This window comes from Homo sapiens, chromosome 18, assembly GCF_000001405.40.
Source record: "Homo sapiens chromosome 18, GRCh38.p14 Primary Assembly".
NCBI classification, from domain to species: Eukaryota; Metazoa; Chordata; class Mammalia; order Primates; family Hominidae; genus Homo; species Homo sapiens.
Genome location: NC_000018.10, coordinates 37,641,587 through 37,713,675, shown reverse-complemented (window position 1 = coordinate 37,713,675; position 72,089 = coordinate 37,641,587). Strand labels below are relative to the sequence as shown.

Sequence of the window (72,089 nt, the reverse complement as noted above, 5' to 3'; positions counted from 1 at the left end):
TGGCTGATTCTAAGGGGAGGGAGACCACCAGCACCATTGTAAGGAAGGTCACAGTGAGGGGAAGCAGAAGGCAGAATGCTGGGGAAGAACTTCTGGGTTCATCCCTGAATGCACCCCAGGGAAGGTGAGCCATGCCAGAAAAGAGGTCACAGGAAGTTGTTCCACAAAACCAGGAATGGAGAAATTGACCCTCAGTTCCAACAAAAGAAACTTAGTATGCATATAAAGAAGAACCTTCTGGCAAGGTACTGCTCAGTCACTATCCCCAAAGCCACCTGAATGCAAAATGCCCCTCGTGGAGGCTTGGTGAGAGTTTTAAAACAGAGATAGCAATTTGCCTCCAGAGGGAGAGAGGCTGTAAAACAAATTCCCCAAGGGAGACATCAAGCCAATATGTGCAAAATGGATAGGAAGGTGGGGAGAAAAGCCCAGAAAACAAAGGTCCTCAAGGGGCATCTCTGTCTTGTTAGGAGCACCCTCACAGTCTTGGCCTTTTCTTCCCCAACAAAGCCTCCTGGACCCCATCTTTGTCAGAGTCAAAGCCAGAGGTACCTTGCATCAGCATGACCCCAGAAGTTCCTTCTCAAGTTCCCATTCAATCAACCCACAAATCCCTAGGGAAGACTTACTTTGTTCCAGGAAGTGTGCTAGATACTTACCAAGCATAGCATAAAAATTCTCAGAGTGCTGGACTCCTCCAATGTAGGGGATGGTGACTCAGAGGCCCTGTCAGACTTGCCAGCACTCAATACAATCAGTACCTGTGCATTGTGAGAGCCCAGAGGCCATGACTGAGCCTAGAAGAGAAACCAGCACTTGGAGAAGTGGTGAAGTCCAGGTGAGACACAGTTGGTTGCAATCCTCTTGAAAAATTTTCCTGGATAATGACAGGAAGAAGGCATCTCTTCTTTTGCTGAGTTGAACCAGGTACTCTCTGTTCTCACATTCAGATATACTGTCCTCAGCAGTGAGTATAGCTATTTGCTGTGTGTCTCTCATCTCTTGAGCTACCTGGGAGACTTTAACTGTCTCTCACAATGCCTGGAATAGAGTCTTGAGCAAAGTGGTGCATGACGTGTGTGTGAGGGAGGGGAGGGGGGAGAGAGAATATATGTATATATTGAATGAACAATGATCAATGGGACATCCAAGTGCTTCTGCAAAATGAATATTGTTGATCTCAGTTTACCTCTTCTCCCATGTACTGAGTATCTAAGGAGGCTTCTGGAATTGGCCAAAAATGCACGTAGGCCGATAAGACAAGGTTCACATGCACGTGGTGCTTAATATAAGTGCTGTATTTCATCATCTTCAGCTCCTCACTCTAGGAGTTGCCTGGACCCTGGATGCATTTTCTCAGCCAGTCATTTCCAGCCAGAAGAATCCTTGAAGCTTGGCTCATCATCTCAGAGTGTTTGAATCTTGAATTTCAAGTAGGAAAGCAGTAGACTGCAACAAGACTAAAACTGAAAGCTTTGAACACACACTTCTGACTCCATCTCATTTCCCCCTTCCTACCACCCGCCCAAACCCTAACCTGAACCACAGAACTCATTGTCTGTATAACTGGGACTTGGGGCTACTTGACTTGTAACATCTTCTTTATAGATTTTAAATCTTTTCCTGTTTTTTTAAGCCCCTCCTGTAGACTGTAAGGCCCTTGTAAAAGAGAAACATGTGCAGCAAGACAGAATGAGACACATCCTGCTTCATTTCAACATCACTTCTTTATGCAGAATTTACAAAGGAAAACAAATGAACATAGTTTCTCAATTTTTGGACCTCCTCAGCTCAGTCAGGTATTTAGGGAGAGTAGAAATACAGCATATAGATTTCCCCAGGCCTAAGGAGGGATTATCCAATGGGACCACTTGCAGAAATTGGAAATGTATTTCTATACTTCAAAGACACAGAGGAACGCCCCCTGACACATCTGTGAAGGTCAAGGAGACTGGAACCTGATCTGACCCCTTCCTGAAAATCTACAGGGTGAAGGGGGAATTGACCAACTGCCCCACTGGTGAGGGCTGCTTCACCAGGATTGGCTTTCACTTCTAGAATAGAGGAAGAAATGCATGAATGTTTCTCATGAACTGGATGTGGATCAGATTGGGAGAAGCTGCCTGGGGCCTTCTTGGGTCCTAACTAATTGAGCTGCCTGGAGGAAGGCAGGACATCAGCAGAAAGAAGCTGGAGTTATACCATCAGATGCCCATGGCAAAGGAAGATGTCACAAGTGTCTACCTGAATTAGGTGGATTAGGGAATCACTCACTGGTCACAAAAACCTTAGGTCACAAGATCCAGCAGGAAACCTCTTAAGATCCCATGAAAGTGCTTTCAAGAGAATGAAATCAACTCTATCCCTTGGCCACTACCAGAGACCATGATGCCCTTAGCAAAGCAGATACTATCTCATCTGCTCACTTCTCCTCCTTCCCATGCCTCCACCCTTGTGAGATTCACTACAGCAGCTGGTGACCAAGTCGAGGAGAAGGTGAGCCAAGAATCAGGAAACAGGAGAGCGCCAAAGAACCATCCCCCATCTCCCACCCCAGACTTCCAGCCCGAAGCAGTCCAAGTCAGGGCAGGAAAGAAAATGTAATGTTAATTCCAATTCAGAGTTTTGATCATCACATGAGACTAGATATACTATTTATTAGCTCTAGCCTGTGTTTGTGGGCTATGATAATGGCCATAGGTCTCTCTAGTGTCTACAAATGAGCTGAAAAGCCTGGAGACCTGCCAAGTTTCTTGTTGAGCATAGGGAAAATTATTCCCACTAAACAAGTTTAAACAAATGTCAGGAAACAAAAATAAAGTTGCATTTTGATGATGTCTAAATCACTCACATTCATAGTTCCATGGAACAATGCCATGTTTCAAAGTTCTGGACAAAAGTCCAGATTTTTAAAAAAATAAAAATCATAGTCCTAATAGTAGGAGAAATTAGGCACCAAAGAACAAATTTAATAGGGAAAACTCAGGAAATGGTCACCAAGGCCCATTCCAAGCCTCCAATCCACCCAAGAGACCACAACACCCATCTCATGTGCAGTCAGAGAGGAGTGGCACGGACAGAGACCAAAATTTGCTGTATCATTTAAAGAGATGAACAAACAAGCCAAGATGTGTGTTGACTAGGAAAGTTTACAAAAGACAAACAAACAAATACACAAACAAAAAATCCTCTACTTTAAATACATAAAAAATGTAAAATCTCTCCATGTTCCTTAATCCAACTGAATCCTTTTGGTGCCAGCAACTCATTAAAGGCTTTAACAGGCCGCTTAAGAGTTACAAACATGGTATCTCTAAGTACCAGAGTCTCCTTGGAAGGTTATCTGAATGCAAGGCTCCACTGAATAACATGGTCCTTCTGAAAAGTCAGGAAAGATTATGCCAAACTAATAAGAATTATAAAGTGTCCAGGAAGAATATGGTGTTCAGATATTTGTACCTGCTGATCACCATTCAAATCACTCCAAAGTTGCTCTGCCCCAGCAACGGGGTTCATAATTTTCAAACCCTGAGGGTGGATGGCAACAGAAAAGAATGCTCATGGTCTATAGTGGGAAACTTCTTGTCCAGCAGGCTCTGGAAAAGTGAAAAAGTGAATTACAATGAGAAGCATGTTGATGGAAGCAGGAAGTTAGAGCCTGGGAGTTGCCCAAACGCTGGCTCCCCAAGCCTACTGCGGTGAGTGCCACACAGCTGCTCCCTCATGCTAGACTGTTCTTGGAAACACTGCCCCTCCAGCCACAGGGTCTCTCCAGGATCACTGCTTTCAAAGCCCCAGGCAGTCCTCTCAGCTCTCCTATTTGCATCTCAGTTTACCATTCCAAGGATCTCAGCTTGCTTAAGTTTATCTAAAAGGCTTGCATAAAGAATATTTTCTGGGCCAGGTAAGGTGGCTCAAGCCTGTAATCCCAGCACATTGGGAAGCCGAGGCAGGCAGATCACCTGAGGTCAGGAGTTTGAGACCAGCCTGGCCAACATGGTGAAACCCCATCTCTACTAAAAATACAAAAATTAGCCAGGCTTGGTGGCAGTTGCCTATAATCCCAGCTACTAGGGAGGCTAAGGCAGAAGAATTGCTTGAATCGGGGAGGCGGAGGTTGCAGTGAGCCGAGATCATGCATGCACAATCATGCACTTCAGCCGGGGAGACAAGAGAAAACTCCTTCTCAAAAAAAAAAAAAAAATACACACACACACACACACACACACACACACACACACACACACACACAGATATATACATATATATGAAAGAAAGAAAATATATATTTTATATATATTTTCTTTCTTTCTCTCTCTCTCTCTCTCTCTCTCTGTATATATATACATATATATATTTTTTTCTTTTTTCTCTGATAAAAACCATTCTGCCTCAATTTGCAAAAGGGGAAGGAAATCTTCAAAGACCAAACCAAGAAACCAACCTAAGAAGGAGGCTGGCTTGCCAGCATTGTCTGTCAAAATGTCTGCTTTAATGCTACCACCAATAGCAAAGCAGGCCATTATTAAATAATTATTTTTAAGTTTTCTTTTTACCCTTTTTGACATGAAGTCAGTTAATACAGTTGTCTCTCCTTATTCTTAGCATTAATTTCAAATAATCCTTCCTCAGATGCCAAATCCTCCTCACCACCCCACACAACATTTCCTTTACACACAAGAAAATGTCATTCACACACCCAAGGGATTTGTGGAGTAAGTCACTATAACTCAATTTCCTTGAAAATCATGTGGGAGAAAAGGGGGGAAAAAAAGAAAAGGAAAATGAACAGGAGAAAAAATGAAAGTCTAGCTAACCTGGCAACTTGAAAGAGGAATATAATCAATTGGCTCAGAATTTGAGGGAATCAGGGGCTCTATAACTAAAGGCAAATAGACCCTGAGTAGAAAAATCGTGTGGGAGGCGATAGAGAAGTGGAGAGAGGAAGGAAGAGATTTCTTTGGTACTTACCTGTATGGCATCGACTTCAAGTCGTCTTTAAGTGGAACTGACGGTATTACAAACACAATAAGCACTTCTAGACAAACTGGAATAGCAATCACTTCGGGAGCTGGGAAGCATTCACAATTTTGCTGCTGTCAACGCTTTCAGTAGCTTTAATTTTCAGTGGTAAGCACAACTTCTATATAGTGTTGTCAAACCCGCAATGAAGTTATGTCATTGAATATTAAAGGCCCAGCCCGCGGAATGCCAACACACAGATTTGAATTTCATGCTTGCTCCTAAACATCAAGACAAATATGTCTAATTTCATAAAAACCTGGCCAGCCCCAGGGAGGCTGACAATCATATCTATTGTTACCCAAGTTTACTAGAATAAAACCTGGCCCTGCTCAGTGTGTGAGGCCAAAAGGAAGCAGGGAGAAGAGGAGAGAGAGAACCAAGGACTATCAGCATAGTGAAAACTGGCTGACTTTGTACAGCACTTGTTAGACATGCAGGTTCCTGGGGCACTCAGTGCCAGTGAGTCTCATCCGGCAGGAATGGATCCATGTTTAATGATCAGCTTTAGGAAATTGTATGGCTAGGTCATGGAATGGATGTTGGGAAGCTTGCAGGAGATGGGAAGTATGACTGGAAGGGAGAAGGAAGCATATGGGCCCTCCATTACATTCCAAGGCATTTGGACTCCATCCTGAAGGCAGTAGCAATCCCAGTAGGATTTTAAGCATGGGTGAGGTCATACTTGTTTCTTAGAAAGATTACTTTGGCTTCAAAGTAAAAATTGGATCAAGGCAAGGAAAGCTGAAAACAAATAGAACAGTTAAGACTCAAACCCCACATGAGGCTCTGAGATGGGCAGATCTGAAGAAAACCAAAACTAGGCAGCTCTGAGAGGCAATCAGAAGATTAGGATCCTTGGTGCTGGATTAGAGGTGGGATGAGGAGGAAGGAGCAGTCCGGGGTGACATCTAGGTTTCTTGCTTGGACAATTGAATGGATAACAGTTGATGTTTATCAAGTGCTAGCTGTGTGCTAGGTTCTGTCCCAATGTGGAGGCACAGCAAGGTATGATAAGTTGCCCAATTAAGAAGTGGCAAATGGAAGATTCAAAAGCTCAAACCCAGGTCAACAAGGTCTAGAGCTCACACTTCTAACCACTGCATCATGTTGATGGCAGAGCTTGCTCCATGATGGGGAATGATAGCCAGACTGGGATTAGGAGTTGAGACAGGAAAGGAGAAGAACAGAGACAGAAAGAAGGATGTGGTGAATGGGCACAGAGAAAGAAGGAGACTACAGAGAAAGTGGTGTCCTAGAGATCACAAGAGGAAAGATGTTTACTAAGATCCTATAGGAGGAGGTTTATGCTCATTTATTGCAGAAAGCAAGATAAGAACTGAAAAAGTCCTATGACTTCTACCTGGAAGCCATGGAGAATTCACCTGTATTTCCAAGAATTGGTAAGGGAAGGCTGCAAGGACTTAGGTGAATAGGAAGTGATGAGAGGGGTGATAATTCTCAGCACTAAAGGCAACGTAAAGAAAGATAGGGAGAGTCACAAGGCCTGGGAAGCCACTTCCTCAGTTCCTTAAGTCAGAGAGTCATTACTTCTGGACAGAGCACTGGCATTTGTGCCCTCATCGCTCTTCTCTTTCTCCACATGTCCTCATTTCTTTCCTTCAAGGAGCAGATCAAATCTTGCTGTCTAATGAAATCTCTCATGTTGCACATTGCTCTTCCTGGGTATGACCTTCTATTGCACACAGAGTTTGAGCTGCATCCCACTGGCACCCTGCTTCACATACATTAACCTGTATTATTTTCTATGTCATGAGTAGATATGATACAGCTGCAAGAATAATCATGGTTTAGAGGCCAAAAAGCTTGGTTTTAAATCCAGCTCCAGTAGTATCTGGCAAGTCACTTGGTACCCTCGGTATCAGGCTTCTTTGTTTGTAAAGTAGAGCTCATAATACTAACATTGCAAGGTATTGTGAGAATTAGGAACAATTTACATACAGTCTACTATATGCCACTGTGCCTAACACATATTATGTGCTCAATAAATAAGGATATCATTTTTTCACGATCATTAGTTATATTGTTTTGATGGTATGTGATGTCTTATATCCCCAGCCAGTCTGTGGGTTCCCCAAGGCACTGTTCACACATTCTCATTTCAGCCCCCACCCCCATTGCCTCAAGCCCACACCAGTGTGCCCTCATTGGCAGATGACCTTCATTCCCATCCCTGGAAGTGATGTGGTAAAGTCCCCTAATCAAACCGTACACCAGAAAAGGGTAAGGACAGAAACCTTGGGTGACATAATAGGAAGAGTCCCCCATACCTATGGCCAAATCTCACCCCTACCTTCAGAGAGAACTTCTCATTGATGAGGCTCCAGCAGGAAATGCAAGGCAACCAAGCTGGGGTTTTGAAAAGAATTTAATGATGGGATTAAATGCAAATTTAAGGAAGCCAACAAGAGATGTCAAGGCACCCAAATATTTGTATAGCAGGGGCTGTTGCCACCCTTACTTAGCCTGAAAGGGCAAGGGTGGGAGGAAAGATGTTACCAGAACCCAGTGAGAGCCAGAACCCTAGAAGAGGGCCCAGCTGTTAGTAGCTGCAGGTATAGAGTAATGGTCATACCAGAACTGCTGTCCAAAGCGGGAGAGCAGGGAAGAAACACCTTGACCTCGCTCTCCTTCCTGCAGCTCCAGCATCCTGCTGGTGTCTCACTGTGGTTGAAGCCAACAGGGAGTTAGACAGAGGACTGCAAGGGAGCCTGGGGGGATGTAGGATGCAAGGGTCAGCATCCTAAGGCAGAGAGCAGGATAGTAAAGAGCAGAATAGGACAGTGGTGGAGCAGCAGATGTAGTGTCATCAGCACAATTAGCAAAGACAAAACTGCCAACTGCAGTGGTGTTTGCAACATGCTCGTCAAAGAGAGAATATGCTCAGAAAGGGCTGGACACTTAATTGGCAGGAGGTAGTTGGTATCATTAAGTATTTGCTCAGTAGTTGTTGGGGACACACTAGGAAAACCAAACACAGCCCATTCAGGCAGATTCAGATCAGTGCCACCAAGATGTGGGGATTTCTTGACCCAGCATCTAACAACAAATTAAGGGAAGATTGTGAAACGCTCTTAGCCAGTCTTGGTCTCATATCCAGCAATCACCATCACATGGCAATAAAATAAACAGAAGTAAACTGAGGCCTGGCGCAGAGAAGAGAAGCAGCCCTCAATGTGGCAGGCCTGAGACAATGAAACATGAGCAAGCAGGTATTAGTTAAAAGGAATGTTGGTGTAGGTGGTCCACCCTGGGGTCACTGGAAGCACGACACAGGCAGCAGCCAGAGGCTCTGATGGCATTTGGAGAGACTTTCTGATGTAGCTCACAGACCAGCGGTTATTTTCTTTTTGGAAGAGAAAGCAGTCTGGGAAATAAGCTATGATGCTCAGGGGATTAACGGTGCAGCCCCTGCCGGGAGCAGGTGGTAGCTCAGCGGGCTGAAGAGGCTGTAGCCCCATATCCCTTCCCCACAACAACTGTGAGTTTTATTAAGAGATGCTCAGATTCGATGAGACTGGGGATTATGTGGAACTTATCTTACCACCCATTCGACTCTGTTGATTAAGTTTCTTTCTCTAAGACTTTGTGATGTGAGTGCTTGGGAAGCCAGGCCCTAAAAACCCCATCCCTGTGGTGGCAGGGCCACAGGGACTCTAAGCACTGTTTCCACTTAGGCCCTGTCCCCATAAAGTTCTCCATAAAGGTGACACATAGGAGGAGGATAATAATGGTACCAGCCCCTTCTCTCTTTTTAGTTGTTTTGCGTCATAATACATGAAAAAGTTCTCTGAAAAGGCAAAAATAAGGGCCAAGAAATGTATCTATGTATGCAAATGAGATGTAAACCTAAAGTTTCCTCTTTAGATTATATGTATTCATAACACACATAGGTATGTATTACACATATATATCACCACAAAAGTATTTATATACATGTATGTAGCTAAAAACACCTCCCCTATTGGCACCCTGTTCTAAGCACTATTATCTCTCTCATGAACTATTATTCTCACTCCTGATTTTCCAGCTTACACCTTTGCTTCCTATAATCAATTTCAAACACAGGTCATGTCTCACACATGTCCATCACCCTTAAATGGCTTCCCATTTTACTCACAGGAACAACCAAAGTCCTCCAATGGCCTACAAGCCCTCCTGATGTGGCCCCCATCACCCCTCTGAATTCATCATCCCTGGCTCACTCTATCTCACTCCAGCCATAATGGACTCCTTGTTAGTCTTCAAACATGCCACACCTTAGGATTTAGCAGAAGTTATTCCCACTTCCTGGATGCTCTTCCTACAAATACCTGCATGGTTAACTGTCTCCTCTACTTCTTTTTCAATGTCACTTCAATGAAGTCTGCCTTGACCACCCACTTTAAAATTCTTGCACCCCAATCCTCACAGTCACTATATATTTTACCCTGCTCTATTTTTATGTTCACAATGCACAACATTCTATCACACTATTTAGTTTCTTTGTTATATCTGTTGTTTGTTATCTGTCTCCTTCTCTAGAATGTAAGCTCCACAAGGACAATGACTCACTCACGCATCACTCACAAGTGCTCAGCACAGTGCCTAGGATCATAAGGCACTCAATAGGTATTTGTTGAATGAATAAACAAATGAATGAATGAATGATCCAGTGCATACCAGGCTTTTCATTGCAGATCTTTATTCTTGCAATATGCTCAGCATAAATCTTGTCACAGATTAATGCTTCTTAAGGGCTAATGATGTTATTTATTCAACAGACACTGTTGAGAGCCTATTTTACCCAAAATATCATGGGAGACACTAAGAAATATAAGAAACCCAAGCTTCTTTCAAAACGTTATTATCTAATTAGGGATGTGTTCCCTAATATCTGGTTCTTTCCTCTTTCCAGATACCTGGAAATTTTTCAACTGCTGGTAAGTGGGTAGGGTTGTGTGATTAATTGGACAATGAAACGTGAGCAGGAATGGTAAGTGTCACATCCAGGATGGGTGAGTGAAACGCACAATCTGTCCAGTGATGGTGATCAAAGAGGCCCTGTGCTCCAAGGTACAGTTCCTTGATGGAAAAGACTATTTGGCTTAGATCCTTGAGTCACCACATGTAAGTCAATTGCTTGGAAAATTATCTAGACCTGCAACTGACTTCATGTGTACAGAGTATAAAGCTTTGTGGTGTTGGGCCACTGACATTTGGGAATCTTTTTTTCCTTCATAAAGCAGCCTATCCTGGTGAGTACAGAGGCCAGGGGTGGCAAGGAATGGGGAGAGGTGGCAGCAGGGAGCAGGGGCACTATGAAACTGATAAGAATGATGAGAACTGAATGAACAGCTTTCATGAAGCTGGATGTAAAAGGTGGCTAGTAAGAGATATAATCATTGAGGTATTCATTAAAAGGCAGGAATGTTAAAGAACTGTTGGGTAGACTGGATGTAAAAACCGAGGGTGTTATAAGAATGAGCAGGATTTAGATATGCAGAAAAAAAGGGAACATTGCAGTTTAAACAAATGGCTTCAAGGAAAGCATAATGATGATGATCATGAGGAGGTGGAGGAGGAGGAGCTATTGAGGGAAATGCTCAGTCAGAATTGAAGCCAGCTGAGACTGTAGGGACAGGCTGCTCAATTCACCCATCAGTGAGGCCTGACTTACAGAAGCATCAGCATTGGGACAGGCCCCAAACAAGGAGAAGGACATTTCACAGGAGCAAATGTTACTTAAAATTCGATTTACTCTTTTTTGTTGATTTAGGGTGGCTATTTAATTAGTTTTTAGCATTGCACATTGTTTATGGTCATTGTTTCAATAGAAGTTAAAAGTAAGAAACTTTACCATGCCCTTGATTTGTAGACAAAATAACTGTTCCAGATTTCTCTCTTGTCCCCTTGCCACATTTCTGATTTAACAGTGTCTCTGACCTGGTGAATTGCTTCTAAATCATATCACCAGGTTCCCCGAGCTTCTGTTGTGTGGAACTTCTCCCATAAGACAACATCACTAAAGCTGAGAAAACACATCTTCTCTCGTGTCTCAAGTGATAGGTTGTCTGATAACAAATGCAATAGGCCAAACGAACATTTGTGTTCTGAAAATGGCATTCCTCAATGTGGAAAATTCCACAAAATTTGTAGCTTAAGCTGAGAAGTTCACTTTGAAGTCCGCCAAGACTGACCCCTGAGCAAGCCTAGGACTTGCCCATGAACCAAACCAGGCTTGGAAAAGGCTCCAGGAAAGGCCACTTCTTGTCAGTTGTGGATCTCTAATTAATAAATACAAGGTATTCAAATTTGAACCATGTACAAAACTCTGTGCTAAGAGTTATAGGGGTAGGAGAGCAGACCAGGATCTGGCCCACACCCCTCCCAGCTCTATTTGAGTACACATAATCAGTTCTCGAGGAAAGGAGGCTAACAGGGTGTAACAGCAGCCATGGCGTTCAGGCTCCCTTCCTGTCTGCCACCAGCCTCACAGCCTGCTTGCCCAAGCACGTTTTGTGAGCCAAAAAGAGGAACAACCTCAGGAAGAACTTCCTGAGAGAATTCAAAGCACAGACAACTGATAGAAAGTCAAGATTACCTAAAGTTCTAAAAATGAGACAAGGATGAGCTTGATACAAACTTAGCATATGAAGGAATGGTCTATTTCAGGAATATTCCTATTTGTGGGAATTGCTATAAGTTGTTAGAGGATGTGCTCTTTGAAAAAGAGGCTTTCCTCAAAGCCCACCAGGATTTCTCCCTTTCAGAGCTCCTATCCTTCCAATCATTCCTAACTTCTTCTCCTATACTAATGTGGACTCTCTGCCCTTCCAGGTCAGTCTCTCACTACGTCAAATCTGTATACACACACATACACACACGAAGAGAGAGAGAGTGTGTGTGGAAACATAGTGCAGTGGTTAAGAGCTTGGATAGGGATGGGTGTGGTATTCATGCCTGTAATCCCAGTGCTGGGAGACCAAGACAGGAGGATCACTTGAGCCCAGGAGTTTGAGGTTACGGTAAGCTATGATCACACCATTGTACTCCATCCAGAGTGCAAGACCCTGTCTCTGAAAAAAGAGAGAGAAAGAGAGCTTGGATGGTGGAGCCAGACTGCCTGGCTCAAACCTGAGCTTTATCACTCTTTAGATATGTGACCGTAACACCAACTTACTCAGTCTCCCTTTACCTTGGTGTCCTCATCTATAAAATGGGGTTAATGACGGTATTTACCTCCTACGGCCCTTCTGGGAATTACATGGAGTGATATGTATGAAACACTTTGAACAGTGCCTGACCTATGCCTGTGTCATCTGTTGTTATTGTTGTTGTTGTTCTGTGTGCATTTCAATTTAATAGGCAGATGGGAGAGCCTTTGCCACATGCTAGGATATGGACTATAAGATAACTATTGTGCATTTCCCTCTCCCACTCTTTTGACTCAAAGACTGAGGCTTCCCACTGTGACCTGTGGTTCCTGCAATGTAGAAAACAGGGGTTGACAGGTGCTCTCCTCTGTTCTCCGAGCTACTATTTCTTAAACAGTCAAGAAACACCTCTCAAAATGGCTTGACTTGTTACAGCAGCTTTGGGCTTCCAATCTGCCACCGCTCATGTCTAGAGGAAGGACAACAAGCAGCACAATGGGTCCTCAGCTATGCTCAGGATAGAAGGGGGAAGTGCCACCTGCCATTCTGTCTGGCATCCTTTATGAGAAACCCACGCACTGCCCTCTTCATCTTAGCCCACCGTGAAACCTTTAGTCTCTGTCCTCTTTCCCTACACACTCTCCTACCCCAGGACACTGTGGGGCATTGTATAAAAATACAATAGTTCCTAAATGGTTCAATAACAGCATCCCATCTGTGTTCACATTTAAAACAATTCACAATTCCAGCCAATAGCTAGACTGTAGCAGCAGGTAGGGCTGGGGAGGGAGCTTTCCTGAGTCATTCTCCCCCATTGCTAGGGCTCACAATTCAAAGAACGGCAGTATTAGTGGTAGCTGGGCAGTCAAGAAATGCTTCTCGAAGGCCAAAGGACTTTAGCAGATGCTTGAGCAATGGTTCATAACAATACGTAAGGCTTGGTCAGAAACGGTCAAAGTGTGCCAGACGTGGGAATTGGCAAAGACAAAGGTGCAACAGAAATTGATGTGCACTTGCACAGGATGGTGATACAATTATGACAACAGGCAAATGAGTGTGCAGGGGCATAAATATACACAGATGTATTTATTTATATTAGAGGACATTTCACACTACACAATACATCAGCTTATGTTACCTCATTTGATTTTCACAGTTGCTCTGTTGGATTGGCAAGGTGTGATATGATTCTTCATGTCACAGGGAGGAAATTGAAGCTCAGAGAGAGAAGCAACTTGTCTAGTTCTTAAAATCAGCAAGTACGGAACTTGGATGTCAACCCACAAGTTCTAATTCTAGGTTCAGTGCATTTTTCCAGATGCCCTCTCTCCTTTCCTTCTCCCCTCTCCCCTCCACTCCTCTCCTCTTTTTTCCTTCTGTCCCTCCCATTTGTTTCTCTCTTTCTCCTCCCCACCTCTTAGCAGTCCTGTGCTTGGACAAAGGTTTTGCAGGTAAGTCAGGCTCCTAGAATAAGGCTCCTTTGTGCCAGATGAGCTCATATCTCCTTGCAAGTCTCTCTTATAAGGAATGAGTCCCAGTGGTTAGAGTGCTAGCCTGTCCATGTGTGCCATCTCCAGCCTGCTGCAGGGCTGGAGCTCCCATTTGTATGTTCTCTTACCACTGGGGAGTCGAGTGTACCTGAGGCAGAGGGGAGTCCTTCTCAAGAGACTCATCTGCTCAATCATGCCGCACCAGGGACATAATATCCCAGTGTGGGAATAAGAAAAAGAACAAGAGAAAAGGGGCCTGGGGAAATAACCAGCCTTAAGAGAAAAAAAAATGCCAGTATGGCTGGCTGGATTGCTTATATTGATGGAGCTAAATGCACTTAGGGGGCTATAATGATAAACAAAAGTAAATAGAAAAAGAATTGAATCGCCAAGGAGGAAAATGTCATGCTGCATATGTAAATGTCACTATCAGATAGTCATTCCTGGCCATCCAACTGGACCAGCAATTGATCACATCTTAGCCCAAGAGACTTGAGAATGTGAAGAAAGATACAACCTGGTCTCTAAGATCACCCCTTTTCAAGTGATTTCTGGAATCTTCTTTGGTTTGGGGACCCCATAGGAATCCTGGATGCAGGTGCAGGTGTCCCACCCCACCACACATACACATACACACACACACACACACACACACACACACAATCACAGATCCCATCTAGACTTGCACTCACCAAGATCCTGTGCCAAAAACTTCTCTTCATATCAGACCCTAGTCTCCTCCAAGATGCTCCACCTGGAAAGACTTTGATCATCTCATCCCAATATGAGTGACTTCCAAGAAAGGAGCTTCCAATGCTTTGTCCTGGGTAACATATGTATGCCCATGCCTTAAGCCAAGGAATAAGACTGCAGGCAAAGCAGTCTTGGAGGGCACACCCCTTATTTTCCCCCAGTGTCCCAGCACAGGGAAGTAGAGAAGTATTAGAAGCTCTATCCTTGACTCAACCTTCAATGGCAGTGCTATGGACAGGGACAGAGGGGTCCTGGACTCCCCAGTTCCCACTCCAATTTGCACTTCAGGAAGCTTAGGGCCTGATGTGATCTCCAGAGTTAGCAGGCAGTAGGGCCATCTGCTAGCAAATAAGAGTCCCAGGAGGCCTTGCTCACCCACACCTCCTTCTACTCCTGGACTCCTGACCCTGGCTCCTGAGAGGCCCCACGTCTGGAGAGAGCTAGGCTTGCCCTTGCTGACTAACCTGTTCTCTTTCACCCTCGCCAGTTCTTACAGGTGAGATCCTTCAGAGCCCCTCTGGGAGTCATTAAAACCCTTTGAATTGGTTTCTACTTCCCACCTTAGGAAAACAGTACCATGCAGTCATTCCTCTGTGATGCAAATTGATTTGTGGTTTCACCCTGAACCTCTCTCAGCATCCAGAAATACCCCGTCTAGGTGTTTAAACAACATTCTTCCTCTCACACTCCTGCCCCATTCTCAACTCAAGCTTTTCCACATTTTCTCCTTACCCCTAAACTTCCCCTCCAAGCTTTTCTGGACTTTTTACCTCTGTACTCTGCGGGAGCTGGTACACAGCAGCAGGAAACATATTTAGGACAGTGGCACTGGGGCCTCTCTGGAAAATGGAATGAGGTTTACCCTGGTGGGAAGAGAAAAAGGGCCTTCCCTCCAAAGGGAACAAGGAACCAAGGTAAGTAAAGCCATTAATGGCAGAAATGACTTTATTGTGAGAAGGACCTAGGGCCACCGGCCTTGCTTAAACCAAACGGTTTGGGTGGGAAGGTGGAAACATGAGATCAGAGAATAAGAATTTTCTAAACACACTGATCCTCAATGATATGGACATTATCTGGTCCTATGTGCTCCGTCTTGGAGCCCTCACCCCATCATGTGATATTCCATAGGGACGAACTTAATGGCTGGAGGCACTTATAGTCAGGAGAACCCCAACACCTAACCAAACACTACTTTGAAGAGTGCCATTCCAGGACATACTCTGCCTTAAGAGTTGTGTGTATATTTAAGTCTTACCTGCAAAGAAACTTTAGCTCTTCTAGGACAAGGACCAGATCTCCTTCGGCATTGCTTTTCCTCCTCGCCACCATTCTCAACCCCAGCACAGGGTTGGATACCCAGTAAGGAAGTTGCATGGGAACCATGGGAAAAGCTGCACTTGTGTACATGAGATCCAGGCTTTAGCCTTGGACCTGTCTAATTATCTTGTGACTTTGGGAAATTCACTAAAATCCTCTGAGCCTTTGCTTGCTCACCTGTAAAACGGGGCTAACTAGACATTTGGGCCACCTTACTTCTTTAATGGAAAACCAGCTTAAAAATACCTTAAACTAATATATGCTACTCAAATTGTATATACTGCAGACCCTGGCATTCACAGATTCTCTTACGCCATCTTTGACTGTTTTCATGAAACCCCAAATCATACGACATAACAGTAGGTTACCCTTTTGCTGGAGTCTGATTTCCATTTAGGGGCTGATATAGTAGGCTGAGGCAGGAGCCTAGAGAGCAAGCCTGGCTGACTGCCCCACACTCATCGATCCCCCAGTGTAGCGGTTCTCCCCTTTGGACAGGCACTGCACCTCTCGCTAGAGATCTGAAGGTGCCGCGTCAGTTCTTATTTGTGCCTCTATACCTTCATAACATATCTAGAATACCTCCAGTTGCCACTTATGCCCACCCTGGACTATCTCATTTTCCTTGGGCTGTTACAGCATCCTTATAACTCATCAGCTTATGTCTGCTTTGTCCCTGATGGACTGCTTTGAACACAGCAACTAATATGATCCTTGAAAATCATAAGACACATCCTGTTGTTCCTTCATTCAAACTCTCCCATGTCTTCCCAGCCTTCCCATCACACCCAGGACCCTCTGAGGGCAGAGACTACTGTGTCGAGGACACAGAGGGCATTGAGTAAATATTTGTAGAATGAGTGAGTGATCATTGTTCTGCATTTATAGAGAGAGGGAACTACACATGACTGTATTTTTCATGCGTTTGAGATTCACAGAGGCCTCAGGATATAATCTCACAGATGTCAAGACTCTCCCACATTACAGTAGCAAATAATCCATACATATTTAATTGTATATGGAAGTAAATTGAACGACACCTAAATCCACATTTCCAGACAATGCCCAGAATCGGTGTACAAATAAATCCATGATGGGGCACTGAAGCATGATGTTGGCCCACGTGCAACCTAAGAGAGGGTGGGGTCAGATGACAGGGTGAGAGGGAGAAGGCCACCGACAGGTAAAGAGAGCCCCCTGAAGCTGCCCGGGGCAGGGCAGTTATAGCTACCCATAAGGAGGGGTGCGGCACCTGGGTGATTTGCTGAGAAAATTCTGTGGAGTATGTTAATTTCTTTGGGACTTCAGAGGCCCCATAACTCTTGGAGATTAATAAGAATCTGGGAAGTATCTGTCTTTGCCGGCCGCTTTCATTTGCGCAGTAATAAAGCTCGCCTTTCTTGTTTAATAAAAACAATGTGGAAACAAATGGTTCTGTGCACAGTGGAACTTTAGAGAAATGAATTCGGCAGCACGGAGGGAAGTGTTTCATCACACTGCCAGCTCCCCAAGTCTAAAACGTAAGCCATGTTTTCTTTCCCCTCCACTCCCACTGCACTCATACACCTCTCCCCATGTTGTGGTGGTGCCTCTGGACTCAGTCCTGGTGCACCAGTCACATGGGCAGAATGGAAAGGGACAGGCAAGTCCACTGCGTCTGAAGGCCCACGCTTGTTCTGTAAACAGAAAGCCGGGGTTTAGCTCCTGAGACCCCAGTAGCTAGAAGTATGTGAGTTGAGGCCCAGTCCTAGACTGGAAATAAATATAATGAGGAGGAACTAGCTTTCGTGTAAAAGAAATCTGAGAAAAGAGACTATGGAACAATTTAGTAGTCTCACTGAGACATGAATCGTTAATGTGTCCCAAGAAGAAACTGGGATTCCATTGCTCACTGGTTCATTCATTATGCTCAGGTGGATGGACAAGGGCAGGCAGACAGTTCCCATCTGACTGCCTCAGCCACTGAGTCCAATGACCAGCTAACCAAGCCAACACTCTGGCTCAAACAGTGTTCCTGATGCCACCCTCCTTCTTTTCTCAATTGGGAACCCTTGAATTTCTAACATAGATAGGGCATAAAAGCAACAGCCTTTGCTGGAAAGTTGTGTTTCCTCTTTGGGGTCCTGTATGACTACCTGGGAAATGGCATTAAGGCTGCTGAAGATCTAAATGACATTTATGATGGGGAGAAAGACTAGTGGAGCACCTCCCCACTGCCGGAAAACTCAGAAAACACAGGATTTATTAACTGCCTACTATGTGCCCTGCCCTGCTGGCCATCATCCCCAGGGGGACACATGAATCACAGTAATGAATTAGAACCTCATTAAATTAGACAAGTAGGGGGTCTGGCCTATCTGCATTAATGAAGATCTGATTTATTAACTATCTTTAAAGAAATACAGTTTTATTACTTTCAAGTGTACGCATTGATTCATATCAAGTGCCAGCAAGCATTGCCAAGTGGAGGTCCTGATGGCCCTGCCTTAACGAAAAGATAAGATTAATTTGTAATTAACGGCATCCATTTGCATGGAAACAATTAATGGGCTAAAGCCCTCATAAAAACAGTGCAATCTATTAACTAGATTAATAATGCCCACCATACAATCTAGGATAACTTATTAGTTTTTTCCAGAAAAGGCAAAGGTCAGATCTAAGGAGCTTGGGTGCCATGCTGAGCCCAAAGAAAATTATAAAGGTGTCCAGGCTTGTTTGCATGGTCCCCAGCTCCCTCTTCTCTTTTTCCTTCTGTTTCTTTCAGCAGGCATTTCTTTTGGACAACTGAAATAAATTTAAAGAGAGAAGTATAGGATAATTATTGACCTCAAGGAGCTTTCAGCATGGCAGGGAAGATAAGATATGTACACATTAAATACTAGGAGAAATCCAAGTGTGGGATGAAGGTAATGTATAACTAACAAGTGCCAACTGTGGTTGAACCCTTCTATGGTTTGGCTATGTTCCCACCCAAAATCTCATCTTAAATTGTAATCCAAATTGTAATCCCCACATGTTGGGAGAGGGACCTCATGGGGGGTGATTAGATCACGAGGGCAGCTCCACTATCCTGTTTTCATGGTAGTGAGTAACGTCTCACAAGAGCTGATGGTTTTATAAGGGGCTTTTCCCCCCTTCACTCTGCACTTCTCTCTCCTTCTGCCATGTGAAGAATGACGTGTTTACTTCCCCTTCAACAATGATTGTACATTTCCTGAGGCCTCCCCAGCCATGCAGAACTGTGAGTCAATTAAACCTCTTTTCTTTATAAATTACCCAGTATTGGGTACTTCTCCATAGCAGCATGAGAATGGACTAACACGGACCCCTAGCTGTGCCAGTCCTTGTGGGAAATCCTTGACATGTATATGTTAATAAGTAAACAACACTCAGAAACAGCCCTTGTAACTTCCTTTCCCATTCTGCACACGAAAAAATGGAGGCACTGAGTGTTCTAGGCCTTGTCTACATTCACACAGCTGACACAATGTGAGGTAGCCTCACAATGAACCATACATACCTCCTGGTATTTACACCACTATGTGGACATTGCCTCTTAAATCTCCTCTTAAATCTGGGCTGATCCTATGGCTTGCTTTTAACCAATAAGAGTACTGCAGAAGGGGACCAGGCACGGTGGCTCACACCTGTAATACCAGCACTTCGGGAGGCCAAGGCAGGTGGATCACTTGAGGTCAGGAATTTGAGACCAGCCTGGACAACATGGTGAAATTCTGTCTTTACTAAAAATACAAAAATTGGCTGGGCATAGTGGTGCGTGCCTGTAGTCCCAGCTACTTAGGAGGCTGAGGCCAGAGAATCGCTTGAACCCAGGAAGCAGAGGTTGCAGTGAGCTGAGATTGTGCCACTGCACTCCAGCCTTCTGGGCGACAGAATGAGACTTTGTCTCAAAAAAAAAAAAAAAAGAAAGAGAGAGAGAGAGTGTACTGCAGAAGCGGTGCTGTGACTTTTGTGGCTAGATCCTAAGAAGCCTTACAGTTGCACCTACACCTCTTAGAATACTTGTTCTGAGGGCCGGCAACCTACAGAATGGGAGAAAATTTTTGCAATCTACCCATATGACAAAGGGCTAATATCCAGAATCTACAAAGAACTTAAACAAATTTACAAGAAAAAAAACAAACAACCCCATCAAAAAGTGGGCAAAGGATATGAACAGACACTACTCAAAAGAAGACATTTATGCAGCCAATAGACACATGAAAAAATGCTCATCATCACTGGTCATCAAAGAAATGCAAATCAAAACCAAAATGAGATACCATCTCACACCAGTTTAGAATGGTGATCATTAAAAAATCAGGAAACAACAGATGCTGGAGAGGTTGTGGAGAAATAGGAACGCTTTTACACTGTTGGTGGGAGTGTAAACTAGTTCAACCATTGTGGAAGACAGTGTGGTGATTCCTCAAGGATCTAGAACTAGAAATACCATTTGACCCAGCAATCCCATTACTGGGTATATACCCAAAGGATTATAAATCATGCTGCTATAAAGACACATGCACACGTATGTTTATTGCGGCACTATTTACAATAGCAAAGACTTGGAACCAAACCAAATGTCCATCAATGATAGACTGGATTAAGAAAATGTGGCACATACACACCATGGAATACTATGCAGCCATAAAAAAGGATGAGTTCATGTCCTTTGTAGGGACATGGATGAAGCTGGAAACCATCATTCTGAGCAAACTATCACAAGGACAGAAAACCAAACACCGCAAATTCTCACTCATAGGTGGGAATTGAACAATGAGACACTTGGACACAGGATGGGGAACATCACACACCGGAGCCTGTCATGGGGTAGGGGGCAGGGGGAGGGATAGCATTAGGAGAAATACATAATGTAAATGATGAGTTAATGGGTGCAGCAAACCAACATGGCACATGTTACCTATGTAACAAACCTGCACATTGTGCACATGTACCCTAGAACTTAAAGTATAATAAAAAAAGATATATATATACATATAGATAGATATAGATATAGATACAGATATAGATATAGATATAGATATAGATATAGATATAGATATAGATATAGATATGTGACTACTTGTTCTGTGGGAATCCAGCTACTATGTAAGAAGCCAAGCTATGGTGAGACTGACATTCTATGAGGAAGCCCAAGCTAGCCCCGTGCAGAGGCTGTGTGGGAAAAGAAAGATGCCTGAACAGTCCTAGCTATTCTAGTCATCCTCACTGAGATATCAGACATGTGAGTAAAGACTCCATACTGGACACAAGCCCAGTAGAGCTTTCAGTTGACTCCAACATCAGTCAATTATAGTCACTATAACTGAAGGAAAGACCCCACTCAGGAACCACCCGGCTAAGCCTAGCTGATCTACAGAACCATCATTTCTCATGGTTCTGTGCAACAGACAACCAGAACTAACTGGTAAGATTTTAATGTGATGTTCTAATGACAGAATTAAAAGCTTGGTCACTGTGCCACACCAGCAGTTGGAAAGTGTGGACCACTGTGTGATGTTCATGAGTTTGCCCACCTTATCCTTTCTTCTTCCCTCTTGGAGAACCCCAAACAGGTTTGCTCCTTCATTCTGATTTTCTGGCCTGTGAGAATGGGGTTTGTGAGCATGTCTCAGAGTAGCTGTGACCCTGCCCAGCTCCTGTGGATCAGCATCCATGAGACAGGTCTAAAATACTGGGGAGAGGGCAGGGTAGTGTAGACGGTGCCTGTCCTGAAGAGAGTTTGCCATATTGTTGTGAGTCTCTGTCCTGAGTACCCTATTTAGACTTCCATCTCTCTGGTTTGAGTCCTGGACCCTGGTCTCCACTTTTAAGCTCATACTTACCTCTCCCTGCTTCCCCTCTGAATCCATGGAGGTTGGCGATTGAGCTCTGCTCGTGCCTGATTTTGCTTGGGACCTAGAAAGGTGTCACTCTGAGCTCAGATAAATTTGTCCAGAGTCTGACCAATCCCTGGACCTTTGATCTACACCGGCCATCCTACCAACAACAAATTCATGCCTAAATAAAGTTTTGCCTTGTGGTCTGTTCTGGCTTTGGGATTTCCTGGCCTCAATAGTGCCAACCAAAGATGCTGGGACCCATGACCATTAAGGTGGACAAGTGATGACAACAGCCCAAAACATTAGGCTGTTGTAGCCTGCCCCCAACAAATGCATTTTGTCAGAGTCAAAATCTGTTACTAATAAATGAAACTCTTATTATAAAATTTCTGACATCCTTACCGTGTGGGCTAAGTACTTTGATGAGCCTCTTTTCAAAATCCCTAACCTTCTACCAGGTTGGATGGTCACTTCCACCATGTATGTATATCACTGGCTTGATCTTCCCCTCGCTGTCTCCACCACCAAGATTTTACTGAAGTTTTTTTCATGGCTTGAAACAACACCAAAATTTCAGTTGGAGGAATGAGGCTGTAACAAAGGAAAAATATATTTCTCCCTCTTCCTCTCAGCTGTTCACACCTCTTAGCCTTGAGAGCTCTGAAAGAAAATCCCAGTTGGGAAACCTCTCTCCCAGAGATAACACAGGATAAGCAAGTATGCATAACCCAGGGGAGGTGTCTTCCTGGAGACATCCTGGCTCTGACTGTGCCCCACTGAGGAAATCACATGGCCAGGGGCAGGAGCACCAATCTAGAGCCCACACCCTGAGTGTCACTTCTGGACTCTGTGAATTCCAGCAATTTCCTTAACCTTTAAGACTAATTTCTTCCTCCGTAAAAGAGGGTTATTGGTGTCTCTTGTAAAATTAAATGAGAAAACACTTTCAAAACTTTTATACATAATACTCAGTAAATGACATCTATTAGCACTAGTAGGATATAAAGTGGTGTGTCAATGACAGGAATATGTTCTGAGAAATGTCTCCTTAGATGATTTTGTCATTGTGCAAGCACCATAGGGTATATTTACACAAACCTAGATGGTACAGTCTACTACACTCCTAGGCTATATGGGGTAGCCCATTGCTCCTAGGCTACAGACCTATGCAGCATGTTACTATACTGAATACTGTAGGCAACTGTAGCACAATGTTGAGTATTTGTGCATCTAAACATGGGAACTGTGCATTAAAAATATAGTATAAAAGATTTTTAAAAGGTACATATGTATAGGGCACTTAGCATGAATGAAGCTCGGAGGACTGGAAGTTGCCCTGGGTGAGTCAGTGAGTGAGTGGTGAATTAATGTGAGGGCCTAGGTCATTACTGGACTCTACTGGTAGATTTTATATATTCAGCACACTTAGGCTACACTAAATTTTTTTTTTAATTTTCTTCAATAATATATTAACCATAGCTTACTATGACTTTTTTCTTGATGAACTTTTAACTTTTTACTCTTATAATAACACTTAGCTCAAAACACAAGCTCATTATACACCTGTAAAAAATATTTTCTTTCTTTATATCCCTATTCCATAAGCTCTTTTCTATTATAAAATTTTTTTCTTTTACTTCTTAAACTTCTTTGTTAAAAACTAAGACACAAACACATACATTCACCTAGGCCTACACAGGGTCAGAATCATCAATATCACCGTCTTCCCCCTCCACATCTTGTCCTACTGGGAGGTCTTCAGGGGCAGTAACACACATGGAGCTGTCATCTCCTATGACAACAATGCCTTCTTCTCAAATACCTCCTGAAGGACCTGCCTGAGACAGTTTTACAGTTAACTTTTTTTAATAAGTAGAAGGAGCACACTCTAAGAAAACAATAAAAAGCATAGTGTAGTGAATATATAAACCAGTAATATAGTCACTTATTGTTATCAAGTATTACATTCTGTACAAAACTGTGCTAGACTTTTACACAATTGGCAGCACAGTGGGTTTCTTTACACCAGCATCACCACAAATACATGAGTAATGCTTCATGGCCCTGTGACAAGATAAAAAAAAAATATTAATCATCCAAACCTTTTCAAGAGGTCATGACCTAGCAGGAGAAGCAAGAGAAATGTAAGTATTAAAATTATTTTTAAATGAAATTTTCAGCTCCATTATACTCTTATAGGACCACCATCACATATGCGGTCCATCATTGACTGAAACATCTTATAAGTCACAAAATTGTACTCATTTTTAGATTTTTAATTGACTTATAAATTTTCAATATTGGACCTCAAATTATATCTTCAGATTCAATATATATAAAATAGAGTAAGCTTTCTTAAATCAGATTTTATTAAGGCCTCAGAAAACCACTATCACAACCACACATTTTACAAAATTAAAATGAAATATGGAGCCATGCAGTAGCTTATATTATGCCAATTTTGAGAGAAAGAATTTGAGATTTAGAAAGAACAATGATTTTGTTAAGGTGGCACAGTCCCCTGAAAAAGAAGGCCACGTTTGAACCCTATCATTTGAACTTGAACTCTAAGCCCATGCCCCTCCGCCCTGACCTTGCTAATGTAATGGTTCATCTGTCCATAAACAGGTACTTGTTTGAGCACCTACTTGCTATCAAGTTCTAGAAGAGATACAAGATAGGAAGAAAAAAATTACCCAGGCCTTCTGCTGAAGAGGTCATAATCTAGCAGGAGAGGCAGGGGATCTATAAGCATTAAAATTATTTTTTAAATTAATTCAGAAAACATTACCAGATTGTGTGCCAAAGATAAGATTTACATAAGTTCCAAAACAAAATGGGGGATAGATATGGGGAGCCATATGTCAGGGACTCTCCAGGAAAGAATAAAACATTCAAATTAGGAGAGCTTCTTTACAGAGAGTTTATTACCATGGGGCAGGCAGGGTGAAGAGGAAGCAGAAGAGCTAGTGCAGGAACACAGGGACAGTAGCAGTGGAGTTGTGGCCAGCTTCAGGCTGAAGGGAGAAGGAGAGGGAGAAGCTACTGACTCAGAAAGGGAGAGGTCCTCATGTAGGGCAGACCACAGAGAAGGCAGGGACCTTACAGTGGCAGATGGAGGTGATCCCACAGCAGGGAATGAAGCGGGGAAATACTTTATCCCCACTGAAGTCCCTCCTTATTGGCCCAAGAAGCCAGAAGCCAAGGGGCTCACATGCCCATTGACATAATTCATACAGGATATCCTGCAGGTTAGAGGGCAGAGGACAGATGGGGAGTGGATCTGGAGAGCCATGGGAGATATGAGGCATGGGGGACTCTGAATTATAGATGGATCTGAGTAGACAGGGATGAAAACCATCACATCAGGAGCCAGTGTTTGAAGGCAGGATAAAGGTGTGAGTGAGACCAATGGAAGATGGTGGTTGGTGAGAAACCTGGCTGAGGTAGACTGAATGGGCTTGGTAGGAGAAGAGTGGGATTTGAAGTTGGGCCAAACATTCATTTCTTGAATTACAGGTTAAATTTTCAGCACTTAGTAGAATATCAATGAATGATTTTTAAAGAAATACATCAATCCCACCATTAAATACATGGGCATGAGAATCAGGGATGCCAAAAAGGAAAGCCTCTCTAGATCTACATGCAGAGAGGAGTGTTGTAGGTGAACTGGGAGAATATGTTTGGTGTCTTTCATACATTTTCTTCTTCCTGGCCTTTAGTTTTGAAATCTCTGTCCCATTCTTCAGTTATAGCCCAGTGAGGTCCAGGAGATACATATTTCCTTCAAAGAGAGTCTAATTCCAGGCTTTTCTCCCTGCCCTTATCTCAAGCACCAGTCCAAGACATTTCTATTGGGATTACTTAGGGGGAGGGCCTCTGGATGTGGAGAGTGCAGCAGGGCAGAAAAGAGCAAGGGAAGAGCTAAGTAAAAAAGCAAGGTCTCCAAACCCTAGCAGAGGCTCGCCAAGCTGATGGGCTGCTGCCATATCCCAGATCCAAATGCTTCCTCTCCCCAAACCCCACATTAACACTCAGGGCTGGTGCTCTCTACTAGCAATGTAACAGCATGAACATGTTGGTCTCCACGGGACTTTAGGCTGAGACCATTAAACACTCATGGAATGAAGAATGAATTGGAAAAAAAAAATAGGAAAGGAGAGGTGGAAGCGGGGAAGAAAGAATTCTCAAATACCTACTCATCAGCGGGGATGTCCTTACTGACCACATGTGTCTCCCCAGAACAATACAGGGTACTGCTGAAAGACCCGAGAAGAGGACATACTCCAGCTGAGGGACAGGACTGTGTCAAAAGGCAATCACCAAGGAGAATCATCAAAGGGCAGGCTAAACAACACAGAACTGGTCATAAGTGGAGAATGAATGCACAGAGAGCAGAGGTCAGGGGAGTGGTGAATCTGAGGGGCTCAAAGGGTAGGCTATGTTTCAACAAGATGAGTGGATGGAGAAAGGTTCCCAAGTGAAGGCAACAGCGTGAATGAAGACAGGACGTCAGAATAAGCAAGGCTGGTGTCCAGAACATTGAGGAGACAGCATTGCTAACTCTCCCAATTCACATCACAAATATCAACACCTCCTGCCCCAGTACTGCACAAGGCACAGGGGATCTGGAGATTAGGGAGAGTCCCTGCTCTCCAGAAGCTGTAGGGTTACTTCCAGCTCTGAAAATCTAAAAGTGATGATAAACTAGCCAGACTTCTTACCCCACACAAAGATTCCTTCCAGAGAATTCTGGAATTATGGTAGGCTAGCTTCTACTCCAACATCCCCAGATAAAGTCATCTTCATCCACTCTTGGACAATTTTAATTGATAGAATTTCTGGCCAGACGCAATGGCTCAGGCCTGTAATCCCAGCATTTTGGGAGACCAAGGCAGGTGGATCACCTGAGGTCAGGAGTTCGAGACCAGCCTGGCCAATGTGGTCAAACTCTGTCTCTACTAAAAATACAAAAATTAGCTGGGCTTGGTGGCACATGCTTGTAATCCCAGCTACTCGGGAGGCTGAGGCAGGAGAATCGCTTGAACCCAGGAGGTGGAGGCTGCAGTGAACCAAGATCATGCCATTGCACTCCAGCCTAGGTGACAAGAGCAAAACTCTGTCTCAAAAAAAAAAAAAAAAAAAAAAGAATTTCTATTATACAACAACTGAAATCATTCCCACACAACGTTTTTGTGATGAAAACCATCATGATTATGATCATGCCTGTCAATCTCTCCACACCCATTCCTCTCTGTGGATTCTCTCCCAGGACTCCACAAGGATGCTGGGACCGCCACCCTCCTGGGAGGATCTGTGATGACAGCCTCTACTCTTTCTCAGAACAAGACCCCACGTCTGCTCCAGCCTTAGATTCTCCCAGCACTCTGGGCCTCTGTGTTTCAGTCATGGCACAAAGTCCACCTAAGGGTCCAGTCTGGTGGTACAGCACACATTAAATGGCCAGAACCATCATAAGAAATGTCCAGGTGAATATCACAAGAACTCCCACCCACAACTGCTCTCTTTCTCTCCTTATTGACACAATCCTTTGAAAGCTGTAGGGAGTAGAAAATTGCTTCCTTTCTGTTAATCAAGGATACTCTTTAAGATGCTTAAGTACAATACTGTTTAAAAATGGGCAGTTTTATATAAAGGAAGGAAAAAAGTACAGCAGGAATGTACAGTATATCAGATTGAATTAGTTTTTCATGCCACAACATGTAAACAAATCTGTTTAATTAGAACACCTTGTTTTTATTGCATTCTGAGCAATTTTTCAATGATGAGAAAGCAAGACAATGGGGAAGAGATTGTAAAATTTCCCAGAGACACCCAGAGATCTTCTCTACTTCCCCTGATGAGCCCAGCTCCTGGGGGGTTCCCTTGTATTCTCCAGAAGTGCCCTTGGCACCCCCTCTTCCCATTTGCCCCCACCCCCACCACCTTCAAAATAACAACCTCCAATTATAGAGATTTCAACAAATTTTATGCACAGAGGGGAAATGAGATGTGGTCACTGACATGATGAAAGCTTGGAACCCCAAGAAATGAAGAGCAGGAAATCCTCAAAGCCCCCAAGGCTCCAAAAGAGAGGAGTGAGCCCCGGACTGGAGGCAGATATCTGGTTCCAAATCTGGTGCTAGGGAGGGCTCCAGGTTCACTTCCCCAGCTCAGGCCTCTGTCTCCTCAAGAGGCAAGCCCACTCTATGTAGGAGAGAGCTTGACTGAGTACCCTGGCAGCCCCTACACTAGGGATTCTGTGCTTCACACCTACACACATGCCTAATACATGGCCAGAATGTCATAAGCAACATCCAGGTGAATATCATGAGAACTCGCACCCACAGCTGCTGTGTGGGAGTTCACGTGATATTCACCTGGATGTTGCTCATGACATGGCATGTTGTGGCATGATATTCACGGAGATATTCTCCTGTGCTTCAGACCTACACACACACTTGATACATAAAGGCCTAAATCAAGGGATCTGAGAAGAATTAAGGAAGCAGCTGGTTGCCCCTCACCCCATTCAAAGCCCAGAGGATGCCCTGGCCTCTCCACATTCTCTACTGTGGTTCTCTCCTCCCCAAAGTGAACACTCTTGGGTCCTTACATACACCCACGCTTCTCTCCTCACCCCCACCATTGCACTCACACCTGCAGGGGTGTATGTGTTTGTATTTTTGGTTTCTGGTTGGTTTCCTAACAAGCAGAAGATTTAAGCTTTTAATCCATCTGTTGGGTGCAAAGCATAATATATTCTGGGAGTGGATTAGGGGACTAAATTTGGGAAATGTGTTGTCAAAATGTGGATTTGCAATGCAAGCTTATTGATGAGGGTGTCATTTGGAGTCTGAAGGCCTTTTTGGAGTCTCTGTGCGACGAGGGTTGAAGAGTAGTAGAGCAACAGGTGCACAGAACTCACCCTCCACAGGATGGTAGAGATGAAAACATTTCTTTACAGGGTACCCCAATCACTACTTTCTGGCTTCTTATTTTTCTCTTGTTTCTTCTCTCATATAGTGGGACCATACACATTTCAGGATCCCTCCCCTCCATAGTACCACCCTCAGGATACTGACTTATATTTAGTCTCGCTCAGGAGGGATATCTAATAATAAAACAGAAATCTCAATTTCTTTCTTGGGTATGTACATTTTAAGGATGATCAAAGTCTTATGTTCTTATGATGGTGGGAATGTGGGCACCAATCAGCATTTAAGGATGATGCTGGGAGAGACAGAGAGAACAGGCGACTCATCTCAGGGACCCAGAAACAAGCACCCCCTGGTGGCATCTCATTCATGTGGCACCTAGGATCATTAGAACAGATAACTTCCTCTGCATGGAAGTGGCCAAAAATAGCCTCAGTTTGTTTTGTGACCGATGCTATTCCCTGTAACCCTCACCTGTGTCACGGGCCTGAACTGAGGCAATGGGTGAATGTAGCCTGGAATTCAGGAGTCAGCTGCAGACTTGGGATAGGTAAGCAGCAGGGTAACAGGCTAAGAGTGTAGGTGGGATTAAGGGATGAGGAGGTGGGGTTGTGTAAGCGTAGGAAGTCGTCACTCTCTCATCCAGGCAGGGCTGCTGCACCACAGAAAACCAACATGGTCCTCAGAGAAAACTGACAGTAATGTAGGAGGCCCATCCGCAGCATCCCTGACTGGTAACTACCAGCCTCTAGTAGATTGTCTGCAGCAAGGGGGAGCTCAACACCTCCCGGGGAGGTACAGCACCCAGCTCCAGGCATGGACTGAGTAGGCAGAGGAGAGAAGACTGGCCGAAACTCACTTTTTATAAATCTAAATGCATCAGTAGACTAGGGTGATTGGATTCCAGCCTCCATACTACCTGTTTGATACAGAAGGTTGGGATTAAATCTCCCCATCAGACCCACTTTGGCCTTGTTCCAGCTGACTTAAAGATGGGGCTAAAATGTCTTTCTGTTTGTAGGCTTTGCTCCTAGCTGACCCCATCATCCCCCATCTGTGTACTGCCAAGTGTTAACCCACCTGCTGCCCTGCTCTAGATAAGTGCTTAGTGCACTAAAGCATAGGAGAAGCCCAGTCCTTGGCCTCAGAAATGTCACAACCCACATGGGGGAGATGCAGAAAATGCATTCAGCATTCAGAACATAGAGAGCAGGGGAAGGCCATAGGAAGGGATTTGGATGCCAGTTCAGTAAAGATTTTTTAAAAAGATCCTTGAGTGGGAAGCCACAGACACTGGAGACCCCCACTCCTCCCTGTGCCACTGCACCTAACGTGCTTCTAAGCAGGGTATTTCTCACCTCTCAAATTCCTCTCCTCCTTTTCTCTCTTAAACCCACTCCCATCCACTTTCACCCACACCTCTCAACCAGAGCTGTTCTTACCATAATCCCTAGTGACCTCCACATTATTGTATCCACCTGCCATTTCCCAATCCTCATGGCACTCAACCTACCAGCAGCATTTGACAACACTGGCCAACTCCCAGGGCTCCACACTCTCTGAATGTCCAGTGCTCTGGACAGTTCCTTGGTCCTATTTTCTATCAACACACCTCCTTGCTGATATGACTAGTATCATACACTTTGAATGGTGTTGCAGGATCATGAATGCTGAATTCATCTCTCCGGCCTGGACTTTGCCCATGAATCAGAGATGTGTATGTCCAAGTGCCTACATGATGTTCTCCACTTGAGTGTCTAAGAGCCCTCTCAAACTCCACATGTCCAAAATTGAGCCCCTCATTTTTCCCCACCCCAATGCTACTCCACTCATAACCTTTCTCATCTCAGCCACTCAGCCAAAAACCTTGAGTCATCCATGACTCCTCTTTTTCTGTCATACTCCATAGCTAATCTGCCAGTAGATTCTATTGGCTCTATCTTCAAAACACCAAAATCCGTGACACTTACCACCTTTGCTATCACCCCCGCAAGTCTAGTCAACACTTACGTCCTTCCTGGATTACTCAGTCTCCCTTCCCTCCTTGGAGGTGTTCTTAATGCAGACGCCACAGGGATGTTTTGAAATGTAAGTTTCTTGTCCTTTGATTTAAGAATCATGTCATGTGTCAGTTTAAAACCTTCCAGTGGCTCCCCTTCCACCCAGAGCAAACTGAAGCCCTCACAACAGCTTATAAGACCCTCCCTCCCCGTGACCTCTTTTACCTCAACTCCTATTACTCTCCCCCTCACTCATCACCTTCAGTAACACTATCCTCCCTTCTGTGCCTCAAACACATTCTGCACCCCTACCTTAGGGCCTTTGTTCTGGACTTCTCCTGGTTAGAATGTTCTTTCTCCCAGTGCCTTCTTGGCTCACCTCATCACTTCCTTTCATGCCTCTGCTCTCACTTTCTAAGGAGGCCCACCTGACAATTCAATGTAATCCTGCGCCTGCCCCACAGCCAGTATGCCCAATCCCCTTACTTTCCTCTGCATTTCTTTCCTAGCATACATTGGCATACTCTATCATTTACTTATTTCCATGGGTTTGTTTTTGTTTTGAGACAGAGTCTTGCTCTGTCACCCAGGCTGGAGTGCAGTGGCATGATCTCGGCTCACTGTAACTTCTGCCTCCCAGGTTCAAGCAATTCTCCTGCCTCAGCCTCCCAAGTAGTTGGGACTACAGGTACGTGCCACCACACTCAGCTAATTTTTTGTACTTTTAGTAGAGACAGGTTTCACCGTGTTAGCCAGAATGGTCTCAATCTCCTGACCTCGTGATTTGCCCACCTCGGGCTCCCAAAGTGTTGGCATTACAGGCGTGAGCCACCATGCCCAGCCCTGTGTTTTTTCATGTGTATCTTCCCTTGCTGAAATATAGGCTCCAAACAAACAAGAATCTTTGTTTTATTCTCAAATACATGCCAAATACCTAGGGTGGTGCTTGGCACATGGGTGCTCAATACACACTATACCCAAACATAGCCCATTTCACCCACTCCTCCCAGCTAACAACTCTGTGAGTCCTGCTCTTTGGGATAACAAGTGTCAACATTTCTGACAATAGTAGTTATAACAACAGCTACGGTAGCTATAATTTATGGATTGCTTACAAGGTGTACAATCTACCAACCAGATGAAAGTGCTCACGATATACTAGATGCCACGCTAAACTTTCAACAAGAACTACGTCTCTTATTTTTTCTAATAGTTCAGTAAGGCAATGTGGTAAAATGCATTAATCAATCCAATATTTTACCCCTATCCCACCTGCAGCATCCATACCCTTGAAGTGTGCTTATGGTGAGCAGGGTAGACTTCCTCTCCCCTTGACTTTGAGTGTGGCCATGTGACTTGTTGTGGCCAATGATAAATGAGTGGAAATGATAGCTTCCAGTTCCAAATCCAGTACCTAAGAGGCTTTGCATGTTTCCTTCTGCTTTCTTGCACTTCTGCCACTCCCTTGAGAAGAACAAACCCTAACCGCGCTGCTGCTGTTGGAGAAAGATGAACGACCCATGAAGCAAAGCCACCCCAGCAAAACCCAGCCCAGATCAGATGCCCTCACCAATCCCCAGCCACAAAAGCAGTAAAAATAGTGGTTGTTTTAAGCCATTGAGCTTTGGTGTGGTTTGTTGCACAGCAATAGTTAAGTAATAGAGATATTCCCCTATCTCCAGTTTTAAAGGAAAGGAAAATGAGGCTTCTCAAAGGGAAGTAATCTACCCAGGATATCACATCTGACAAGCAGTGAAATCAGGGTGTAGCTCGGGCCTGACCCCAGAGCCTGAGCACTAACCATTAGGTAACACCACCAACACCCTTTCTGCCTTCTTTGCTCTTCTGTAGCACACATTGCTTAGACATCTTCTGAATTCCTCTCCAGATACACTTATTTATTCATTCATATTTTCAAAAAATTAAAACTAAAAAGTTGAGTACCCCATTGTGCCTGTAACTTGATAGTTGCTGGAAATGCTGAGATAAGATCTGAACTATGTAAACAGAAATGTAGCAGAAAAGGAGAAAACACGGAGTGTAGCTGGAGAGGCGTGCCTGAAGGAAGCTGAGAACAATCACAAAGAAAGTGCTGGTGACAACTGTCATCAAGGCTCCAAGAAAGTAGACCCTGATGTGGCTTGGGGCATCCAGCTTTGGGCAAGGTGCTTGGGATGACTGGACAATTTCTATCCTGGTTGCTGTCAGAGTGCCGCCCTCCCTTTTTTCCTTACAGATACTCCTTAACCCTTATGACCTTTTACTCCTCTCTGCCCTCAGAGTAGGACAAGAGAACCTAATATTATTAGTTACTGCCACTCAATGTTAAAAATAGACAAGCCATTTTCAGCCTTCATCAAAACAGTATCATGATGAGTCACTTATTTTTCAGGATTGTGAATATCCAGAAAATATTAAAACATTCCCAAGACAGTGAGACAGTTCTCAATGTAACGTGATTCTTCATAATGCAATGCAAACGTGATTCTTCATAAGAGTTTGTAGCTTGTCTGGTGTCACATGGTTAAAAAGTGCCATAAACCAAATGAGAGTTGGAGTATTTAAGGATGAAAGGACACAATGAGTGGAGAAAAAGAGCAGGTAATTCATTCACCTTGGATAAGTTGGTTAAACTTTCTAGATCTCTGTTCTATATTAATAAATTGGAAATGAGAAGACCTAATTCATCAGGTTGCGGTGATGTTTAGGTATGTTAAAAAAAGAGAGAGAGAGCCCAAGAAGGTGTTTGGCATTAATCCATGGGCAGAGATCAATCATCATACCATCCATTCAACAAATATTCAGCCAATGTCTACCATGGCCAGGTTCTATGCTATGTCCTGGAAATGCAGTGGTACATAAAATGGACCCATTTCCTTCTCATGGAGCTCACAGTCTAGTAAGGGATACAGACAAGTAAAACTGGCAGATACAATGCAGTGAGCCATGTGCTTTACTGATCTACATACAGGTAAAAGGGGAATGTTCACCAGTCTGCACAGTTTCAGACTTACTGTTCCCAAACCTGAGGCACTTTTCAAAACCTCAAAGGAGATATCAAATGGTAATGCAAAGGATGTATTCATCAGGATCTACTCATCCTGTAACAAGATGGGAAAGACCATTCCTAACATTCTGATGAAACAACCGTGGAATGGTGACTTCTAACCCAAAGGGAAATGGTCCTGCACTGGTAAAGCTCAATGAAATTCACTGGTCGCATCCAACCAGGGCTTATGAACCTGTCTCATTACATAGGATTCTTATCCGTCCCTTGTCCTCATTCTGCATTAATCCCACTTATATATTAAATGCTTGCTCCACAACCCCATGTAATCCTCACAGCATCCCTGGTAAGTGAGTGCTATTTTTTATCCCCTTTTCACAGATTAATGAACTGGCACTTAGAAAAATTCAGTAACTTCTCCAAAAGTCACACAGCTTGGAATTGACAAGTAGGAACTCACAGGGTTGCGACTCAAACCCAGGAGCTCCTAAGCATCCAGGGCCCTGCTATCCCTCTTAATGGGCCTGTCTGGTGGGGCAAAAGGGTCTCAAAGACATTTTGTAGGGTGCTTTTGCAGGCGAAAGCCTATTTATAACTGTTCAGCTACCACAAACCACAAGGCCAAATTGGGGTCATAAACATGAGGGCTGTGGATGATCTGTGCAACTTGAGTTATTAGGGAAGACTGTGAAATAGAGTTAGGACTTCAGTTCGTGCCTGGGTGAAGAATAAAAGCACCATCCATTCCGTAATTCTTTTGATAAAGATGCATGTTCTGTGCACTGAGCTGCAGTTTATTTCTTATTCGTCTGCTTTTGTCCTCTTTCTTAGAACATCTTAGATGCATAAAGAAAGAAAACAACCAAGCTTGCTCTATTACTGTAATTACAGCAAGACACGGTTGTGACTGAAGAGAAAACCACCTCAGGGGGTGGGGAAAGGAGGGACAAATGCCAAGGGAGTCACCCGTGCCTGTAGGAGGGCAGGTCGCAGGGCTTGCAAACAAAGAATGAAAGTTCTCATTACACAGGATTCTTATCTGTTCCTTACAGCAAGCCCAGCACGATCCTGACTTAGAAACTAGTTATTAGTTCATGATTCCGTCTGTGCCTGGCCCTCCCAACAAGAACAGTTCTCTCTTCTCTGACCTCCCCTAACCTATTAACTATGCCTCTTTGGAGGGATTTGACATTTTCCATTTTTTATAATATTTATGCATCTGCAGGTGATTTCCTTGCTCAACTTTCATCTCTGTGTGGGAAGGGCTCTGTTTTGATGTGTCTTTGGGTCCTTCATAGCCCATGGTGCAACACATATGCCCACCATACACCATACAATGTTTACTGATAAATGAAGATACAGCTCCATCCCCTGACAAAAAATTGCCTTAATCACAGTGTCTTCCTTCAAGGATCTGGATAGATGAGGGAAAAACTGTATTGTTCTCAATTCACACACAAGAAAGTCTGGCTCTTGGAAAATCCTGTTTATCCAAAGATCAGCTGCTAAGATCAGCTGATGAAAACCACAGGCAAGACCTGAGAGGGACATCAAATATTTAGAATGAGAGACAATAATGAAGGAACACTGAGCCAGGTAAGCACCCCTCACCTTCCCAGCCATTGCCTGCTCCTTGCCTCTCCTAGTCCTTTCTCCTCATCATTGTTCACTCCCGACCATCACCTTAGTTCAACCCTCACCAGCATTTAAGAAACTCCAGCATTTAAGAAACTCCCTGACCCCAGACACTTCCCTCCTTCTTCTAACCTGTACAATGTTTCTGGATTAACTTTCTCAAACTCTTGTTTGATCATATTGAGAAACGAATATGCATAGTGGTTGAATGCAGAGCTTTGAACATGGCCAGATCTGGACTCAGTTCCAGCCATACTGCGTACTAAGCCTCAATCATCTCAGCTATAAAATGAGGATAATAGCAGCTGCTTTGTAGGCACGGGTGAGAATTAAATGAAATATTATGTATATTTACAGAGTACCTGGCTCCTGGCAAGCCCTACAGAGATATCAAGGAGAAGGAAAAATCATTTTCCTACTCTCAGTCCTAAAATGGTCCTCAGTGCCAATGAGGCACCTTGCTCTGCCTGGCAAGCCAGGCCCTCCAGAATTCGAATGCAGTTGTCCTGCAGCCCTGACACTTCCAGCCCCAATAAGTGACCCTTTACTTCAGCCAGGTTCGCCTCACACTGAATGTGTGTGCAGGTTACAGGATGCTCACCTCTCCCCCTACCAACCTAAATCCTATCTGGGTAGATACTTGGAAAATAGCCTTTAGGAGACCCTACTCAGAACACATTTTAAGATACAGTCCAGATTGATTCAAGAATTGCATGGTGTATGTGTATGTGTGTGTTTGTGTGTGTGTGCGCACAGATGCATGCACATAAACACAAAGGAAAAACAAAGTAAAATTATCTTATTATTATGGCTAAGACCTTTCATGTATACGAGCAAAAGAAAAATATACAAATAAAAAAGATTACTAGATTTGACCACACAAATGCTAAAAAAAGTCTCTGCATTTGAAAACACACTATAAACAAAGCTGAAAAATAAAAGACCAAATCAAGGGGACAAATATTTGAGCTATATATGCTAAATAAAAGATTAATAATTTATAAAGCATTGTTATTAATCAATAGGAGAAAAATAACCAATAGGAAAAATACGCATTGGACTTAAACTAGCAAATCACAGAAAAAGAAGCCTAGATGATAAAGAAATATACAGGAAAATGCTACCCTTCTAATAATTAGACAAAATTACAGTAAAGACCAAAGTCTCATTTTGGTCTCTCAAATAGAAAAGCTTCTTTTGTGGCCAAGTAACAATTGGTATTGTCAAATCTGCAAATAAACATGGATTCACCCTGGCAGGGAGAGCAGTGAGCACAACCTGCCCCTACAAGCCACAATGACAAGATACATACAAGGTTTCTAAAATGTGTATAGCTTTTTACCAGTAATTCTAACTTTAAAAATTAATCTTAAGAGACTATTCATCAATAAGCACCAAGATTTCTGCATAAAGACTTTCATCACAGTGTTCTTTGCAATAGAATAAAAAGGAACATCTTAAATTTCCAGTAGTAAGATATTGAAATGTAAATATTAATGGTATATTCACATGAGAGAATGCTGTGCAACCATTCAATATTATATTTTAGAATAATATATAGGAGTTAAGGGAACTATTTGCAAAATATTATAAATAAAATGTTAGGTAGTATTCAAAATTGGCAATTCTCTATATATTTCCAGAAGGGAAAAACTCGGGTAGGATATGCATGACAATGTTAAGTAGCTGTCTCAGTATGAAAGAATTATCAAAAATTATAATTTTGTTTATTGTCACTTATTTTCTCAGAAGAGATGAACGTAAATTACACATAACCAAATGGACTTTACCAGGCTTCAAAATCAGACTTCCTTCGTCAAGTCTGCCCTGGCTACCACAGACCTCACTGAACTACTCATCCTTCACACTCTCTTAGCCATTATTATCCATGTTATACAATCACCCATTTGATCAGATGCCTCTTTGTACTGCTGTCTAATTATTCTGGGTTTGAAAGTATTAATTCCTCCCACTAATATCTGGATCTACCTCACCCATGGCAGGTTGTATTTTCCAAGACGGCTGCAACAAGTTCTCTCATCCCACATACTCTTCTTACTGCTGACATGGACACTCCTCCTATGAACAGGCAGGGCTTATGGTCCCTATCCTTGCATCTGAGTGGGCCAGTGCCTATGGCAAAAGTGATGCTATGTAAATTCTGAGGCCAGGATGTAAAAAAAGGATAGTGCTTCCACTCAGTTCTCTTGGAGGTGCTCTTTTTTGGAACCCAGCTGCCACATTGTGAGGAAACCCAGACCACATGGAGAGTCCACTTGTAGGTGGTCTGGCTAAGACCCCAGCTGAAGTCCCAATAAACAGCCAGCAAAAAACACCAATATGCAAGTGAGAAAGGTGTTAAGCTGACTCCAAACCCACCATCTGCCTGCACACATAATAGACCCTGTTTAAGAACTGCCTAGCTGAGCTTAGTCAAGTGCCTGACTTTTGACAGATAATAACAATAAAAGAATTGCTGTATCTTAAGTCAATAAGTTTTGGGGTGATTTGTTACATGGCAATTAATAACTGGAACTTATTCACACCACCTTTTTATCTCTGCTGCCTCAAAGATCCCCTCTCTGGACCACTTTCAGTCCTCAATCCCTTAGCTTTACAAAAACTAATCCATGTATATTTATTATACAAATGAACGAATGAATGAGAGTTCTAACCTTCACTTTATTCCTTAGATCCAAACTTGTACATGTCAAAAAGTCTTCTTAGTAACTTCCTCACCTAAGAGAACCAGAAAATAATTTTTATACATCTATGAACTTTATATTTCCTTCTGTGTAATTCCTTTCAATTATACCCCTAACTACTCAGCATGCAGAAAAATTTTACTTACTGAAAAAAGAAGACTGCATACAACAAAAGGACAAGTGAAGAAACTGACTTCTCTGGTTTGTCCTCTTCTCAGGAAGAAGCCACTCCCTAGGAAAAGGTGGGCCTGCTTTGGTAACCAATATGGTAATAGGATACTGATACCTTCCTACCCTTGGTAAATAGGGATGCCAACTACAGAACTGCAGCCCCAAAGAGCAAATAGGCCTCTCAGTAAGGCATTATTACTATAGCCCTAATGCATGGTGCCAACTATGTGGTGTGGTTTGGAGAGCAAAGGGTCTTTTCTATACTAACCCACCATGCCAGATCCAGTCATGGGTTAAGCATTTTCCTCTCCAGGCTTTTTTGTTAAGAAATTCCCCTGGGGAGGGAGCACACATTAACGGTGCAACAGAATCAGCAGCAGCACTCTTTGTTATTTTGCCTGATGTCAGCATTGCATGAATGTGTTCATGGGATTTTGTCCCTGGACTGCAGGCGGTAATTGGGCACAACCGAGGCAGGGGCTCGTGGGTGAGGATGCCCACAGAAAAGAGAAAATTAAAAGAAGGGAAATGTAGAAATTCCAAAATCAAGTTTCTTATGTTTTACAAGCTTCCATGTTTTACAATTGCACCAAAATTTTACTTGATGGGAACTGATTAAATTTGGTTCATCTTTTATTTTTTATGTTTTACTGACTTTGGTAATTAGCAAAATTGGGATTACCAGGAACTAGTGTTGCTCCCCTCATTTATGAGGCCTCAGAGACCCTCAACTTATCCTGGGCCGTTGGGGTGCCATTAATGTCATGCACAAGAGTCATCTAGACATCAAAGTTCCTTTTCCTTATTGCTGTCATCTCACCAGTTGGACCCAGTGACTCAGAAAGGCAAGGATGTCATGACTCACGGGAGGAAATAGGGAAGTAGAAGGACCTATTCCAAGCACAGCCTTACATGAACACTCTTCAAAGACGCGGGATTGTGTCAGATCCTGAAAAAGAGTTTGATGATTGACTTTCTCATTCCTCCTCTCCAGACACTGTTCAAAGCATGGAAATGAGCAACATTGGCACCTTTTTGTATTAATCTGACATTTTAGAGGTTGCTAATTTGTTTTGTGGCCACTCATATCAGCTTGAGTTTGTATCTCCATGTAACTTCTCTAGGATCACTAGATGTCCCCCTAGAAAGCCAGTGATATGATGCTTGATATACTTTATCTGCTTTGACAGGACTGACCACAAGCAAAAGGTATTTTTGCTTTCCCCTTTCCCAGAGGTAGATATTTTTTCTGCCAAGAATTTATTTTGCCAGACAAAAAAGTGAAGTTTATGTTAAGATTAGTTCCCTGGGTTTCTCAACAAATTTCTAAGATTGAGCTACCTGCTACTCCCATCACCATCACTATCCCCACCCTGACCATGTGCCCACCTACTTCATCTTTCCCAACACCTAAACAGGTGGGCCTCATTACTTTCACTATCTCCATGATTACTGCCAATTAATCATCACCACGAACATCATCAGAATGGCCTTCACAAACCCCAACTGGGAAAGGCCTGTTCCCACAGCTACAGAAATCTACATATTAAGACTTTCAAGCTCTTCAAGCTCGAGAGCTCTGGAATATACTAATGGAGAGAAACCGTGTTGGAAAAGACCCCTGGGAGAGGTAGGGAGGTAAAGTGTGCCCAAGTCGCCTCTCAAAATATCCAGCAAGCAGCCATCGGGGAGCATGTGCCCGTTCTTTGAACTCCCTCAAAGTACCTTTCATCTGTTCTAAATCCAGGATCATCTTTTGTACAAGGCTTGCTGTTTCTGGATAAATCCTTGGCCCTTGTTCAAGCCCTGGACTGTGTCAGGATGTTCCACAGACCCCAGCAGGAAAGCATTGCTAAACAAGCATTTCCAGCGGGACCCCTTTCTCGTGACAGGGATTCCAAATCCCAGCCCAGAGCATCTGCATTTAGAGTATCAATGACAAGGCAATACCGTTGCGTTCTCATTTCAACCCCAATTTTCCTGGAGGAAGCCCCCACAGCTCCACCAGGAGATAGTCTTTGGTTGGTAGTTTCTTTCCTGAGGCACTCTATTTTCAGCTTCATATCATAACACGGACTCTTTCCCTGCGGAGCAAGCTGGTAAAACATTTTTCCTTGCCTAAGCATTTGCCTCATCTCTGACTCAAATCTCCAACCTGGAAATGAGGGGGAGGGCAAGCCAACATGGCTCCAAGGGGAAAGCCTCCTGCTCTGCCAGCAGACGGCACCTCAGTCCTGAGAATTACTGTGTGAGGCTAAGCTGATATCCTCTCCTCTCTGAGTCCCCATCTCACCTCCCATTGTCAGAGAAAGAGTTTGGCACCATCTGCTTCCTTGGGAGTGGCAGAAGACTAATACTATTTTCCCAAGTGTATTTGCAAAATTAGACACTTTCTCCTGGTATTTTTATTTCCTGGTTGTCAAATGATCCTTTATGGAAATATTTTCCTTCATAGGTCTAAACTAGCTGGGCATTCCACTGCATCACTGTTGATGTCATCTATGATATCATGAAGGTGGTGGCCATCAACATTACAGCCCACAAACTGTGCAGTACTCCAAAGCTATTTTATGGTTCCAGAGTTCTCTAATTAAAGACTGGTGCTGCATCTGTTGGGCAATCTTGACAATGTCATCAAAAGTGATACTGTCACTGTGCTTAATGTTTTTCTGCTTCTTTCTGTCTCTGACTGGTTCCTTGGGGACTTTGATCATCAGGACAGAGACAAAAAGTACCACCTCAATTTGGCCTGTCTGTTCTGAATGGTCAGTTCCACTGTAATACTAAGACCATTCTAGTCACTGGTTGCTTTGGGTGATATTATCACCAACCGTTTTTGAAAACAGATAGATCCAGGAGGTCAAGGTCAGACGTGGCACCAACTTCCCCACTGGTGCACCTCAGGTACAGGCCTATAATCTTGTTGAGGTCAAATGTGGGCAGAATGGTGGATGTGGCCAGCGTCACATGAACCTGGATACAGGACGACTGAAAAAAGTTACACCTTGGCATCCTCCAAGCCAAAAGCAGAAAGCTCTCGTCGCATTTTTAAACAGTCTATCTCTTCATTGCATTTTCATTTAGTGTGTTTTCTAAGTCACAACCAAATTTGTGAGCAAAGAAAAGTGATTTCATTCCCATTTTACAGGTGAGAAAACAGATCCAGAGTAGTATATAGCATCTCTTTCAAGGTCTTAGCTATCTGCAAAATGGCCACTTTGGGGCTAGAAACCAGATGTTCTAACTGTCGGAGCTCAGCTCCTCACACTTCCCACCTACTGGCCTGTGTATAATAAATGTAAGTCACCAAACAAGCCTGAAACCAGTCAAAGGGAGCATGAATATTATGAATAGATTGTGAAATGTGAGTGGACTATAAAAAGTAGCCATTCAAATGTGCCTCACACTCTCCCATGAGGACACTTTCACCCTAAAACACACAAGGCCCACAGGTTACTCAGAGACACAGATACCCCACCCAGGACATCTGTGCTGGAAGAGGACTGAGGAGTCAGCTCATCAAACACCTCCATTTTATAAATGAGAAGAGTGAGGCCCTGCAAGATCACTGACTAGTCAAGGCCACTCCAGGACTCAGACTTATTGGATGCCCGTTTCCAAAACTCTCCTTTCAGAGACTTCGTCTGCCTTCTATGAGAAGGACATGACCTCTGGTAGAGGCCCAGGCATTTCACTGTGAGCCAGGAGAGTTGGCCCACAGCTATGGACACAGGCAGAGTAACTGAACACCCAGCCAACGAACTTCAGAGGGACTAGGAGGAGGAGCATCTATAAAACCATCCCTTCAGCAGCCTGCCTCAGTGCATGAACTTCTGAAACAGGAGTTCCCTTATCCCCCACAGGACATGAGACAGGGGTGTGGCTCACTTCTTCAGTGCCCCATTGCTCAAACCCCTAGGGGGAGCAGGCAGAGGGCAGGTCGTGGGGAGCGTTTTTGGGCTCTGACCCCATGGCAGCATCTCGGGTTGAGGGTTTACAGCTCCTGAAGCCCCAGTGGGTGTGTTACAGTGCGCTTCTTCAGTTTTGCCATCTGCAGGCTATTTGTGTTAATCAGCTCAGTTAGACCCTCTGCCTTATCGTGAGGATAGAGGGCTTTCTGTATTCCAGGTTCTTGTCTTAGTGTACTGGAAAAATCAGATCACACATGGGCTTGGAGGATGGATGCAAGGTTTTACAGAGTGGAGGTAGCTCTCAGAGAGGTGGATGGGGAGGCCAGAAGGGGGATGGAGTGGGAAGGTGGTCTTCCCTCCGAGTCGGGCCGCCCAGCGGCCGGTCTCTCCTCCTACCGAGTTCCCCTTGGCATCCGCATCGTTCCGCAGTCCATGGCCTGCCAATGTCTCCTGGTATGTTCTTTTGCTGGTGTGTTCCTCTCGACGTTCAGCTACTTGTGTGCGTGCCCGCTAGGGTCTCGGGGTTTTTACAGCCACAGGATGGGGTGCATGGCAGGCCAGAGTGGTCTTGGAAAATGCAACATTTGGGTGAAAAAAACTCAGGAGTTCCTATCCTCACTTAGGTCCATGGGCACGAGCTCGAGGGTGGCACCCTCGCCAGGGACCCCGCCCATCTCTACCCAGCACTTCCCTGCCCCCCACCTGCATCACTTCCACTATTAGGTATCCAGTTCCATGGATTATGGCATGAAGGACTATGGTCCAAATGTAAAAAGACCACACAGGATCACTGATATCGGGAGCAATTCGTAGCCATCAATACCCTGAGTAACTTAATCAAATGATCACTGGCAGAGGGGAGGACGCTAAAGAGACGGAACACAGAACAGGTGTGTTTTAACAAAAAGAAAAGGGAAGAAGGTGGTACCTGGCCTGAAACAGGGCTCTGACTAAGGAATGCTTAGTCTAAGCTCTGACTCCTCACTCTGGAGGCTAGCCTTGGAAACCTGGGACCCAGAGGAAGGGAAAAGTGATGAAGATATATGGATAGAGAAACATACTGCACCAAGTAGTGAAAACCGATGCAAGCTAGCTTAGTATTACATTTTTAAAATTTTTAAAGAATGTATTGGCTTGTGAAACCCAAAGGTCGGAAGGCGCTCTGGCCTCAGGCCCAGCCGTTTCTCTTACCTGCCTGGCTCTGATTTGCCCTGGGCTGGCTGCATTCTCCTCAAGGACAGCAAGCACAGTCCAGAGCTGCCCCAGGCTCACGGGCCAGCGGCTTGGCCCCTCCCAGCCTAAGGAGAGCTCCTTCTTTCCGAAGTGCAAGGCTGGCCTCTGACTGGCCATCCTAAGATCATGTGCCCTGCTTTAACTAATCCTTGTGCTCTGATTGGCCAGGTCTAGATCACGAGCTTTCTAGAGCGCCATTAGACTGACAACCACAACTTTCAATAAGGAGGCTGGTTTCGTCAGATCAGAGCCAATCACACTCCTACCTCCGAAGCTGCCGCACAGTGGGGGTCGCGGGAGGCCAGCCACTCTCTCAGGTGCTCCAGGGCCTTGGCCCTCATGGAAGGGTGGGGACTGCTGGAGGGAACCCAGGCCCTCCAACGCTGAACAATACTGTTTCCTCTGGAAGGGAGCTGTCAAAAACGCCATCTCAACTCGCGTCATTCTCTAGTTGTCTGTTATGTGCCGACCGCCTCCTCCCGTGTGAATTTTAGCTCTGTGAAGTCAGAGACTCCGAATGTTTTCTTGCTTGCGGAATCCCCAGCACTTGGCACACGGTACAGGCTCAGTAAATGTGTACGTGTGCACGACTGAAGCCTAGAGTGCGCCTGGGGATGCCCTGTGAGTCTCACGTCTGCTCAGGGTGGCATTCCCACTGCCCTCCGGGGCCCAGAGACAAGCTCGGAGCAACGGCGAGCAGTCACCCCTTCCCCTGGGCCACCTGCGCACACGGGAAACGTGCCAGGAGTAGCGCCTGCCTCTCCGTCTGTAGGTACTGCGGGGTCCTGCATTCCCTACCCCTGCAAAGGCCTGCTGACGCTTTGCTGAGGTTAAGCCGTGGAGGTGTGATGCCCCTAAACCGGAGAATAGCTGAGGGCAGCTGCACGTGAGGGGTTAAGGGCCTGTGTGGGTGTGCGTGAGGGCAGTAGAAGGCCAGAGCAAGGATTCTGGGAGCTGCATGGAAGGAGGTTCTGCTGGTGCGAGGAGAGAGCAGAACAGGAAGGGGAAATGGCAAATGGCCTAAGCAACGCTCTGCTCCCAGATCGTTCACTCCCTCTGTCTCTGGGAGGCAACAAGGGGATGAGGAAAGGTTGCTGCCGTTGTCTTCTTTTCTGCACAGTCACCTGTAATCAAGGGCTCCATCAGACTTCCTGTCCCTGCGTGGTAGCTGCTTGACACAGTGAGAACCTCAGCTCCAGACTGGAGTTGCCTAGCAACTCGGAATCCTGAAAAGAAAGCAAGAAAATAGAGGAGCCAGACAGAAAGGGCAGAGGGAAGTGGGCCTGGCAGAGGAAGGAATTAATCAGGAACAAACAGCCTTAAGCACAGGCTCAAAGCACAGGGCAGCTTCACAAGTCCTTAGGACCTCTCCACCCCAGCCTCTTGCTGGCTTCTCACCCTCTATTAGGTGCCTGCCAGTCTCCACTGGGGATACTTCCTGTCAAACTGCTTACCTCCCTTTAAAATGCAAATCATCTGGAGAGGGTTGTCCCATTTCGGTGTGGGAAGAGCTTATCAGACCCTTTGGGGAGGAGAGAAGAGGAAATGGGAAATGCTTCTAATCCCATTCTAATCCATCCTGTGTGTTTTACTCTATTCTATAGCAATTTGGTCCGTTTCATTCTTCTCCATTCTAAGTCTGTCCACTGGTGCAGGGCAAAGATGTCAGACTTGGGTGTTTGGCAGCCACCTGTGTGGCACTCAGTGAGCTGCTTACTTTAGGGAGCCTCTCAGTTCTGTCCAAAATAATCCCAAGTCATGGATTGTTGTGAAACCCATTAAGCAAAATCCTGCAATTGAGAATATCTGGCACAATATTTGACACGTAGATGGCACACAGTACATGCTAGTTTCCCCTACTGAAGAGTGGAGTCATAATGTCATAGTCATTGGGACCCCTGGGGTCTGTGTAGCCCTCCCACTTTGGTGCAAATTAACCAGAATCTAAATTTTGGAGGTGAAATTTAGTCTTGGAACCCAAAAGTGACTTCAGTCCTTGCTCTTAAGGAACACTCTGTGGGCAAGGCTGAACCCCAGCTGCCAGGAGAGTCAGAGAATAGGCAGTGGCACAATGTTCTCTCCTGAATTAATCAGTTGTTCCATTGTCTTTATTTTTCCAGCACCACTGGGACTATTCTTGCATCGGTTGCCTTTGATGGGTCCTTTCGGTGAACCTATGGTGGTGCTTCTGGTGCATCTCGCTGTCATCATGGCTGCAGGAGTCAGGGCTGGGGTTAAGAATTTGTCTGGAATTGGGTTTGCCATTTTCCAGGTTGGGGGTCAGGCCTCTGGACAAAACCAGGGCTTAAAATTTCACTGGCAAATGGAATTAATGTACAAACTAACAACGTTGTGTTTATCCAACCATCTATCCTGTACTTACTGAGTTGGGCCTAGCACTGCACTAAATGGAGAGATCACATGGAAGAGAGGATGCAGCCAGAAACAGCCTGAGTTTTCTGCCCAATAAGAGAACACTGGAGAATAGCACATTATTCAAATTCAAACAGAACAATTCCTTTTGTCAGGGCAGGAATAGTGCAGAGGAAATGGAGATGGCCTGGTCAAGACAGAGGTCTCCTGAGGCAGAGGGAACTTTTTGAAGCTCCTCTTCCTTACCCAAACTGGTGAAAACAGTTTGCAAAAGGTAATATGATCTTTTCTAACTTCCACATTTCTGGACCCAGCTGAACCCTGGAAAACAAGCATACCTAAGAATAGAAAGAAAAGGTACAGGCAAGCAAGGACCCCCAAAGCTTGAAGTATAATTAGAGCTGGTGGAGAATTAACAGGAGAGGAAAGAAGAGGGAACACGAATGCCCCAGTGTCATTTCTACAACTACCTGTGTGGGTGTTTGATGAACAGTGTCATACAGCATCTTGGCCTTGAGTCTTCATTTATTCACTGGTCTCAAGTTAGAGCAGTTCTGTCCTCTATGTTGCCAAGGCATGTGTGATTTTTGAGTGTTCATGTGTGCCTGCATGCATGATGTGTTGGGGTGGACATCTGTGTGCTTGTTAAGGGAATGAAGGGACATCTACAGTGCAGGCAGGTAGAGTCTGAATTGTGTGGATGTGTAATATTGTGTGGATTCATGATGGAAAACACCCTGATATTAAAACAAGAACTGGCTTGAAAGCCAGAAGTTTCTGGGACCTTTAGAAATGTCCAACAGTTTTGTTTCTTTTGGTGCTTCTGTCCAACTGTATTCCTGAGACAAGTCTTTAAGCAGAGAGATGGTCTGAGATAAGAGCTTTTCTGAGCTGCCCAGAGTCGTCCTGGTGATTATCAGAGCTACCCACACCATGGCTGTGGTTAGATTCCATATTTACCTCAAGTGGGATGGTCTCATCTATCCATGGGTGACCTACTTTCAGGGCAAGGCAGAAAACAAGGGCATCAGAAGTTGGCTCTCTGATGGTTAATTCCTAAGGAAAGATGCTGCCAAGGGGAGGAACCCTGTGGGCCATCCCTCCCTGCCCTTTATTTCTGTCCTACTCAGGAAGTTTCTTAATACCCCCAGTGTATGGCTTTTCATGTCCATTCTTGGCCTTTGTCTGTGCTATGCCCTCCACCAGGAATGTTCTCCTCTGTCCTTCTCTGTCTGTCCAAACCTCTGCATCCTGCTAGGCTCACACTGCACACTCTCTCCACTTCTGCTCCTGGACTGTCTGTGTGAACCACTCCTCCAGAATTCTATTCTGTCTCTAATTGTTTTCCATCTGAGTTTTGCCTTTCCAATTGAGGCACCTCCTCCCCCGCTACACTCCCTGACTTGGGCCGAGCTTTTAATAAAACCTGCTTCCCTTGAATTAACTCTGTAGCAGTGCTGTAGTGTTTACAAGAAGCCACTTCCCATGAATTACATAATTCAAGCTTCACAATACTCTTTTGAGGAAAGCAAGAAAGAGCTTATTGTCCCCATGTTACAGATAAGAAAGGTGAGTTTCAGAGAGATTAGTGATTTATTCTAAAGTCATGTAGCCTGGCTAGCAAATCCAGCCAGCCAATCCCAATGCTACTCTTCTCACTATAGCAGTAGTGAGACAGCCAGGCCTTTCCTAGATACCACTTACCTCCTCATCTCAACTATTTGTTCTCCTCATAGCTCAGGGCCGTCTAGGTAATGCGTCTTTCCAGCTGCCTCCTAACTGTCCTGAGTATCTGAAACCCCATCCGCAATGCTAAATCCTTGGCTCGTATCTACCCCAGCCAGATTGGAAAGAGGTTTGGAAATTCAATCACTGTTGCTAAAGTTTGATGAGGGATTAAAACAGAAGCACTTAAAAGTTGACTTAGAATGGGTAACAATCCCTTAATCTACTCCTTGTCCACCACAATAGCAGACATCTGAGGAGAATGGTCCGTTGGACCTGTGTTGTTTGGTATGGTGGCCCCTAGCCACGTGCAACCACTGAGCATTTGAAACAAAGCTCATCCCAATTACAATATGCTTTAAGTATAAATAAACATGGGATTTCAAAGATTTAGCATGAAGAAAAAGATGTAAAATATCTCAATAATTTTTATAACATTTTGTTAAAATTTGGAGATTTTACATATATTAAAAGTATATTAATAAAATTAATTTCACCTGCTGCTTTTTACTTTTTTAATGTGGATATTAATACATTTAAATTATGTATGTGGCTCACATTACATTTCTATTGGAGTCTCAGTATGGACAATAGGGCTTTTCTAGTACTTCAAATAACTCCACATGCAGGTTATTTGAAGGTATGCTCAGATTATGCTTGAGGTTCCATTATCTGCAGCAATAAGAATTCAGGACAGAATTCTTCTAGAAGATGGTGCTTGATTACTCCCAAAAGGAGTCACCAGCTGTCAGCTTCTTGGGCCCCCCAGGGTTGATGGTCTGCCCACCACAGAAACACCCGGCATCCCCAGCTGAGCCCAGACTGAATTCCCTGAGCCGGGCTCCCCACCTGGGCTGGGAGTCTCTCTAATGCTTCTGTCTTCCTGGCTCCCAAGGGAGGGCCTCTAGTTAAAGGCATGCCTAAAACTCCCAAATCTGCCATGGAACACTGAGAGGCTATGCTCTCTATGGAATCTTCTGAGAGATTGCTGACTTTGACCAAAACAAAAGATATCAGAATTAAAGGCTGTTTAAATCAAGGTTAATATCATTTAATTGGAGTGGAATCTGGGGCCTGCATTGATTGAGTCCTTGCAGGGAAAAGCCACCTCCCTTAAACAGCATAATCCAAACTTCTTAAGCTGGCACTGGAAAGAGAATCTATTTATAAAAGGCAACTTCTGCCTAGGGTCTTAAGTATGCCTCCAAACTTTTTCTTCACTTTAAGGATCTGACAATATTATCAGCATGCTGGCCTAAAGTGAACGCTACTTCCCCTTTGGAGAGCATGCTGCTAGACTCAGGGTCAGTTCAGGGGACCAGAACCATTGAGCTGAAATCAGTGGTCAAGTCCTGGACAAGAAAAACCCAGTCACCTTTTATTCATAGACCACCTTCAATGGGACTACTTACATCTCATGTCCTTGTCACCCCTTGATGGGATGGGGAAAGCCCCTAGAACTACAGTTTGTTTCCAAAGATTCCACATAAACCAAAAGAGGCCACCCTCAGAGGCCACTGCTGGCCTTAGCTGTGCCAAGCAGCTCCGAATGAAGCAAAAACAGAAACACATGATCAGCCATTTTCCAACAGAGGAAAGCCTGAAGCCCCCTGGAATGTGAAGCCACAAAGCCAGGAGAGTCTGAAGATCTCGGGCTGCCCCTCAGTCCAAGGTGGGGGTAAGGGACACATAACGATGCCATTTCATATGATTAAAAATATATTGCATAAATAAGGCCAAGGAAAATAGAATAAAATATAAACTAAAAATAAATGGTTGAGTCAACTCATCTTTAATGCTTTTCTGTGTAACATCTATTTTGTATAATGGAATACGACTTTCATACTCCGACTGCAAATTTAACCTTGGCCACAAGTTATGATGTACATTACAATACACTTTTATTATGTTATACAGTATTGTGGTGGTTTTTTTAATCTATTGCTAAGCCCCTAACAGTATGTCTGCATCAGTGAAGCCCATCTGTCACAACCACAGTGGAGACATTATTATGTAAATAGTTCTAGGGCCTCCTTTTGGGGGAATTTAATATACTGTCCTAATATCCCAGCCGGAAAAAAAAATGTTTATGAAAAAAATATATATATTTTTTTGGTTTGTTTCATTTGTAGAGAAAGGCAGGTTGAGTTGCTCAGGGTTTTTTTGTTGTTGTTTTTTTTTTTAATAGTCCAAATCTCTTTTCTTCTCTCACTCACAATGTCTTTAAAAGCTAATGATATGGCTCCCAATAAAATAAAATAAAATAAAATACATGAGAGACTTCTTTTAAACACACCAGCTGAAGTATAGGGCATTAATATCGCACAGCCTAGTGCATTAGCCATCTTTCCTATATTACAGTCATATTTCAATAAACTAAGTTTTCTTAGCAGGTGCCATCTTGGATTATTTCTTCATTAGACTGAGTTATAAAATATGCAGAAGGGTATGCTGAATTTTTTATTTCTTGCCAGTTTTAAGCCTTTGCCAAAATCCATACATCTAAATTTTCCCTCTTAAAGGTGGAGGGCAACACCGGGAAGGGATGGACAGACACTTGTGCTTGCAGGGCTGAGGGAACAAGGGCAGGACCGAATGAAGTGTGGCTTGTAAACAGAAGATGCCAGTGTCCCAGACTTCTTATTGCATCTTAATGAACCAAGCCAGGATTTTAGGGCAGCACAAAGAAAGGAGCTAATCATTGGTGGGAGCTGGGCCACCTGGACCTCCCAGCCCCACATCAGCCAAATCCTGGCTTTTAATCAGGCCTCAAACATTCACTGAGCACTGGCCAAGCAGTGAGTTCTTTGAGAGAAGCAAGAGAAGTGAATTACATACTCAAGGGCATCCACTGTGGACGAAGAAAGAATAATGTGAGGATAAAGTGGTCACATGATGGTAAGGGTGGTTTGGACTAAGGGCAGTGTGAGTTGAACAAGGAAACTACAGTGCAGAACTGAATAATCAAGGGAAGCTTCTTGAGGCAGTGAGGATTCTGCTAGGTCTTGAAGAAGTAGAATTTAGGTGGTTCGAGTGGAGGAAAAGTGCCCCCAGACATCACAACTCAGGCATGCATTTCTACCTGCTTCGGGCAAGAGAGAAGACACAATGAAGGCCCAGAGGCAGAAGGAACACAGAGGACTTAATAGTCCACAGCGGTATCACCCTGAATGCACCTGATCTCATCAGAGGGCTTGATAAAGAGGCAATGGGCTTAGAGAAGCAGGCTTTCCATCTTAGCTTGCTGGGATCGAGACAGGTCTGGCAACAAGATAGGGTAATTCCACTAGGTGCCTATTTAAGATAATCCTCTTAAAATAAGCAGAAGTCAGGAAACCAAGCTTAATCCAGGACAGAGCAAGAGTGGTCAGTGAAGGAAGGTCATTTTGAGGCCAGCATGACACTTGTCCCTCATACATGCCTCTCATTCCGGCCATGTCTCAGGTCGAAGGGGGAAAGAGGGCTATAAGGAAAATCAAGAAAAAGCCACTTCACCAAAAACACTGCCTGACAGTCCTACTTGTGACCTCACCAAGAGCATGTCACACACAGGGTAGTGAAGCATTCTCTGACACCCTTAACTTATCACTGCTTACAGGAAAGTGCCTACGAAACACCACCTGAGAAGCTAAGTGTCTTAGCAGAGGTTGTTTGTGTGCATCAGCAAGTGGTCATAGTGAATGTGACTCCGTTTACCCACCCGCACCATGTCCTCAGTATATATAGATCCGGGTAAAGGAAGGAACGGCTGACAAGTTCCCTGGGGCCCAGGTGGGAGACAGAGTTCTTGCGCTAAGAGCAGCAACTTGCACCTGTCTGTGGCACGTGAGGACCATGTGGGTGAACGGCCATTCCTCTGGGTGAGGCGCTCTGTTGTGCTCAGTAAGGATCCAGCTAGACAAAGCTGGTTTATCTCAGAGCCAGGCAAATGGGAGCCTAGAAAAAGTCCCTGTGGCTTAGCTACACTAGTTACTCAGTTACTCTCTCTGCAAGGACCATGGCAAGAGTGTCAGGGAGGGAGAGCAGAAAAGGCCCCATCTAGGCCAGCCAGGAGCCTCAGTCCAGGCAGAGGAAAGAGTCCCATGTGAAGAATTAACTTACTCAATTCTTCCTGCCTGTAGTAACTCCAGATGACCAGTGGAGAAGAGAGGGTGCAAGAAGGAGGTATGTGTGACTTTCCCAGAAGACTGAGCCTGGCGCTAGCTTTGAAGAGTCCTAAGAACTGGACTTGGGAGGTAGTGGGGAGCCCACGGGGAGCAGAGGATGGTCAGTGCCCGGGTGTCTCCCTCATCCCACTCCCCAGAGCAGTCAAGAGCCAAGCATGCCTGTTCCCCCTTAACCAGGTTCAAGTCTCAGCTCTGCCGGTTGTGCTACATGTGATCTTAGGCTAATTTCACAATCTTTCTGAGCCCCTGTGTCATCTTTAAGGAGGAGCAATGATGCTTACCTATTATGATTGTTGTGAGGGGTAGATGAATATCAAATGGCATATAGTAGGTGTTCAACAAATGGTAATCTCATTCCTGCCTTGAAGGTCCACTTTGGTGGTTGGGATTTATAGTCCATGGACTCATAAGTATATCCGTGGCATCTAGTTACATTTCAACCTGTGCTGCCCCTGGGGGTAGCAAATCTCACACAATGACCCCCACTCCAGGATCTCCTGCTAGAGCTTCCTCAGTGCTAGACATACCTTCCCAGGTCTCCTGTGCTCACCTGCGGACACATTAACTCCATGAGTCAGCGGGGAGCTTTTAGGAGGCCAAGTCAGGGCCTAAAAATGGTTGATTTCAAGAGGCCATATGAACTTAAGCCTGGTGCCACTGCAGATGGAGGCCCAAAATTCCAGAAAGGGACCTTCGTCTCCTTAGTTTAGATCCCCATAAACCTGCAAGGCTGCAAGGGAGGAGCACAGTGTTCCTATCCAATCACTGGCCCCTTGGGGAGAATCTTAGCAGAGTGGGTGGGAGTGGAGAGCCTAGGTGGGAGGGGTTGCTTCTACAAGAGGACAGCTTCACTAGCACTGTGGATAGCCCCAGAAGATGAATGACAGGAGCTGCCCTGGCCACATCCAACAACAGGAGCTGAGGACTGTCTGTGTCCTCCCAGGCATCTCCCACCAGCCAAGCCTTCATTTCTGCCTCCTGTTCTCAGCAAGCGGTTGAGTGGATCCCCTGCAACCCCCCTCCATGCCCACAGAAGTAAGGCCATGAAAGGTGGCCCAGCCCCACCCGGCTGCCCAGGATTCTGTCCCCAAGGCTATCGTCCTCAGGCACCGTGGGAGTCAGGGAAAAGAAGGTGCTAAGGGTAGGAAAGGAAGAACCAGGAGATGGGCCATCTGGGAAAAGGACAGTGAACTTCCAAGTGAGATTTGCACAAGATCTCTTTTCTGCACAAGAACCTCTTTTCATCTAATAGCAGTTAGAAACTTCTAGGTCATGGGACAGCTTCACGGTGATTAATTATCTGTCAGCTGAGAGGCAGTGGTGCAGTTGCCTGAGGGTGACACCCGGGGATGGGACCCCAGAAGAAACTAAGAGGGCACCACAGTGGCTAGGGAAGTCTAGAGGACATGTTTTCCCTCTTGTTCAGGGCTGGAGTTAGGCTCTGACACCTGAAACCATCTGGTAGCCCCTCTCCAGGATAGACATAATTTCAGAGACTCCTCCAGTCAGACCCTACCACAAATCTGAGATGCTGCAGAAAGAGGAAAGTTGGTGAGGAGGGAATAACAGCTTCCAACTTCCATCTAAACTCTCTCTATCCAAGCTCAGAAGTCAGATAATCAAGAATACTACAATAAGATTGCATGACCTACAATCTCTCCCAAAATCATTAAGAAGGGTCTTCAGTGTCTTATCCTACAGATGATGGGATTGACTCTCAGAGAAGTTTCACAACTTGCCAAGACCACACAGGACTCTGTCCCCCTGACCCTGACTCCTATTTCTGTGTTCATTTAATAACCCCAGAGTTACTCAAGAAGAGGTCAGGGGAGCATTAGTACAGCTGTCTGCTCCTCCTGAGCCTGGAGTTGTGATGCCCAATAGCAACGCTTCTTCTCCTGGCTGAACCCAGGATTGACCATGTCCAGAGCTGAGTTAGCTGTTTGGGCACAAGTGGCTGATTAGTAAGGGGAAAGCAAGCACTTTGGGAAAGGCCTAACTGGGCAGGCACACAGATGCATATGGAAGAAGTCAGAGGAAGAGGCAGCTCCATTTGGAAACACCCCCACCAGGATGCAGATGTTCCAGCAGCTTGCTGGGCAGCAGGCCTGGCAGGAAGCTGCTCTGGCTCTGACCCCAAAACCCCCTTCTCACCCTTTCACTCTTTTCACTCTGCCCTCCTCCCTCCCTCCCCCACTGCCTTCCTCTCTCCAGGCTCTTTCCCCCCACCCCCACCTTCTCTTCCCTTTGCAGCACTTCCCACTCCCTCTGTCCCTCATACTCTGTCTTGTCCCTTTCTCTCCCTGACATTTGTGAGGACAGTCTCCCTCCCTCTCTTCCTCTCTCTCTCTTCCACTTCCTCCATGTCTAGCCATTCTGGTACTGAGTAGTTCATCTGGAAATAATAGCCAATGTGGCAATGTCTTAGTGTCTTGGGCTTTTTCTTCTGGCCAAAACCAGAGAGTGCAGACACAAGCAAAATGTGCTCAAGAGGAGAGGAGGAAGAGAAGAATCTTATCTAAGGACACGTTCCATTTTTATATTCCCTCCATATGACAGATGGATTGAAAAACAGAAAGATAATCTGTCCATTAAGCATCCAGAACTCACAGGGCACAGACATGAAATGATTTGCTTTTTCTCCAATCCCTGTTTTCAAACAGGTCCTGTTAAATTCCCTTTTCCATCCTTAATGATGACCTACGCACATCTCATTGCTGTCTAATCACTTCCAAATACTAAAAAGTACAAATGAATGGAGGCTTACTTAGAACTCCATGGTATATCCAATATAAGTGTCATTTCCTCCCCTCCCCAGCATTGGCCAGGCCATGGCTCAAAGGACAAAGAGATGAGAGAGGGAGCTCTGTTACTCTTAGGATACCTCCTACTCCCCCACTCTTTAGTATGTTATGACAAAAAAGGGTAGATACCAAGATGGAAAGTGACAAATATCTTTTACAGATATGGTACTGGGGTGGTTCTTCCTTGAATTCACTTACCATTACTGTCTGCTGGCTTCTAAACCTCAGCTTACTTGCTCTCCCATGATGGGCATGTTGGAGTCTTGGAAGACTACCCACAGGGGCTACCCCTGCACATTTCCCTAAGATGGGAGATTCAGCTCCACCTCCACCTCTCAAAGCCTCTCATCACCCTCTCTACCTCTGCAGTGGAGGTTTCTTCCCCAGGCAGCTAACTTGATGGTGGACCAGACAGTGGCAGGTGCTGTAGATAAAAGAGTATACGTGCTGCAGGTACAACCCAATGTCTACATCTTGAAATACTCCCTGGCTGAGACATCCAGGACTCTGTGTGTTCTGGTCCCTCACTAGCTAGCTCTGTATGTCAGTTGATCTTTGAAGTATGGCAGAGCTGAATTCAAATTCTAGTTCACAACATGCTCATTGAGTGACTTTGAACCAGCTATCACCCTCTTTTGCACCCCAGTTGCTTCATCTGCAAAATGAGGGTAATAATATCATCCATCCAGTGCTGCTAAATATGATCACACTTAGGCATAGGGCTGGCACAAAATCAATATTCAGTAAGTGATAAGCACATTATCTTACCTCTTGCAGTCTAATTTTCCCCATATTTAAAATAAAAATGAGGTGGTGAGTTCCCAAGTTCCTTCTCAGCTTTTAATTTTAGGGAGAGTGTACACATTTTTCTCCTCTATTGAGGTATTAGCTATGTCTATGCAGGACGGGACACAAATCTCCTTCCATGCCTGCCCAAATGTGCATCCTGAGCTGAGAGGCTAGGGGACTCAGCTATGAAACACTCATTCCCTTTATGGATCAGTTAATATCACTCAGGGCTTGGGCTACACACCCAAGCTGGACCTCTCACTAAGCCTAAAAAGTAAGCTCAATTCAGTATTGTCCACACCCAGTGCTAGAGATGGGATACCCAGAAGACACATCACCAAAAGGATCAGGACTTCCATCTGTGTATCTGGAAAACAATAATTTCTTACTGTGATATTTTTGTTTCTTAAAGTCACAAACCACACATTAACCACACAAGCCATATCTAGGAGATCAAGAATTGCAATATCGCTCTCCTACCACATTTGGGGGAATTGAAGAATTAAAAAAAAGAACTGCTTTTGCTCAAGGTCACACTGTCTGGAATCAAAACTCTCTTTGTCCTGAACTTAGTCTCCTGGCCAAATTGCCTCTGAAACACTTTCTCCCTCTCCTGGGCCATCCCTCAGTCTCTGCTAGGAACAAGGACAGGAGATCTAAGATCTCGAAGATGCTTCTAACTTTGTTCTTTTTCCAAGATTTTCAGACTCTGGGAGCCACTGAGACTCCTGGAGGGAAGAGCAGAGCTTTGCAAATTTGGAATGACTTTAGTTCAAAGCATTCTCCACTCTCCCTGTGTTCCCAGTGAAGACAAAACCCAAGAACCCTGGGATACCAAAAAGACCTCAAGATTATGTTGGTATTTCCTGAAAACTCACAGAGAACAGGGCCATGCAAAGGACATGTCAACAGCTTTTTTGATGACTTCAGTATAAGTGAACCAGAAAAAGATGGATTAAGTTTCCCTTCAAATACACATGTGCTGGAGAGTTGCAGCTGAGAAAATGCTTAGAGCCATGCATTTCCAAGGGCTGGTCAACTCCAAACAGAGTGGGATGTTTTGCTGAGTCCCAAACACTGACTTCTCTTCCCGTCCCTAAAAATAACTGAGCTGTCCAGCTGTTGGATGGATATTTTCTCCTTTGGTTTTTGTTTCATTTGATTTTCTCACAAAGTATCAGGGCGATAAACAACTTCAAAACCTGGTAGAATGTTCTGGGGGAATTAGGCATTCAGAAAAGTAAAAAGTAAAAATAAAAATCTGCCACAATCTCACATCATTGCCCTCACCAGGCATTCTGTCCTTTGAACATTACCTGTCATTACTTACCCATCTGTCAATGTCAACCCCAAGATCTGTTTCCTTTGGGATTATTTTGATCCTCATGAATATAGAAATCAATCATTGAAACAAGTTTTTGAGCACCTAGCATGTACCCACAGTGACTGTCTAAGACAAGGCCCTTGTCCACAGTGGGTTTATGACATAATTAAGAAGCTCCTACAAACTCATGAAGGAATTAAGAGGTAATAACAGATGGTACAGGTAGGTAAGAAGGTATGATACAAGAATAGGGGCTTTAGGCCTTCAGAGAATAGAGAAGGCACTGTGTGTATCAAAGAAAGTTGGAAATCATAATAACCAACATCCACTAACTGCTGCGTTTTGGGGACTTTCACAGATGTTTTCTCTGGACCTCCACAAAAGCCCTTTAACACAGACAGGGTATTGGTCATACAGATGGGAAATAGAGACTTGGAAATATTAAGTGTCTTATTCAAGGTCATTAGTAAGTGGTGGAGCAGGTGTAGAGACAGACTAAAGGCTTATAACCCAGGCACCTGTGCCTTAACGCCACACCAGTTTTCGAAACAGTTTGTTAAAATTTGATAGATAGATAACTATGGCCTTATACTGCAGATGATTGGAATCTGTGAGATTTCTGAATATATCCAAAGTTGACTTGCGCACCCCCACCTCTCCATTTTGCTAATGAATTACACCCATCTGGAATTTTCTCGTCCTTTCTCCTATTCCTAAAGATTCAGCACAAGCTTGTACTTGGATTTCCCCAGCCTAAAATGTTTTCTCCTTCTTTGGAATAAATAGGACTTAACGACTGTATCTCTCACATGTCAACTAATTATGTACTGGGAGTCACATCACTTCTGTTTTCTTGTACTTTTACTTAAAGTATCTTAGGTTATTATTTAGCACATCTATGTCTCATCTTCTGCAGAGATTAGCTGCTCTCTGAGGAGAGTTTTTATGCCTGATACATGGTCCCAACTGTTTTGAGAGTGGTCCAATGCTATGCTTAGTGAATATGTGTTGATAGGAGTGAAGATCTCCACCCTATGCTGAGTCCTGCATCGGCAGGCCCCGCTCCCATCTTGTTGTAGAACTCTGCATCTGCATGTTCTACATACTTCTCAAGCTCCTTGTGTTGAAAATGTTACCATCTTCCTCTAAAACTAGCTTCTCATCCAGAGGTTTCTCTTGCTGCCAGAAGCAATATAATTCTCCCAGTCAGGCTCCAAAGGTGATCATCAGTTTTGATCTTGATGCCCTAGGGTACTGTTGATTGTTCATTGAAGTTTCTTATAAATAAAAGGTGCCCTACCTTGTGCTGGATGATCTGGCAGAGATCAAAGGAAGAGCAAATTCCTAGGAGAGCTCCCAAGCAAAGAAAGGACAAGAAACACAGGGAACAAATTAGACAACAATGCAGGCTTTTGTGTGATCAGTTCACACTGCCAATGCCATACTTCAGAAGCAGGGAAGATGAGCTTGTGTTGAATTAGCCCACAGATGCTTCCTGGGAAAGTATTTGAGTAATCCCTGGAGGCAGGGAGGACTGAGTTGAGAGAAGGAGAAGGGGAAGCCTCTGGGGGCAGCCCTGTGGGGAGAAATAAGAAGATAAATGCAGGTCCCTACTCTCAGGCATCAGAAATTGTCCAGTTGAAGACAAAGGGAAACCGGTATAGGGAAGTACTTGAAATCCAAATGGAGAATCAGTCATGTCCACTGGGGCTATTTAGGAAGCTAAGAAAAAGATACCAGAATTAACATTCAGAACCTCAACTTGCTCTTCCTCCTCTTCCAGAACAGAGCCTGGTGTAGTCAGAATCCCCATGGCAGGATTCTGGGGTTATTCTCACCTTGCCATGGTGCATGTGCAGGCACATGTCAGAAAGAAATAGTACTCAGGGCAGGTCCCCCACACAATGCCTTTGAAAGCCTCTTCTCCTTCCCCCAGAGCTTGACTCCCAGCTTGGCTTGGGGTGCCCCAAAATCAGGAACCTCAGGTCAGCCTCCTGGAGGCTGGAAGGATAGGGGCAGCTGAGATCACTGGGTTTCAACTTTAGTGATGGGTTATTATTATTGCCCCTAAATGATTTTTCAAAGGCACAGGAAGAAGTCAGTCAACATTCCAAGTTCCCACCTGGAGGAGGCATTAGGAACTGTCCTGAGAATCCCACTTCTCCTTTCTTTCCTTGCTACCACAGCCATGAAAAAATACTTCCAGGCTGGGAGCAGTGTCTCAAACCTGTAATCCCAGCACTTTGGATGCCAAGGCAGGTAGATCACTTAAGGGCAGGAGTTTGAGACCAGCCTGGCCAACATGGTGAAACCCTGTCTCCACTAAAAATACAAAAATTAGCCAGGCGTGGTGGCAGGCGCCTGTAAACCCAGCTACTAGGCAGGCTGAGTCATGGGAATCACTTGAATCCTGGAGGCAGAGATTTCAGTGACCTGAGATCATGCCACAACACTTCAGCCGGGGAGACAGCGTGAGACCCTGAAAAAAAAAAAAAGAGAAAGAGAGAAAGAAAAGAAAAGAAAGAAGGAAGAAATGAAGGAAGGAAAGAAGGAAGGAAGGAAGAAGGAAGGAAAGAAGGAAGGAAGGAAGGAAGGAAGGAAGGAAGGAAGGAAGGAAGGAAGGAAGGAAGGAAGGAAGGAAAAACAGAAACAAAAACAAAAAACAAAAAAAAAAAAAAACAAAAAAAACCCTTCCATACCAAGATAAGAGACTCACAGGCAGCATAAATGACTGAGAGCTCCAACTCCTAACGTTTTATTTATTTATTTTATTTTATTTATTTATTTATTTATTTTCCTGAGGGACATAAGGCAGAAAACAGACACCAAGGCATGTTTCAGAGCAGGAGTGGAAGTTTATTTTAAAAGGCTTTAAAACAGGAAAAAAAGCAAAGTACACTTGGAAGGAACCCAAGCAGGCGACTTGAAGAACAAGTGCCCCCAACTCCTAAGACTTGAAATTCATCTCAGCATTCACACTGAATTGACAGCTCCCCAAGGCTGCTCCTCACAGTGACTAAATGTTGCCGGGATTCTAAGGAAGACCTGCTCCTGGGAAACAAAGGACTCTCTTGTTGATGGACTTTGGCTCATTGACACCCTGCAGCTTTGTAGAACCTTCCTCAGATTAATCCAGGACATTTCCGCCTATCTTCTTCTCTCCACTAAGTCAGACATGCAACAAACCAGTTCTGACAATTCTCCACCTTCCCTGGTTTCTTCTCTTTTTCCTGTCACAGAGGAAATTCTCTACTTCACCTCTCCCTGGGCTCAGAGAGCAGACAGGGAAGAGACTGCCAATGAATTTATCCTTGCAGAGGTGCCAGGCAACATCCACCAGACCTGTCTATGTCTACAAGCAGGTAGGTAATATTCCTTAATCCAAGAAGAATTCAAATTATTTATATCACTGTGAATAAGGGGCACTTAAAAAATCTCAGCCAGAGTTTATGTACTGCCATCAGAGCTCCAAATCCCTAGAGTATTGCTCCTCCTGCCCCCGCAGTTGCAGAGACTAATGGAATGGGTAACATAACTGCAGACAAACCCTGAGGTGACTAATGATTTCAGTCTGTTCTTTCTTTTTAACACGTCTTCCAAAATGCTTTGCTTTGCAGAACAAAATAGTAAAAACAGGAAAAAAATTGGGGGGAAAATATTTATTTTGCCTTTACATAAAAGAGTTCTAAAATGTGTAGACCTAGATTGTCAGGAAAAAAAAAAAGGAAGAGGAGATGGGGACAAGAGGGAAGAAGAGAAAAAGGAGATAGAAGACAAGTGTTGTTTATCTCTCAACTCTGACCCACCTCTTTTGTACTGCAAAATTATATCACATGTACAGAAAAGAACCTAAAATATAAATGTCTACTTTAGTAAGTAAGTACAAAATGAGCACTCGTGTAACTACTACCCAGGTCAACGTAAAAACCTGTCTAAGCATTCCTGTTTGATTTGGTTTTCCTTATAATCTTATCAACAAATTTGTATTCCTGAACACTATAGTTTAATTTTGCCTGTTCCTTATATACAAGGAATCACACATGTATTCTTCTGTGTTTGGATTCATTGGCTTAATGTTTAGTTTGTAAAATTCATCTATGTTTTGCATGTTGCAGTTATTTGCCCATTTTCATTGTTGTATAGTATGCCTGTATCTGAAGAGACCACATTTTATATATCCATTCTATCAATAATGGATATTTGAGTTGTTACCAGCTTAAGCTATTGCAAATCATCTCTTGGCATATGTGTGCATGAATTTGTGCTGACTGTACACTTAGGAATAAAATTGGTAAGTCATAGGGCTTGTATATCTTCAGCTTTGGGAAGTGTAATTTTCCAACATTGTTGTGTCAGTTTATACTCTCACCAGTGGTGTACAAAAGCTCTGATTGCTCTGCAGTCTCATGAAAACTTGTCATTAACAGGCTTTTAAAATTCCTATCCTATTGTTATGTAGTGTTATCTCATTGTGGTTTTAATGTTCATATTTCTCATTATTTCTGATTATTAATGAAGGTGGACACATTGCCATGTGAACACATTGTTTTTGTGTGGGATCCCTGTTTAAGTCTCTTGCCCATTTTTCTATTGCACTATCTTCTTTTATTGATCTGTAGAGTACTTTATTCTAGAAACAATATTTTTTGTTACTTATATGTATTATATATATCTGTCCCTCCCAGGGTTGCATCTTCACTCTCTGGAGGATTTATTTTGATGATAAAAATTCTACAGTTGAATATAGATAAATTGACAACCTTTTTCTTTATGATTGGTGTTGTTTGTTTCCTGTTTAAAAATCTTCCCCTCTTCTGCAATTATGAAGATACTCTCTATCTTGTCTTTCATAAGATTTACTGTTTTGCCTTTTACAATTATATACTATTAATATTTAATATATTAATTGTATACACAATTTTTACAATTTATAAGTTGTAAATTTAAAATTTACAATTATATACACAATCTATATGGTTTTTTTGGAATAGTGTTAAGTAGGGGTGAAAATTTTTTTAATTATATGGAGATCTATTTTGTTCCCAAAGCATTTATTCAAAACACCATCCTTTGCCCACTGCAACAGGTGCTGTATTTGTCATAAATCAAATAATACTTGCATGGGTCTGCATCTATTAACCTATTATTACTATAATACTATACTATCTTAATTTTTATAACCTTAAAATAAATCTTAATATTCAACAGAATAAATCTTCTTCAAGAGTGTATTGTCTATTCTTAGCATAATTTACATCTTACTTTTTTTAGATTTATTCTTAGTATTTTATGTTATATTTTGATGCTATAATAAGTGCTATATTTTAAATTTTATTTTGTAATTATTTATACCTGGTATTTAAAAATCAATTGGTTTTTGAATACCGTTTATTTAAAAAAGTGCTAAACTCACTTGTAAATGCTAGTAACTTATCTGTAAATTTGTTGAGATATTTTTACATACAAAATAATATAACCAATATATAAATACTTACAATTTTATCTCTTGCTTTCCAATTCAAATAATATTTATTTTTCAACTTTTCTTGATGCATTGCCTAGGACATGCAATATAATGTTCAATAGAAATGATAATAGTGAGTACCTTGGTCTTAGTCATAATCTCAAAAACAAAATCTGTCAACATTTCTATGAAAGAATTATTAAAGATGTGGTTCTTGTACATACTCTTTATCAGAAAGATTACCCTTCATTACAAGGAAGTTTATACTTATTCCTAGTTTGATAAAGACTTTTTATCATAACTTTTATCAGACATTTTTCCTGTACCTATAAAAATAATTTTTTTCTAGTGTATTCTACTAATGTGGTGAAATCTATTAATTTATTTTCAGAAATTGAATCAATTCTGTATTCACAGAATAAATTCACATGAGAGATGACAAATTATTTTTTCTACATATTGTTGGATTTTGGTTTGCTATTATCTTATTTATAATTTTTGTCCAAATGTTCAGGAGAGGCACTGACTTGTAATATTTCTTTCTTTTATTTTTTACAGGTTTTAGTGTCACATTTATGATGGCCTCATAAACAAGTTAGAAAATGTTTCTCTTATTTTGTCCCTCTAAGAAGAGTTTGGTTAAAATCACTACTATTTCTTTCTTATTATACATATTTGGGAAAATTTGCTAGAGAAATAATGTTTGAGAAGTTTTCCTTTTGGGGAAATTACAAATTAATTTATTAACTAATGTATTCATTAGCAATTTGAATTTTCAATTTCTTTTTATGTTTAGTAGATGGCTTTTTCTAAATATTTGTCATTTCAAATAAATTTTCAAATTTATAATATACTACTTTTTTCTTTTTTATGTTAATTAGATCCATGATAAGAGTCCCTTTTTTGTTATTTGTGACCTTTCTCTTTTTTCATGATTAATCCCATCAGGAGTTTATCAGTTATTATATCCTTTTCAAAGGCTGATTTTTTTATTTCCAATGATCCCCTATTTTGTGTGATTATTTTTAGTTTTATGTTTTCTGTTTTATCTTTATTATTTTATTCCTTTTACATTCTTTGTGTTCATTTTGAAATTGTGTTTCTAACTTTTAAAATGGATGCTTATATTATTTTCAGCCTTTCTTTTTTTTCTAATATACACATTTACGGGCATAAGATTTCCCCAGTAAGTACTTCTTTTGCCATACTCTACAACTCTTGATGTATTTTATATTTATTATACTCCAGTTTCAAGTATTTGCTATTGTGCTTTGTGACTTCTTCCTTGAACAGTGGGTTATCTAGAAGTACATTTCTTTCTTTCTTTTTTTAACCTTTAAGTTCAGAGACACAATTGCAGGTTTGTTACATAGGTAGACTTGTGTCATGGGGGTTTGTTGTACAGATTATTTCATCACCCAGGTATTAAGCCTAGTACTTACTCACTAGTTATTTTTCCTGATCCTCTCCCTCCTCTAACCCCCCACCCTGCAATAGGCCCCAGTGTGTGTTGTTCCCCTCTATATGTCCATGTGTTCTCATTATTTAGCTCCCACTAATAAGTGAGAACATGTGGTATTTGGTTTGAAAGCACATTTCTTAATGTCTAATCAAATGAAGATTTTTCTAGTTATCATTTTATTTGTCTGGATTATTTGTGTTTTTATCAGAGAACATAGTCTATATGATTTCAATGCTCTGAAATGTTGGGATTTGTTTGATGACTCAGAACGTAGTCAAACTCTATCAATGCTTTTGTGTGCTTGAAAAGAATGTACATTCTATAGTTAACTGCAGTGTGCCATACACATATACACACACACACATTTATGTATTTTTATGTAAACATTAATATTTTAAAAAACCTTTAATATCCCACTCATTTTCTTTTCTGTTTGTTTTCTCAGTTAATGAGCGAGGTAAGCTAAAATACATATTATGAGAATAGATTTGCTCATTTCTCCTTTTAGATTTGTCCATTTTTACTCTAGTTTAAGGTCATATTTTAGCTGTATTTAAAGGCAGAATTGTTATTTTTTCCCAGTAAGTTGAATCTTTTATCACTAAGAAATTCTTACTGTCTCTAATAACATTTTTGCCTTTAAGCCTACTTTTTCTAATCTTAATATAACACATATTTCCTTCCTTTTAACTTTTTGATATCATTATGTTTTAGTTGTACATCTCAAAAAACAAATATAATTGAGTTTTTTAACCCTGTCTGACAATCTTTGTCTTTCATTTGGAATATTTAGTCCATTTACATTTAATGCAATTATTGATATATGTATGTTTAAATCCACCACTTTACTATGTGTTTATACTTTGTCTCTCTTATTCTATGTTTCATTTTTCTCTCTTTCATTTCTCTCATGGTTTGACTTTTTTAACTTTCTTTTTAGGGGATGGTTATGTATTCATTGGCTGATTAGACATTTATTTTTCTATTCTCTTAGTGGTTAAACTAAAAGCTGAATTTACATCTTTAGCTTATCAAAGTCTAATGTTAATTGGAAGCTTGTTCGGGAAAAGAAAAAGACGTTAGAGAATTATAATTGTATTTATTCCTCTCTTAATATATATACCAGTTTTTATTTATTTTGCTTCTATTTTAATTTTAAACCCCAGAAGGCAATATTATTATTGCTTTATAAAATCAATAGTCATACAAAAAAACCCTTCAAAAAATCAATGAATCCAGGAGCTGGTTTTTTGAAAAGATCAACAAAATTGATAGACCACTAGCGAGACTAATAAAGAAGAAAAGAGAGAAGAATCAAATAGATGCAATAAAAAAATGATAAAGGGGATATCACCACCAATCCCACAGAAATACAAACTACCATTAGAGAATACTATGCAAATAAACTAAAAAATCTAGAAGGAATGGATAAATTCCTGGACACATACACTCTCCCAAGACTAAACCAGGAAGAAGTTGAATCCCTGAATAGACCAATAAAAGGCTCTGAAATTGAGGAAATAATTAATAGCCTACCAACCAAAAAAAGTCCAGGACCAGACAGATTCACAGCTGAATTCTACCAGAGGTACAAGGAGGAGCTGGTACCATTCCTTCTGAAACTATTCCAATCAATAGAAAAAGGGGGAATCCTCCCTAACTCATTTTATGAGGCCAGCATCATCCTGATACCAAAGCCTGGCAGAGACACACAAAAAAACAAAGAATTTTAGACCAATATCCCAGATGAACATCAATGCCCAAGGCTGGTTCAACATACACAAATCAATAAACGTAATCCAGCATATAAACAGAACCAAAGACAAAAACCACATGATTATCTCAATAGATGCAAAAAAGGCCTTTGACAAAATTCAACAACGCTTCATGCTAAAATCTCTCAATAAATTAGGTATTGAGGGGCATATCTCAAAATAATAAGAGTTATTTATGACAAACCCACAGCCAATATCATACTGAATGGGCAAAAACTGGAAGCATTCCCTTTGAAAACTGGCACAAGACAAAGATGCCCTCTTTTACCACTCCTGTTCAACATAGTGTTGGAAGTTCTGGCCAGGACAATCAGGCAGGAGAAAGAAATACAGCGTATTCAATTAGGAAAAGAGGAAGTCAAATTGTCCCCGTTTGCAGATGACATGATTGTATATTTAGAAAACCCCATCATCTCAGCCCAAAATCTCCTTAAGCTGATAAGCAACTTCAGCAAAGTCTCGGGACACAAAATCAACGTGCAAAAATCACAAGCATCCTTATACACCAATAACAGACAAACAGAGAGCCAAATCGTGAGTGAACTCCCACTCACAATTGCTAGGAGTAAAATACCTAGGGATCCAAATTATAAGGGATGTGAAGGACCTCTTCAAGGAGAACTACAAACCACTGCTCAATGAAATAAAAGAGGATACAAACAAATGGAAGAACATTCCATGCTCATGGGTAGGAAGAATCAATATCATGAAAATGGTCATATTGCCCAAGGTAATTTATAGATTTAATGCCATCCCCATCAAGCTACCAATGACTTTCTTCACAGAATTGGAAAAAACTACTTTCAAGTTCATATGGAACCAAAAAAGAGCCCATATTGCCAAGACAATCCTAAGCCAAAAGAACAAAGCTGGAGGCTTCACACTACCTGACTTCAAACTATGCTACAAGGCTACAGTAACCAAAACAGCATGGTACTGGTACCAAAACAGAGATATAGACCAATGGAACAGAACAGAGCACTCAGAAATAATACCACACATCTACAACCATCTAATCTTTGACAAACCTGACAAAAACAAGAAATGGAGAAAGGATTCCCTATTTAATAAATGGTGCTGGGAAAACTGGCTAGCCATATGTAGAAAGCTGAAACTGGATCCCTTCCTTATACCTTATACAAAAATTCATTCAAGGTGGATTAAAGACTTAAATGTTAGACCTAAAACCATAAAAACCCTAGAAGAAAACCTAGGCTTTACCATTCAGGACATAGGCATGGGCAAGGACTTCATGTCTAAAACACCAAAAGCAATGGCAACAAAAGACAAAATTGACAAATGGGATCTAATTAAACTAAAGAGCTTCTGTACAGCAAAAGAAACTAACATCAGAGTGAACAGGCAAACTAAAGAATGGTAGAAAATTTTTTCAATCTACTCATCTGACATAGGGCTAATATCCAGAATCTACAAAGAACTTAAACAAATTTACAAGAAAAAAAACAAACAACCCCATCAAAAAGTGGGCAAAGGATATGAACAGACACTTCTCAAAAGAAGACATTTATGCAGCCAACAGACACATGAAAAAATGCTCATCATCACTGGCCATCAGAGAAATGCAAAGCAAACCACAATGAGATACCATCTCACACCAGTTAGAATGGTGATCATTAAAAAGTCATGAAACCAGGTGCTGGAGAGGATATGGAGAAATAGGAAGACTCTTACACTGTTGGTGGGACTGTAAACTAGTTCAACCACTGTGGAAAACAGTGTAGCAATTCCTCAAAGATCTAAAACTAGAAATATCATTTGACACAGCCATCCCATTACTGGGTATATACCCAAAGGATTACAAATCATGCTGCTATAAAGACACATGCACACATATGTTTATTGCGGCACTATTCACAATATCAAAGACTTGGAACCAACCCAAATGTCCATCAATGATATACTGGATTAAGAAAATGTGGCACATATACACCATGGAATACTATGCAGCCATAAAAAAGGATGAGTTCATGTCCTTTGTAGGGACATGGATGAAGCTGGAAACCATCATTCTCAGCAAACTACCGCAAGGACAAAAAACCAAACACCACATGTTCTCATTCATAAGTGGGAATTGAACAATGAGAACACTTGGACACAGGAAGGGGAACATCACACATCAGGGCCTATTGTGGGGTGGGGGGAGGGGGGAGGGATAGCATTAGGAGATATACCTAATGTGAATGACGAGTTAATGGGTGCAGCACACCAACATGGCACATGTATACATATGTAACAAACCTGCACGTTGTATGCATGTACCCTAGAACTTAAAGTATAATTTAAAAAAAAAACTCGTTAGCAATGTAAAACAAACTTTAAAGTAGCCGTATCTAGCTCTCTAAGAAGGGAATGTAACAATGACTTTACTTGTGACTTTGCTGCCATCAGTGAGAATAGGTCCATTGAACACCAATTTAAAGAGTAGGGTTAATGTAGTTACATGAAAACTCATCAAGGAAAATGCTGATCTTTAATTCTAATTGCTCAATTAAATAGAACAACTGGAAAAGACCCATCCTATTTGGTGTCCAGGTAAAAATAAATGTAGGCCATAGAAAATTTTCAAAAAAATCAATGGTCATTTAGGTTTAATTGTATATTTCTTATTTTTTATTTTTTAATCCTTCCTACACCTCATTTTTCTCATGTGAGCTCATTTTTCTTCTGCTTGAAGAATGCCCTTAGCTTTTTATTTAGTATAAGATCACTGATGACAGATTTCCTTTTGTTTGTCCAAAAGTATCTTTATTTTACCCTCATTTCTAAATGATATTTTTTCAGGAGATAAAATTCTAAATGGGCAGTTATTTTTTCAACACATTAAAAATATCATTGTATTGTCTTTCAGCATTTTTTTTCTACTGAAAAGGGTTACTCATCAGTCTAATTGTTGCACTTTAAAAGCAACCTATTTTTCAATCATGACTGCTTTTACAGATTTCTTTTGTCTTTGATTTTATGCAATTTTAAAATGGTGGACTAGGTGGGGTTTTAATTTTTGCTTATGTGTCATAGCAGTTTTAAGTCTTGGCTTAATATTTTAACATTGTTAGAAATGTCTCAGATATTATTTCTTCAATAGTTCTTCTGCTCCATTCTCTCTCTTCCTTTTCTGGGACTTGAATTAAACTTATGATAGAACTTATCACTGTTTTCTCTGTTTTTTACCCTCTTTGCCATTTTTTTTCCCACCTTTCATATGATTTGGCTTCATTTGAGATATTTTCTTCTGACCTATATTCCAGTTAACTAACTCCCTTTTCAGCTATGTCTATTCTTTAAATAAACCATTCCATGTGTTTTTATTCATATGCTTTTTATGGAACTAGTTTTTGAAATCTGATATATCAAATTTATGGTTTCTTGATCTCTGCCAAAACTTCCATCTTGTTTTTAATTGCTTGAAAATAGTATATATTATTTTAGAATCTATAGTATATATTGTTATTTTAAAATGGGTAACATTTCCAATACCTGGAGACTCTGTGGGTCTTTCTTTAGGCAAGTTCTTGTTCATTTGGGTTTTTTTCCTTATATGTCTGGTTATCTTTGATTGCATGCCAAACAATACATTTGAAAAAAAAATTATAGAACTGATTTGAGACATAGAATGGAATTATCTTCTGCCAGAAGCTATTTCCACTTACTTTTGTCATACTTCTGAGGACAATAACAACCTTGGATTACCTTAATTCACTTTCAGATATTGGAAATTTCTGCCCCACCTAGTGATTCGAGCTAGGATAGAGTCTTGAGAGGGTGTGTTTACTTCTGATTCACCTGTATTACTAGGGTATAGCATTTTAGAGTCCCAATCCAAGTTAAGGGTGATTTGCTAGTATTTACACCTCTATATTTTGATCTCCTGAGAAATGCTTTACTACTTTGTTAGATTTCCAATGCCTTCAGGCAACTTGTTTTTGTTATTGTTGTTGTTTTTATCTTTTCTAATCCTCAGCAGAAGAGTTGGTCTCAAATTATCTAGTCCACCTATTTTGGTAGTGTCCCACATCTGACACCCAGGAATCCTATACTATCCTCTGACTCCAGAGAGACCTCTGCCCACACTCACACCCACAACTACCCTTTCTCTAAAGACATATTACTAGCAAAGGGAATTGAAAGACATAGATTGATACCCAGAGGATCCACTTTCAAGTTGCCTCTGCCCCCATCTGGCTGTGGCTTCATGTCTCAGCACTAGTAACTGGGCTACTGTCTCATTCCTGTGACCAAATAATACTCACTTCAATTCTTAGAAACTCATCCATCCTTTTCTGTGTTCCTAAAGACATGTTCTGTTTTCTAAACCCTCTAGGACTGGGGCTCCATATTGCTCCTTTTCACCTACCCTTTAACTGCAGCATCTCTGTGTGTATAAGGCAAGGAACACAGGATCTAACAATGTTCCTGGGATGCCACTTACTGGCCAGATCCAAGTTGCCAACACTTGATATCCTCCTCTTTTTGAGACACTCTATGCCCCTTCTAGGACTTTTCTGAGGATGACCACTTGCCAGGGCACCATCAGTGAGTGCTCCTCAGCACTCACCATAAAAGTTTCTCCTGCAAAGCTGAGATTTCCCCTCCCCCGACCTTAGGTTTGCTCATTCAGAGCTGTCCTTCCACCTAGCTGGGTTCCAGCTGTAGCCAGGCCTGTGCAGCCCACCAAATCCTATCACAGCTTCCATCTCTACACCCGGTCCCACCAGGAGGCAACCTGGTCACAATATGAGGAGAAGAACCTGAATCACAGTGAGATAAGCCGTACAGCATTCATTCAATCATTCATTCATTTATTTACTCATTCATTTTGTTCTTTACAACCTGTGATCCCAGAGTGAGGAAGTGAGTAAATAAATGAATGAATGAGTGAATAAATGCCTAATTACCAATAAATTAACTATCAAAATCAATTGTCTTTAATCTTCTTATGAAGTTGCCTTTTCAGCCTTTACTCTACAGTGGTAATACTAGGTCTGGGAGAACAATTTGTTCAGGACTTGGCTAAAATCTATAAAACCTTCAACCTAGGATAATATGTGTTTGTAATAAACATAGTAATCATTTTTATGTAAAGACCGTTTCTGTGGACAAACATTTATTTATGCAGGCTTTGAGCTGGGGATGCAGAGAAAAGGAACTGGGGGCATCATCTTCAAGGAGTTCCCATCTGTTGTAGGATTATTTACGATGCATTGTGCTAAGGGTTATGATGGAGGGCCACATGCACAAAAGGCACCCTGGGTCTCAACAAGGATAACAAGCAGATCAGGGAGGGTTTCCTGAGCACTTGTACTGGACCTATGATTGGTGATCAATAACCAGCTGAATCCCTCACCCCTGTTTCCCTTCTGACACTGCTCACTGACTTTACAGATACACTTTTCAAAGTGCAACAGTAAAATTCAGCTCTGTGGGTCTGAGTGATTGCTAATTCTAAATTAGTAGAGTTTGAGTTAATGAGGTTTAAGAAGATCATTCTTTTTTCCTTATAGTGAAGTGAGTCTGTGCTCTGCTCACGAAGCTCCTAGAATAACACTTTATTCAGTTTCTTATCACATATGCCCAGTTTCCTCACTCAACGGCCTAATTATAAATATATACCATTAATACCAGACAAGCTGGCCCAAAGTCCTCCAAAAGTCCCCAGTTGGAATGGCTGGTAGGCCATACCCTCTAATATCTTTTTTATGCTTTTCTGTTTATTTACCAAGCAGTAAATCAGTAAGCATTTAATAACCTCCAACTGTGTGCCTGGTCCTTAAGTATTGCAGATTTTTTCACATAGGGTTCCTACTCTAAATTTGCTTATAATCTAGGTGAGTGAAAAGGAGATGTTTCCATGCTAATCTAGGCAGCATACACTTACTTATTCCACAAATCATTATTGGATATTGAGGATGTACTGAGCATTGCTCTAGATATCAGAAGCCCTCAGCCAGTACGACAGATGGACAAGCCAGAAGAAGACTGCAGTGTTAGATACAGGGAACCATCTAAGTCTCCTCAGCACAGTAAGTAAATGATCACTGACTCTGACTACTACAGAAGTTGCTGTCACTTTAGCCAACCAGGCATATGGATCAGGCTAAGGTTTGGGATGCCTCCCGTGCCCACCACCGCTTCCAAGGGATCTTCCCACATAGGTCCCCCCACCCTCTGCCACAGCTGATTACATCAGATCCAAAGTGGCATTTAAGGAAACCAGCCTCTATCTTAGCAACCAGACTTTGAAGAAATAGGCATTTTCATTGTGACCAAATAGAGACAATGGTGCCCAGCTGGAAACATTTTATTTTCTTTGTTGGAAATTTTTTAATGGGGAGAAAGTAAACCAGTTGATAGTGGAACCACAGAAATCATGCCAAAAGTAGCAATCTGCAAAGGCTTTTAGACTTAGATTTGCCCAAATGAGCAGAAGCTACAAGTAAACAGAAATTTTTAAGTCAGGTAAGAATAGTAGGAGGCAGCTTGTCTTTAATGGAAAGAATAGGAGACTGTGAGCTTCTGCTTCTAAGAGGGCTCCAAGATATCCTGGGCACTAGAGTTGGGCTGGATTCTGAAAGCCTCTCAGGCCCCAACTCCATCACAGCCCTGGCATGGCCCTGTCCTCCTGATTTCCTGTTTCTAGGAGGTCCTGCCTGTGCCTGTTGTGGCCTCACTTGGTATAAACTCAAACTCTTGATGTCAACTGAGCATCTGCAATTTCACCTTAAAGAGTCTGAACAATGTACAGGAGAGGCCCATTCCTTACAGCTCTGGCCTCCTGGCAAAGGTTCAAGGAGGCCAGGCCTCTGCATGTTCCTAGGTATACGTCTCTTTGATACATCCTGTAGAGCTGAGTCATGCACACAGGCTGTGCCCAATGCAGGTTGCTGAAGGAGATGTCAGAGGCAAATTACTTAGGATGAAAAGGAAGGTGTTACTTAGGAATACATGGCTATATGCAAGGACTGATAGAGCCTGGAAAGAGGAAGAGGAAGGCCTCTCTGAGGAAG

At 42.8% G+C, this 72,089-nt stretch overlaps 1 non-coding gene and 1 pseudogene across 1 annotated transcript, besides 3 other annotated features; both read right to left on the bottom strand.

Moving 5' to 3' along the window:
* Positions 38,399-39,598: an enhancer, noted in NCBI's record as "P300/CBP strongly-dependent group 1 enhancer chr18:35254041-35255240 (GRCh37/hg19 assembly coordinates)". NCBI's record gives its function as "activates an origin of replication core promoter dependent on BRD2, BRD4, P300/CBP, MED14 and CDK7 cofactors, with strong dependence on P300/CBP, by STARR-seq in HCT116 cells {active_cell/tissue: HCT116}" and the evidence as "EXISTENCE:reporter gene assay evidence [ECO:0000049][PMID:35650434]".
* On the bottom strand, positions 40,503-40,981 carry RPL12P40 (ribosomal protein L12 pseudogene 40; annotated as a pseudogene).
* Positions 43,064-44,018: an enhancer, noted in NCBI's record as "H3K27ac-H3K4me1 hESC enhancer chr18:35249621-35250575 (GRCh37/hg19 assembly coordinates)". NCBI's record gives its function as "activates a minimal SCP1, AML or CMV promoter by ChIP-STARR-seq in naive H9 embryonic stem cells {active_cell/tissue: H9 hESC(naive)}" and the evidence as "EXISTENCE:reporter gene assay evidence [ECO:0000049][PMID:30033119]".
* Positions 44,019-44,975: an enhancer, noted in NCBI's record as "OCT4-NANOG-H3K27ac-H3K4me1 hESC enhancer chr18:35248664-35249620 (GRCh37/hg19 assembly coordinates)". NCBI's record gives its function as "activates a minimal SCP1, AML or CMV promoter by ChIP-STARR-seq in naive H9 embryonic stem cells {active_cell/tissue: H9 hESC(naive)}" and the evidence as "EXISTENCE:reporter gene assay evidence [ECO:0000049][PMID:30033119]".
* On the bottom strand, positions 56,461-56,541 carry MIR4318 (microRNA 4318). The gene has a single exon (NR_036202.1). It is a non-coding gene; the product is annotated as a microRNA 4318 (primary transcript).
* Between the last annotated feature and the right edge of the window lie 15,548 nt (positions 56,542-72,089).